This window comes from Camellia sinensis, chromosome 13 (genome assembly GCF_055761805.1).
Source record: "Camellia sinensis isolate YWXY chromosome 13, ASM5576180v1, whole genome shotgun sequence".
In the NCBI taxonomy this organism is placed as follows: Eukaryota; Viridiplantae; Streptophyta; class Magnoliopsida; order Ericales; family Theaceae; genus Camellia; species Camellia sinensis.
Genome location: NC_138973.1, coordinates 113,393,694 through 113,465,782, shown reverse-complemented (window position 1 = coordinate 113,465,782; position 72,089 = coordinate 113,393,694). Strand labels below are relative to the sequence as shown.

The 72,089-nt window shown below is 33.5% G+C and overlaps 1 protein-coding gene across 1 annotated transcript; it reads right to left on the bottom strand.

Moving 5' to 3' along the window:
* Positions 1 to 19,388: 19,388 nt before the first annotated feature.
* On the bottom strand, positions 19,389 to 46,160 carry LOC114280679 (protein argonaute PNH1). Its single transcript, XM_082903212.1, is given in 27 exon segments — positions 19,389 to 19,753; positions 19,861 to 19,892; positions 19,981 to 20,075; positions 20,619 to 20,692; positions 20,822 to 20,957; positions 21,034 to 21,097; positions 21,313 to 21,375; positions 22,085 to 22,227; positions 22,327 to 22,464; positions 22,592 to 22,713; positions 23,354 to 23,513; positions 23,645 to 23,767; positions 23,854 to 23,925; positions 24,007 to 24,100; positions 24,102 to 24,114; positions 24,657 to 24,722; positions 24,725 to 24,773; positions 24,859 to 24,997; positions 26,700 to 26,806; positions 27,792 to 27,901; positions 27,990 to 28,123; positions 28,267 to 28,413; positions 28,727 to 28,935; positions 29,162 to 29,520; positions 35,967 to 36,054; positions 43,507 to 43,604; positions 45,905 to 46,160. Coding segments are annotated over 24 exon segments (2,799 nt in total). The 5' UTR covers positions 29,501 to 29,520; positions 35,967 to 36,054; positions 43,507 to 43,604; positions 45,905 to 46,160; the 3' UTR covers positions 19,389 to 19,583.
* Between the last annotated feature and the right edge of the window lie 25,929 nt (positions 46,161 to 72,089).

Below are 72,089 nucleotides of genomic sequence, written 5' to 3'. Positions count from 1 at the left end.
GAGAATATAGGCCTAGAAAGTGGGAGTATTATCTAAATAGACTTCACATTTTGCAATTGATCAACTTCAACTAAAACTGAGGGGGTCCTTATTGGGAGAATAGGTTCAGTAGTTGTCACTGCAAAGGAAGAGGTACAAAATAATGTTAAAAGAAAGTGGAGACATGAAAGAAAATTACTGGTTTCAGAGGTGGTGGCAATGACGGGAGAATTACGGAGGGAATAATGCTCGGTAGTGTGTTGCCTTCTCATTGTTTCCCTTTGGGTTGCATCAATGGCAGCTGCTTCATCCCTTAGTAATTGTTGTTGTCGCCTTTTCTCAGCTCTTTGAAAAATAATTATTTCTTTGGAATGTTCCTCCTCTACTGCTTTGGCAGCTGCCTCATGAGTAGGGTCTACGATCAAATTAGAATGAGAGAGAGTCATCTTCTTTCTCTTTTTTCTCTGTGATGGTATTTCCTGCTCTTTCTCAATCTCTTTCTCTCTTCAATCTGGGATTCAGATTCTTCAGGAGTGAGTTCCTCTTCTACTGCTTTGGCAGTTGCCTCATAAGTGGGGTCTTCGACCAAATCAGAAGGAGAGACAGTCATCTTCTTTCTCTTATTTCTCTGTAATGGTATTTCCTGCTCTTTCTCAATCTCTCTCTCTTCCATCTGAGATTCAGACTCTTCAGGAGTGAGTATTAGCTTCCTTTTCTTTTTCTGCTGATGTTTGTCTTTGAGAGTAGCTAGAGCTTCAGCTCTCTTAGGAGATTATTCTTGTGGAGACCCTACACCAAGAGGTATAAGTGTAAAAGAAACAAACAAAAGAGTCTAAAAGAAAAAGAAAAAAACTGAAAATACATACCTTTTTTTGAAGCAACCCTGGTAACTCTAGCATGAGAGGGTGAGGCTGCAGGAACAATCTTGGTAGCTGTGGAAAAAGAGGGAATGTTCTCGACTGCTGTTGGTTTAGTCTTAGAAGGCACACCTAGTCCTATCAATAAATCATGAGGATGTATGGCTAGATGCACTTGGCTGTCCACCAATTTTGAATCTCTTTAAAGCTAAACCAGAGGGGATGAAGGGTGTAAATTTGAACTCACTCAAGTCTTTCAATAGCTTAAATGTTGCCTGCTCTAGTTTGATTTTGGGTACTCTTAGATCTCTGGCTGTGAGATGGACATTCGAGAGACTGCATTATTCTACAAAAACAAAATTATTTTTTATATAATTGTTACTTTTACGTGATTTCTAAATTTAATCACAAGCAATTAATGTCACTACAATAGTGTTGGCTACATATTTTGTATAAGCCAATTACAATTTAACGCGTGGCAGAATAAGGGCAATACGGGAAGACTATTCAAGTCTTTGATCGTGATCGTACACGTGGCAGTTAATATTGGTTCTTACAAGATCTGCGTAACACTGGATTAGCAAAGAGATGCAAAGTGATGTGGCTTCAACGGTTACTCACATTCAAATTCAAAATCAGGAGGGAAGCCTAATTGCAAGTAATGGCATAATGGAGCTAACTATAAGGCAACATGATCAGCGATTATGGAGGAGCGATTAGACGGTTAGAAGTGCAGTTCGATTGTCATCCTTGAGAAGTATAAATAACAGAGAAGGCCCTAGAAAAAGCCCCAGACTCAGGTCCAAAAAACCAGTTTTATCTACTTTATTTCCTTTCCAGTTTTACATTTCCTGTTCTTTGTATTTCTATACTTTAAAATTCCTGCACTGCACATCATTCATAAGAGTAGTTTCAAGTAGATTGTTGCTGTGAAGCTCTACGAGGTTGAATTAGATCATTGTAAGTTTTTCGTTTTACTTAATGAAATACTACAATTGTTCTTCATTTAATCATTGTCAGTTTATTCCTCCTAAGCAAAGCCACCAGTAAAAGTCCTCTTCATTGAGGCTGAAAGAACTAAAACACAATCGTCTGATAATTGGTTGGCAATTAAATTTCTGTAAGGACTGATTGATCCTTGTTGGCACGCTCACAATTACAAAAATAACCTTTGAAAGCCAAAAAAGCCAACAAGTAGTGCACAAAAAAACACAATTTATTTTACATCTTCAACTTAATATTATCAAGCTAGGAATCTCATTGCACAACCCAACTATAATCATAACCTCACACAACTTAATCCGACAATCAAGTGTAACTCATATATATAACCATCTTTCTCTATACTATTATGAAGAGAATTCCCAACTTTTACTGTTTATATATCATTTTTTTAGTTTTCCTAAGGTACCCCTGCAGCAATTAGATGGGTAGTTATGTCCTATATTCAGTTTTTCCCCCTACAAATATCTCAACTTCTGATTTCAGATTTTGAATTCAATCATACAGTTTACAATATTATTTTTTTCAAATAAAATAATCATGTGCACGCGTCGCAATTGTCACCAATTCTAGTACTATTATGAAGGCAACACTGTTGTTGATGTTTTTATATCATATAATTTTGTTTTGTTTTAATGCTTTGTGCACTCACTTACTTTTCTTGATGTTTGTCTGTAGTATTTTACGTACATTGATTTCATCAATAAAATTTTTCTTTTTTGCTGATCAAAATAAATATATATATATATATAGTTGTCTTAGATATTTTAATAAACTAATACATCATTAGGTTTGAAAATGAGTCTAAATTTAGGGTTAAAGTAGCACTACTTATTTATTAATATTTTGTCCATTTCTATGATGTGAATGCATTTATCTTGTAATGTTTGTGTGGGCACTGTGCCTTTTTCGAGTCTAAGATTCGTTCCCACGCAAGTGTTTGTCGCATCATCTGAGGAGTACCCGCATGCTAAACAATTCAGACCTTTGATTTCTTTGATTTAGTCTCACAAGTGCAATGCAAAACATAGATGAGAGTTCAAATCCAGCAATTTTTATAGAAAATTCATTTTATTGCAAAAATTTTTGCCAGAAATGAATTGCGTCATCAGATCTCATAGTCACCACCTAATATTTTAGAAAAAATAGAAAACTCGTGACTTGTACTAAGGCGACTGTTCGTCGTAATCATGAATGCTTGGCTCGGAACCTACAACCCGAGTAAGGGATAGTACCATCATCCCAAATAAGGGTCAGCATTAACCGATGGAAAAGGTTGTAATCAAAAGTTGATGTGAATAGATTGTAGCTAAGCGATGCAACAATGATAGTTGTAACTATGCAAATGATATGCTCATGCAACTGAAAGTTGAATTTTATTTATTTATTTATTTATTTATTGATGATATGCTCATATAACTATGCAAAAGTTGAATTGTAATCAAATGTTGATGTGAATGATTTATGCAATATGTAATATATGGTGAGGCAAGCCTTATGCAAATGAAGCATAACGAAGGGGTACAATTCAAACACATTCACATAATGAGGAGAAAATAGGGTTTCAATCAAACAGGGAAACCTAGACTGTACCTCAATACGAAATAGGGTATTGATTCAATCGGGTAAAGAGAAAAAGGATCTTAACCAATATACAAGACCTAAATCATACCTCGATATGAAATAGGGCAATGGTTTCAACTGGGTGAAAGAGAAAGGGATCTTAACCAATATACTAGACCTAAACCGTACTTCAATACGAAATAGGGAGATGGTTTTCAATTGGGTAAAAGAGAAAGGACTCTTAACCAATATACAAGACCTAGACCATATCTCAATACAAAATAGGGTGATGGTTTTCAACCGTGTAAAGGAGAGAAGTTGTAACCAAAAAGTTTGAAATGATGTGAATGGATTATAACCATGCATAACAAATGTAATAGACAATGCAAGTGTGATGGTGAATGCAAAAATACGAAGGGGCAATGTGAGACATACAATATGCAATGTGATATGATGGATGCACAACAAATGAAATGATTTTTTTTCCCTTCATTTTCCTTTTTTTTTATTTTTTTTTATTTTTTTGTTTTTCAAAATTTCCTTCTTTTTTGTTGTTTTTTTTTTTATGAAAATTTCTTTGTATATATATATACATATTTATTTTTTCTTTTGAATTTTTTTGTTTTTTTGAAAATTTATATACATATCACATACAAACAATATTCAAAATACGTATCACATATATATACATACAGACACAGATAAGCTATATATATACGGATACATACACGGTACATATATATGGACATATACGATACATATACGGTATACATGTAAATACATATTGTATACATATCTCTCTATTTTCCCTGTTTTTGTCTCTCTCTCTCTCTCTCTCTCTCTCTCTCTCTCTCTCTCTCTCTCTCTCTCTTTTCCATTCATCTTCGTCAAACGTCGTATCTGGCATGCCTGATTGACAACAACTGGACCAAATGCAATTTTCAATGATTGCCTCGACAATCCACTCTTCTTTTGGCATCTTCTTCTTCTTCATTCTCTCCTTAAACCGAGGCCTGCAAGAGGGAAGAGCAAAAAGCTGCAAACTCTCTCTGCCAATTCCCCTTTGGCAGCATTACTCTCTTCTGACATGGCCTCTTTTCGCTGTCCTCTTACGCTCTTCGCTGACTTTAACACTTCACCAATTGAGAATGTTGAGGCTAGCTCCTCTGAGCCTCAACAAAGTGCTCTTGTCTCTGCTCATGTTCTTAGCTTTCATGCGCTGTCAGTCGAGTAAACAATGGCAATGTAGTTTGATATCAATGCCAATTACATCACATTAAAGTGTTGTGTGGAGACGATGACCGCGGTCTCCAATTTGTCTCACTGGCTACCGAACAAGACAAGTGAGGTACATCGATTAAACGCACAACTCTCTCTGCTCTAGCGTTTGGACAAGGATACCCGAGAAGAGATTAGCACACTGAAAAACCAGAACAAAGAGTTGAAACGACAGGCCACCTTCGTGGCCCGATTCGGAGTTCCTTTGTATTTCTCATTTGACGGCCGACAGGGAGTAATTTCTTTCGAAAGCTTTGCCAATGCCAAGGAAGAGTCTTCAAAGGCCTCCCGAGAGTGAATATGTGGTGAGGCAGCTGACGGTAAAGTCGAACGACGAAGTTGTCTACTAATGAAGTCGGCTGCCTTCACCACCGAGCTGCTACCGGACTCCGAGAAAAGTCCCTCTGCTTTTTTTTTTTGTATTTTCAATTTTTTCCTTTTTGTTCTTTTTTATTTTATTTTCATTTTTTGTTTTGCTTAGGAAGGAGCACCAATGCTTCAATTTTTCTTTTGTTGTTTTTGAAATTTTCTTCTTCTTCTTCTTCTTTTCTTCTCTTTTATTTATTTTTTTTTTTTTATTTTTTTTATTTTTTTAATGTTGATCGGGGGCTTCACTTTGAAGTTTAAATAAAATGAGTTTCATTTTTGCATATCATGGAGTGAATGGCACAACACTTAAGCAGTAAAACCATTTTGTTTCAAATTTGAATCTAAGAATGATTGAATTGTAACGAACTCTGAATTGGATATTGAGCCCTCAACTAACTAGAAATTAAAAAATGACTCAATGAAAAAAACAAAGTAAAAGCAATCCAAACACACCTGTTTACACTTGCTAGAATAGAAAGAACACAAAACTTCATCGCGGGCATGACTATAAACACCGCGGGTACGACAATCACAGGTGCGGTTTAGAATATCACAGGCGCGATGCCGTAAAACAAATTCAAAACAAAAACCACCGCTGGTCAACTGCTCAAACAACCGACTGACTGAAGGGTTTTGTTACATTGTTGGAGACAACGATTACGCACTTTCCGACAAGTGATTGACAGTGTAAATGGAGACTTTCGAGAATAAAGGGGAAAGACAGAAAATCTAACTCGACTGTGCCCCTAGTTTATCGCTTTGACTTTTTTGGTTTTCTGCTAAAAAGATTTTAATCAACATGAGAGTTAAAGTAGCATGCTTATTCCACTCTCTATTTTGAAATCATGTAACTCAAGCTGTGAGTAATGAAAGTTTTCCCTTTTTGGTCCAAAGAATGGTCTGAGTTTTACAAAAATGGAATAATTTTGAGAAAATCAATCAACTTCATTAAAAGTCCTCAAAATCTATTTTCACAAAAGGCCATTACCCGACCAACATGAAATCAGTCCTCGAGATGTACAATCTCAAATCCGAACTTGAACTACCTTGCAATTGAATCTGCCATAAAGAAAAGACAGGACAACTAAATCGAACGGAGATGAGCTAATCAAACTTGGATAAGACAGCCAAGTCGAATAAAGAAACACCAATCAAGCATGGACAGAATGAGTGAGTTGAAAATGGTTGGAGTCGAACTTTAAAATGAAACTACCTACGTATCCCAAAGACATGAATCAGGCCTTACGTAGTTCATAAGTAAGACTCACTCGGGTATTAACACTCTTCGTTTGTGCTCTAACTTTTGCCAAAGCCGCCCTTTCTGGATTTTTGACCTTGTGAGCCTTTCTTTAGTTTTTTCATTTTTCATTTTTCCTGTTTTCATTTTTTTTTTCATTTTTTCATTTTTGCATTTTTTTTTCTGCTCTAACATTTGCCTAGGTCACCCTTCCAGATTTTCGGCCCAACGACCCTCTCAAGGGCGTTACCTTTGTAGCCTATCCATGTTGATTGGTTATGAGATCTGTAAGCCATCTAAATCCTCGAGAATGATTTCTCCTTCTCAATAGATAGACTTGATAATGTAGGAACCCATCTAATTGGGTGTGAATATGCCCCTTGGGTCATGGATAGGAACTTGATTATCCTTTAGCATTAAATCTTCTTCTCTCGAATTCCAAGATTTGACTTTTTTTTCCAGTTTTCGTTGGCTTGAGAAACGATCTAATTTGAATCTCTGATCACATCCAACCTTATTGCCCCTAGTTCTAAGGTTGTTTCCAATTCGACTATGCAAGCCATATACTCTGGTTGATTATTGGACACTCAGAATCAAAGTTTGAAAGCTAGAGGGGTCGGGCCTCAGGTCGAGAGAGATTTTATGTTGCACAATCTCAGGATAAATTCCAGGCATATCTTCGTAGGACCACGCAAAAATATTTTTTAAATCTTTTAATAAAGTGACTAATCGCTCATGTTTTTTCGAAGAGAACGTAAAACCAATCCAGACCAAGCGAGGATCCTTCTCAGTACCCACATTAATTGAAATAATCTCATCTATCAAGGGCTAAGCACACCTCTCTTCCTCCAAGTCGATCAAATTTTGCAAAGCTTGAGGAATTTATTCCTCTTTGTTTTTATCAAAGTTTTGGAAATTTTTGGTCAATACAATGAACTGAAGGCATAAAGAAGTAACTAATATAATACACTATATAATAAGTAACTGATATAATACACTTTTGTGATAAAAACTAAGGAGAAAAACATTTATAGAGAAATTTTCATACATTTTCCTCATTTATTTTCAATGTAAAATTCTATAATCTACTATAAAACCCTTTAACACCTCATGCTAATTTCTCTTCTACATCAGACCGATAAAACTGATAAAACCAAACCTTATCATATGGTCTATATCAATTTCTTAATCATGAAAACTGAAAGAATCAGTTTGGCGCTAAATATGCTTTTAACACTGACCAAACCGAAGCGTTTACACCCTTAATTATGACAAAGACAGAACTTATTCAATCAATAATATTTCTAAAAGTTTCTCTTTTACTTCTGAATTCAAAAGTGTTGTTGTGGATTCAATAAATTTGTCTACTAGAATGATATCTAGTCCCTTTCTCCATTACCGTTGCGTCCAGAGTTCTTGGAAAATTCACTTTTCTATAAACATTTATTGGAAGAGGAGGAAGAGAAATAAATGGTTGAAGCATTCCAAGTATCATCTTATTTGAAGAAGAGTTGAAAAAGAGGTGTCTGATGTAGGATAGGATTTTAAGAATTTCTTTTTTTTATTTTTAATATTTTTGATATAATATTTTATTAGAAAGATTGTAATTTTCTATAAATATTTTAGAGGTATTAGGTTTCTCAATTTTGTTTTCCTAATTTCTTAAGTTTTTTGTTTTCTATAAGAATTAGACTATTCACAATGGCAGAGATAGGAGTTCAACATAAGGGTCACAAATTAATGAAGCAATGTTTTTTTTTTTTCATAATAAACAACAATGAAATATTACTAAACTTAAATATTATAAGTCCATTTGGATAATTATGAATTTCAAATTAAGGGATATAAGGTTGAATTTCATAAAAATATTGGAGAGTAACTATTATAAGTAGATTGGAAAATTTTAATTGAAAATATTTTGAAATAGAAATGATATATTTTAGTAGAAAAAATCTATAAAACACATCGCAAAAAATTGTGTATTGTATGTCACAATTATAATCTTTGTAGTCTATGGTTATGTGATGACTCGGGCTATCGACCCAACTTGAACATACATTTTCGGACTCGTCGACTTTTTTCAGGCCTTGAGCATCTTGTATCATGTTAATGTTTGAGCGGTGATCTCTGTCTAACTTTCCCATACTGACTCTCAAGTTAGAAAAAAAAAATTCCAGGGCATAAGGACAAAAAACAGAGGCATATAAACACTTTTACAGTTGAGCATGTTCAGGAACTAGCCGCAAGAGTAGCGAAATTGGGCCGTATGAGTGGCCAAGGAGCTGTGGAGTTTAAGGAAGGCACCGCAAAAGTGGTTGGCCACTTCTCGAACGGCGGCAAGCTCCGTACTAGTGGCCAGTGTCAGCAAGCAACGACATGACTGTTTCTTAACCTAGTGTTTTCTTTATTTTTCTGATCCTATCTTTCTCCCTCTCATTTTTCTCTCAACTCACTCTCTCTCTCTCTATATATATATATATATATATATCTTTTCTCTCCATTCTATCTACAAAACCTCCACCAACATCACAAATCTTTGAATCCAACAATATCAAGTAAGATTTTGATACTAGTTCTTTAGACCAAAATGGCGAGCGTATGTGTCGAGGAGGTCATTTTGACCGGAGCAATCAAAAATCCGACGAGTTCGAATTTGGGGAATTTTCTTCTTGGTTTTTTTCTTCTCTTCAAGAGGTAGGGATTTTTCTAATTTCTTTTAATATTGTCCTTGTTGGACCATTTTGATATTATTAGTTAAATAATTATTTATTTATTTATTTTTGACCTTTTGTTTGATCCATGATGAGGAGTTTTGGAAGGTTATGGGCTATGGTGGTGAGTAAGTTTTGCGAGTTATAGGGAATCCCCCCTTACTCTAGTTTAGTGGATTTTTATTTTTATTTTTTTGTTTATTTTACATAGACCTATGTAGCCTATAAATAATCTCATTCTACACCAACATTTCTACACTTGAGAGATTACTAGCGAAAGAAGGGTGTTTATTACCGGTGGAGCTTTAGGATCACCATCTTGTGCAGAGTTTGCCTAAACCATACAATAAGTGGTCGGGCTATTGTATTCTAGAGGGGACAAATCAAATTTTGGTGACTGTTACACCAGTTTTTGGGTTTTTCCTACTGTAGTGGGCTTGATCTCCTTAAACAAAATGACATATTCATGCCTCAACTTGATTTTTTTGTATCTCCTTTTTTTTTTTTTGTAATATTTTATGAATAAAATACTATTTTTCAAGTATTTTCTTCAGCAGTCCTCATAAATTGTAGAATATTGTGGGCTTTTCAAAACATGTTTTATGAGAAGTTAGGGTTTGCGTTGTGTTAGATATTTCTTGACATTTTCTTTATCTAAATTGAGTTCAGTAGATATTGGAGTGTATGGAAAGCTTGAGATGGAAAAGCCCTAATTATTCAAAGAAAACCCTAATTTTCTAACATTACGTGAATTGGTGAAATTGTAAATTTTTAGATCATTTTGGAAAAGTTGAAATTAATATTATTAATCAAAGAAATGGTAAGAATTGAGAGCATGTATTTTGAACAAATTGATTGAGATTTTGAAAATTTTAAAAATGTTGTAAATTAACGTATATGAAATTAGAAATGCTTTGTTATAAGAATTATACGAGAATGTAAGTAAATGATTTAATGAAACTTGTGAGACCGGTTGGTGTGGGAGGCAAAAATGAGCCATGACAGAGCAAGACCAGAAGCCCAAGACCAGAATAGTAGAACAACAGATCCAGATGACTGAAAGTCTAGGATCAGGGGTCCAGGTTCAAAAAGACGACTAAGAAACTGGGTCCAGGTCCAAACATATAGGACCAGGATCAGAGGATCAGGAAGCACACCCTTGAGGCGCGTTCCTAAATTCTTGGCCCAACTAACTCCTAGAAATCTGTGCCTAGTGGAACACGATCCCTAAATAAATGGGATTGACATGAGAAGTGAAGGGAGCCACAACAGCTAGTGGGAGCTGAGTATAAATACATGGAACACGCAAGGTTCAGGTACACAATCAATTCTACTCACATTTACACTCAATATTTTTGCTCTTTTACATACAAGTTTACTAAGTTAAGCAACAGAGAGTCCCCAGGCTGCTCCCAGCCAAACCCTTCACATTCTTTAAGTGATTTTAGGTTACATACAATTCAATAATTGCTGGAGCATTGCCAACCACAGCTTGGTGGTTTGATTTTTACCCACCATAGTTGGCATTACAAATGGTGGTTATGTGGTATCAATTACTTGGGAATTATATAGTTGGTCAGTAAATAGGAATGATTGAGATTATGTGTTTGTATTTTTAATTAGAAATGTATGATTGAATGTGGATGAAGTTGGTCAAAACGAGGTTTCAGAAAATCATGAAGATCTTTGGTGTTCATGAGAAATTTTGATTACAAAAGGAAATAAAATGATATTTGGTTGGGAAGTTATGTTTATTGCTTTGTCCTTTTGGAAATATTTGTTGATAAAGCTTGATTCAAGTGAATCCAAATATGTGTTATGTATTGTTATGGGTTCAATTTGAGAAATTTGTTGTTAAATATAGTATATATTCTGTATACTACTATATTTACCATAATTACAACATTACTGTATTTAGGTTAGGTTTTCCATAATTAGGTTTGTCTCCTCCTATATAAAGGAGTCTTGTACATTGTGTCATTTAATCAATTGAATACAAGAGTTTTCTCTTTTCTCTTCATTCCTCTCTCTTTATAATATCATAACATGGTATCAAAGCTAATGCTCTCTTCCAAAGCCGCCTCCGGCGCACCATCTTATTTTTTCGCTGTTCCAAACCACCTCTGGCACACCACGTTCTCCTTTAAATATTTGTGTATCTTTGTTCCCAGTTTTGTCTACCTAAAACCCAAATATAACTGGCACAGAGACCTTTCTCATCACTCTACGAATCTGTCACCACCAAACTGGCACCAGAATCACTTCTAACACGCCCTTACGGGCATCCAGAAGCCTCGGCGCGTCATTTTCAGCATCACCATGTGCACACACGCTGACACGTGCTCTAGAGCGTTTGTTTGATCTGTCATGCTTCTATGCGCGTATCTCAATGCGTCCTGCTGACCTCAACATGATGTCAGCCCTACTGTTCAACATCTGCCGCCGCTTTTGTCAACTGCTAACGTGTGCCGCGCCTTCTCTGCTACACTGCGCCGCGCCCTAGCCACGTTAACGTGAGTTGCGCCTCTACTGACGTCAGCCTCCCTTCTGCTCGCGTTAACATTGCATCCTATTTGGCCAAAATTCAAATTTTGACTTGTTTTGACTATTTTCGACATTCCGGATTCACTGGTGAACTCTGTTTTATCTAGTTCTACTTCGCCATCACTGGTTCTCCTTTGTGATTCATTCTTTAATCACCTCATGGCTCGTTCAGACAATTATCCTCAACATAGTAGTTATTTTGGACCCTCCACAATATACAGTCAAGATCAGTCTTCAGCTCATTTTGCATCTACTACAGTTGCCTCTGGTTCATCATCCATGGTTGCCCCGTCACCACCCTACACTCTTCAAGACATTGAAGCTATTGTCAAAAAGGTTATTTCTACCTCTGGTACACCTTCTACTATCCTTTTAGTTGCTCCAGATAACTCTTCTTGGTATTTTGACTCCGTTTGTTGCAACTATATGACCTCTGGCCCAACACTTTTCTCTTCTACTGCATCTTCTTCTATGTTACCTGTTATTCACACTACTGATGGCTCTCAAATGCATGTTAGTCATATAGGTTATATTTCCACCTCTATTATTTCTCTACCCCACACTTATCTGATCCCCAATCTTACACTTAATCTTGTTTTAATTGGTTAATTTTGTGATCTTGGGCTCACTGTTCTCTTTTCTCCAACTGGTTGTGTTGTGCAGGATCCGAAGACGGGACAGACTCTTGGGATCGGTCGTAAACACGAACATCTGTATGAGCTCATCCACCTTCACATTCCCTCCTTCGGTCCTTCTACTGTCCAGACTACTGCTCTTATTACTCCTAGTTCTCCTCTTGCATTATGGCATTCTCTGTTAGGTCATGTTTCTTTTGGTCACTTACGATCTCTAGTCTCTAGCGGTCAGTTAGGTCCTGTTCCAAATGATAACGTCGATTGTCTATCTTGTCAACTAGCAAAACAATCTACTTTGCCATTTCCATCAAGTACTTCTATGTCTCATGCGCCTTTTGATCTCATACACTATGATGTTTGGGGACCGGCACCTAATTCCACTATAGGGGGATCTAAATACTTTGTTATTTTTGTAGATGACTTCACTCGTTTTACCTGGTTATTTCTTATGAAGTCTCGCTTTGAGTTACAATAAATATACTATGATTTCTCACAAATGATCAAAACTCAATTTTCTTCCACCATCAAAGTTTTCCATGTTGATAATGCCCAAGAATACAAAGAAACAAATTTTTTGTGATTCCTTCGTCAAAATGGCACACTTTCTCACTATTCTTGTCCTAGTACCTCCCAACAAAATGGTCGTGCTAAGCATAAACATCGCCATCTTTTAGACACTGTCCATGCTCTTTTAATTTCTTCTTTTTGTCTTGAGCGCTTCTAGGGGGAAGCCACTCTTACAGTTGCCTATACTATCAACCATGTTCCTTCTCCTACCATCAACAATCACACCCCATATGAGCGCTTATATGGCCAGCCTCGTATTTATTCTCGTCTCTGTGTGTTTAGATGTGCTTGTTTTGTTCTCCTTCAACCACATGAGCGTTCCAAATTAGAACCTCGAGCCCATTTGTGTTGCTTCTTGGGGTATGGAATTGAACATAAAGGCTATCGTTGTTGGGATCCTATTTCTCAATGTCTTCGTGTCTCTCGTCATGTTGTATTTTGGGAAGACAAGATGTTTTCTTCTATATCTAAGTTTCATTTATTCATTCCTCCCACTACATCAATCTTCACAGATCCCTCTCTTTTATTTGATGAGCTTGATACAAACAATACTTCTGCCATGCCTCCGACCCATCCTGAGGATCTTGCTTCACCTCCTGGTCTTGCTGATGCTTCACTCCATGATCCTGCTCCTAGTCCTGCCATGTCGCCGACGACCCATCCTGAGGATCTTACTACGCCTCTTGGTCCTGCTTCTGAGGTACCTCTTCATCATTCTACTCGAGTAACACAACCTTCTGTTCTTCTTCGTGATTCAATTGTTGGTTCTACTGCATTTTCTTCTCATGAACCTACTTTCTATCGAGAGGCTTGTTCTAACCCTCTTTGGCAGCAAGCTATGACTGATGAACTATAGGCTTTTGATAAAACTCATACTTGGGATATGATTGATCTTCCTCCTGGAAAAAGTGTTGTTAGTTGCAAATGGGTTTACAAGCTCAAGACTCATTTTGATGGTTCTATTGAGTGGTACAAAGCTCGTCTTGTTGTCCGGGGCTTTACTCAAGAATATGGGATTGACTATGAAGAAACCTTTACTCATGTTACCTGTCTAACTTCTGTTCGTAGCTTACTTGTCGTTGCTGCTGCTCGCCAGTGGACACTTTGTCAGATGGATGTAAAGAATGCATTTCTCAATAGAGATCTCAATGAGGAAGTTTATATGGAACCTCCTTGTGGTTCCTCTATTCTGTTCTCCAAAGTATGCAAACTTCATCGTGCTTTGTATGGTTTGAAACAAGTTCCTCGTGCTTGGTTTGCCAGGTTTAGCTCCACCATTCATGCCTTTGGATTCTCTTACAGTGCCTATGATTCTATCCTTTTTATTCGTAAGACAGAGCATGGTACTATTCTTCGTCTTCTCTATGTGGATGATATGATCATCACTGGAGATGACGCAGTGGATATCTTTAGTCTCAAACAATTTCTCAGTCGCCAATGTGAGATGAAGGATTTGGGTCTTCTCAACTATTTTCTTGGCTTAGAAATCTCTCATGATCCGTCTGGTTACTTTCTCTCCCAGGCCAAGTATACTTTAGATCTCTTGGCTCGTGTTGGTCTTACTAATTGCAAGACTGCCTCTACTCCGATTGACCCTCAGACTCGTCTCACCCTTCTTGACGGTCACGTGTTGTCTAATGCTACTTTATATCATTATCTAGTTAGCAATCTTGTCTATCTCACGGTTACTCGTCCAGACATTTCTTATGTTGTTCACATTGTTAGTCAGTTCATGGTTGCTCCTCGCTTTCCACACTATGATGCTCTAGTTTGCATTTTATGCTATCTCAAAGGAACTATGTTTCATGGTCTTCACAACTCCGCTCACTCTTCCGTACAGTTACATACATTTTCTGATGCGGATTGGGTAGGGGACCCTACTGATCGCCGCTCTACTACAGAGTTCTGCTTCTTCTTAGGTGACTCTCTCATTGCTTGGAGTAGCAAGAAGCAAACTCTTACTGCTCGTTCTAGTACTGAGACTGAATATCGTGCTTTTGCTGACACTACTCAGGAGCTTGTGTGGCTTCGATGGCTTCTTTCTGACATGGGGATTTCTCATCCTACTGCTACTAACCTCTACTGTGACAATTAGAGTGCTATTAAGATTGCACATAATGATGTCTTCCATGATCGCACCAAACACATTGAAATTGATTGTCACTTCATACAACAACATGCTACTAGTGGCACTGTTCAACTTCTCTTTGCTACCTCTGCTAATCAAGACAGTAGATATCTTTACCAAGGCTCATCCCCCAAGACGCTTTTCTGACTTACTTTCCAAGCTCAAGTTGTTATATGCATTACCGCCTTAAGCTTGAGAGGATTGTTAAATATAGTATATATTCTATATACTGTTGTATTTACCATAATTACAACATTACTGTATTTAGGTTAGGTTTTCCATATTTAGGTTTGTCTCCTCCTATATAAAGAAGTCTTGTACATTGTGTCATTTAATCAATTGAATACAAGAGTTTTCTCTTTTCTCTTCATTCCTCTCTCTTTATAATATCATAACATTTGTAATATTTGGTTGATATTGATACTTGGGGAAAAAGTTCTAAATGGAGGTTCCGTTTCTTTCTAGTTAGCACCTGATAAAGCGTGGCGCATTGAGATAAATTTTGTTTCATTTCGGTTGGCGCCCGGTAAAGCATGTATCGTTGAGCTATATAGAGGTTCTGTTTCATTCTGGCTAACAATCAGTAAAGTGTGGCATGTTGAGACACGTTCCAGTGTCCTTTCAGTTAGCTCCTGGTAAACTGTGTCATGATGGCTTGATGAAGTCGAAATTGATGTATGTGATTGTCATATTTTATTTTATGTATGTGCGTAATTGTGTTGAGGCATGGAATGTAATGGAGACGTAATAGATAATCGTTGCTCTTCTAGACATATGACCAGTAAATGTGGAAATGACGTCAGTAGTAATTGTGGATTAGTAGGTAGCTCTTTGAGATTATCTTCGTTGTGGACTGCTAGATGTGTGCTTGGAATTTATTTTAATTATGCAAGTTATTAAAATTCTTCAAATTGTAAAGAGTGAAATGAAATGTTAATGAATGGTATTTTCTAGGAACAATGTTTACTTGTGTATATTTATTTTGGATTTTGAAAGAGCATATTAAGTACATATCATGTGGAGCATCATGATTATATACATGTATAGGATTATATTGATTAGAATTATTAGGATTTTTACTGAATTATATGTTCATCTCACATTGTTTAACATTTTTCAAGTACATGTTTAGAAGATTGTGTTCGAGCTTGAGATGCTCTCTTTCCCTTTTTGGCCAGAGGGCCTTTTACTTGTGGAATGAATGATATATTTTTGTAACGAGGGTTATACCTTTCTCATTCATGTTCATGTAAGGGCATTTGTAAATGTATTGTACTTAATGAACATGCACATGCATGCGAGAGAGGACTGTTATTAGTATTTATTTAAATTAATATTGTAGCTTCCGCACTGTAATTTATAAAAAGGAATTATGATGATGGATTAGAGCATCTCCAACGGTGACTCAAATTTTTCACCAAATTTGAGTAAAAAATGACCCATTTCACTAAATTGATACCACTCGTTCCAACGGTTCACCTTTCACCAAATCTATCCCGGGACAACCGGGTGGTCGACCGGCCGGTCGACCGGTTAGGCAAAAATTTTTTTTTTTTTTTTTTTTTTGCGAATTGTCTGAACTTTTTTTTGAACTTTCTAAACTTTTTCGGGACGACCGGGGTGGTCGACCGGCCGGTCGACCGGCCGGTTGACCGGTTAGGCAAAATTTTTTTTTTTTTTTTTTTAACGGTTTGAACTTTTTTTCCTGAACTGTTTGAATCTTTTACTGGTTGACCGGTTGGTCAACCGGCCGGGCAACCGGCTGGTTGACCAGTGTACCTCTTTCAACGGTTAGTAACAGTGATTTGGTAAAATCTGTGTCTCGTTCTCAATTTGATACTTTTTTTACTGAAATCTCATTTTGATATCAATCTGGTGCAACGGTTGGAGCTTGAAAAAGTAGGTTTTTCATCAAAATTTGAATTTGATGATGGGTTTGGTTCACCGTTGGAGATGATCTTAGTAATGTGAATTAGGTTCTAAAATACGGGCATGACAGGTTGTGACATATTTTGGTGTTAGTTATGACTCATTATGGTATTTGTTATAACTTATCTATGATTTTTTATAGCTGTTATTTTGGTTATAAACCTTGATTACAACTCATTGTGATGTTAATATTATGACTTAATTATGATCTATTGAGATTATTTTTAGGTTATGATCGAAGATATGATATTTGGTTATTATTTTTTGTGGTCATTTTAGTTATAATTGAAAATGATTTGGTTGTAACACTTATCATAACTTGTATATGATACACCCTTTTGGGGAGTGTATGATAGAATGACTCATTTTAGTAGGATCTTTCTAATTATAAATAAAATCTTTAATAGAGAGGCACTATTACAATTTTATAAAGGATATATAAGACATATGTTATATATATTAGGGTACTAGTCAGTGTATTTGGTTTGAGTTTTCTGGATTAAGTTTTTTGAAAATTGACTTTTTTGGTTTTCGTGTTTTTTTGTTTTTAGTGAATATTTTTTAAATTTTAAATATTTTTTTTTACTTTTTTAGATGTACCTTACTTAGATGTATCTAAAAAGTAAAAAATTTGTGAAAAGATATTTTAAAAAATTAATAAATACATAAAAATACAAAAAAATGTACTGAATTCTTGTATTTTTTTGTATTTTTGGTATTTAGTGAATTTTTAAAAGATTTTTTTTACAATTTTTTTACTTTTCTTGGTGTATTTATGTTAGATGTGTCTAAAAAATAAAAAAATTGCTTAAAATATTAAAAAAATTCAGTAAAAAAAAAATACGAAAAATAAGAAAGTATAATTTTTTGAAAAGTGTTTTCTGAAAAGTAAAAACAAGCAAGGTGAGAATTTTCAAAAATCCAGGGACATGTGACCCCTGGTCTTACAGTAAATTCGTCCCTGACTAGTCATTTGTTTCCTATTTTTAGATTTTTTCAGTTACCAAAATTACTTGTTCTCCAAGGTTTAAGTTATTATAAATAATCATGTAATTTTTTTCATTTTATTTTTTTTTTTTTTTTGTGAATTTAAGGTTTTATTTTTTCTTGATTCGAGAGCCTTTTCCCTCTAAAATGATATTTAGTTCTTGCATGTATTCCGCTTGGCACGCAAAAAGGGATGAAGCCAACAGTAACTTTCAAAAAAAATTGATTTTATTGTAGGTGAAATTTACAACGTGCACTCTTTTAAATGGTATACATTGTAAAAAAGTTATGATTTTTTATAATGAATATTATGATTGTTTGTAATATATGTTATGACATTTTGTAGTAAAGTTATAAATAGTGAATTTATGATGCGCACCTCAAAGTTAAAAATGATAATGTTATGACATTTTGTGATTTTTGTTATGACACTTTGAAATTTTATTATGACGTTTTTCAATAGAAAAAAAGTTACGATTTTTATAGTGAAAAAGTTATGACACTATGGGTTTAAGTTACTAAATTTTGTGAAAAAGTTATGAAATGCATACCATATACACCTTTTTGAGGATGCACATTGTAACATCTCCCATTTTACCTTTTTTGTGGTTTGATTATTTTGCATTTCACGTCAATCGGATATCGTTGGCATTTTCATCAAATCACATTTGTATTTTAAAAAATAAATAAATAAATGTAATCTGAAATATAAAACTCAATGCAAATGTGATTTGACGAAAGGGTTAACGATATTCGATTGACGTGATTTTTTATTGATATATTCTACTCGATAACTTCTAAAATATGAACGGTTTAGATTATCGAATTAGGCCTTAAAATGGGCCCAATAAAGTGTGCAACACCAAACTCAATCAAAAATAGCCTCATCCGAACACATATAAACAAAAGAAAAAGAAAAAAGAAAAAAAAGAAAGGGTTTTGTACGATCATTTGCTCCATAACCTTGATTAGGTAAAACATTACAAGAACATATAATAATTATTGATGGTTGGTCCCCTGGATGGTTGATTAAAGATGGCAATAAAATGATTTCTATCCAAGAAAAAAATAATCATAATTAAACAAAAGAAAGAATCTTGTGAGAACATTTTCCCCATAACATTGATTAGGTAAAGAATTAAAAGAATCATTGTAATCTGTGGGTTTTTTTTTTTTTTAATACAACTAATTTGTAATTTTGGTTCAAGTTTAAGAATTCATAATTTTGCAATTCAAGAATCGTGGGCGAAGATGCCGATGGACCGGCTAGGCTTGAGAATTTTACAGAATTCTACTGAAGTTTAAAAGCCATTTGTTAATGAAATAAAAGAAATGAAATTATCAATATGTTTAGTTTATAAATAGACTATATCTCTTCTTCCTTTCTTTGTTCTGGCATGCTCTTTTATTATCTGCACTTGGAAGTCACTTATGATTAACAAAATAGCTTTTAAAATTTACAGTACCATTATTAACATACTTATGCCGTTTAATCGTGGTTTAATTGCATTGTAAGAGCCACCATTAGAGTTTTAGGCTGAGAGAAGTTGAGGTTGAAAATCGAAATGCCTTAAGATAACAATTCATTTTTGAAGACATTGGTTGTGAACACTTCAGAATTTTGTATTCCACATTTTGAATTTTTTGAGCTAAAAATTACACTAGCAACAAAATCCTGTTGACACAAAATCTTGTGACACATCATCTCTTTGCAATCTTTAAACACAACATTCATGTACAAATTTCTCACCCATTTTTTCCCTCTGATTCTTATGTTGTACTTATTCTTTGTTATCTCTAACAATAAAACATCACATTCTTCACCTTCTCCTTTAAGGCGGGTAGTGGGCGGATGCATGGACCATTAACTGTACGAGTAGCACGCATTGAAGCATTCTCATGCACATGTGGTTCCAAGTAAAATCTAGCTCGATAGGCTGCCAGATGAGCATAATACGCGGGTGGCACTGCACGAAACATGTAAATTTACATGATTGAATACATTGACACAAAATCTAGGCTCTACCATGTGCATTACTATCATTCCTATATAAGGGTAGAGTTAAAAGGTTACCTAGAGAAACAGATCGAGTGCACCGAGCATATCTACAACAAAAAAAGTTCAACAGATTAGTCATTGTGAAAGGATGAGTGCATTGTGGTAAAAACAAGAAAGAGCGGAGGATACTCTTACGTATAACATAGGTTGTTCGTCAGAGATTGGATCTCATCTGCACTAAAATTGTTCTCATCCCAGAGAACATGATAATGAGCTGGTCTGCTGGTTCCCTGCGAAATGTTAATCCCAACCTCTATTACTTGAAACATGGTATGCCATATGCTGTAATATGTGATAGAATAAGCCAGTACTATAGAAATTTAATCTATTTTTACAACACTTTTTAGCAATCAGACATCAAATACATTTAGTTATCCCAAATGTATTTTCACATGATTTTTTTTTCTTTCAAATTAATCATGTGAAATACATTTCCATGAGCATTATGACATATATATATAATGACAAAACTCCACTCTGCTTATATTTTAGTTCATTACATTTGTTTTTCTTTGCTAGCTCCTAAGAAAAATATATTGGCAAAAAAATAAATAAATAAATTTGGAGTTCCCTTGAATCAGTAAATTCACCATTTTGGAACAAAAGTATAACCATGTTTTAGAATATGTATACCAAAAAGAAAATTGCTAGAGAATTAGTGTTTCCTTGTAACATTGATCCCAACATATAAAAATGATTGCCATGCTATGCAATTATGTCAAAACCAACCCCTGTGCGCCAAACGTCTACGAAGGTTCATTAAGGAGTCATACCTGTATCCCAGCATGACTACATAGATAGAAGTCAAACTCTGTAGGATGACAAATTTTAGTATCCACCACAGTACCTACAATCAATAACGACTCATAAGTTCATACATCCCAATATTTATTCAAGCAGCAATTCCGTGACCAAAGCAAAAAGCTAGCAAGCCCATCACAAATTTTAGCAACTACAAGATGTGAAAAATCAATACCGGGTAAGATATTCCCACTCTTGTCGATGCTAGTTTTGTCGTTGTGGTTGCTTGCAAAAAGTCGTGTGTGGTGGCGCTTTTGGACAACAATGAATGTCACCGGAGGTTGGTAACTGGTTTCAAGTGATGCACACGCCTAGAAACAGCCAGATCATAAGCATAGAAGTTTGGTTAATGATGAAGATAGTAGGGGCTAAAATGTGGGAACCAACCTTACGAATTGCATCGAGTTCATATAGTAGAACCTGATAGAACTGCCCATCACTAACGCCATCCCTACAAATGTAATTGATGGGGAAAGGAAAATGGAGCATCAGTACAAAACCTTGAGTTGTAGCTAACGACAAATCATGAAGACAAAATACAATTCCTTTGCTTATCTACCTCTATCCCAACCACAAAAACAAAACAATAATAATAATAATAATAACAATAATACTGTACAAATCAACGGGAAGGGAACTGTCTGTGAAAAATTGGAGTATGGTTACCTGTAGAATATTATTCTCAACGGTTTTTGTCCAGTTGCCTTTTGAAAGGATAGTAAAAGCTCTCTGCATTAGAAAACTTGTAATTGTCACATCGATTACAATATAAGCTAAGTCTATGCTATTTGGTATCTACAAGAAATACTACTGTGACCACTTAAGAACAAAAATAAAAACACCCTTTCATTGAACATGTTTAAAACAAATGAGTCTATACTTCTAATTGTTCACCGAAAACATTAAACATGTTTATATTTATTTTTTAATATTACAAAATAAAAACATATTCGGTATACATGTTTTCAGAAACTTGTTTTAGAAACAAGTGAGGGTGGTCGGAGGTCAGCAGCAAGAGGTGGTGGCAGAAGGTAGTAACTGTTCGATGCAGGTGGTTGCTGGCGGCCAAAATTGGTAGCCAGCGGCCTAGGGCAGTGACTAGATGTGGTGGTCAAAGGGGTGACCGTAGTGGTGGTCAACGGTGGTTGATGGACGAAGGGGGTGAAGGAGGGAGGAAGGAGTGAAAACTTATTTTCAAAACAAGTCAAAACACTACTTTGTTTATAGAACTTTGTACATTTTTGAAACTGTTCACATTTTTTCGGAAACCAAAACAGACAGCAAATAAATTTTTCTTTCGAGTTTTAAATTTTTTTGAAAACACAAACAAACAACTGTAAACATAAACACTACCATATCAGATTGGTTGTAACATGACAATTGACCACACAACACAACTAAAGTCACGTGAAATTTGGAGTGAGTCTTAAATATGTACCTAATCATGCCGCCACTAACCGTGCCCCCTTGAGGATCTTGCCAAGTTTTGTACAAATCTTGAATAAGTTCTTGCCGATGAGGCTGCGTGCAAACTAAACCAGCATACTTTGTAACTTCCGGCCAGTCCTGCGAAGCTACAACCTGTACCAAAGCAATTGGAACAACCTTAAACACTAAACCAACTAACATAGCTTTCAAGTTTTTAAAAAAAAAAAAAAAAAAAAAGTTCGTTATTCTTACAGCAGCTATTGATGGACTACAGTCCTCCCCAGACTCTGGATGAGTTACATCAGCTCCAAATATTATTGTCGGAATGTCACTTACTAAAGGAATTCTCCAACTTAAAGCGTCTAAGAGCACATTATTCCTTCCCCCCATCTAAAAATTAAAATTAAACATAAAAAATAAATAAGAAGGGAATAAGAAGAAGAACCGTGAATCCGATCTTGTGGAGATTGAATCTGTAGTGGTAACGAGAAGAGAGAACACAATTACTCATCTTTACCTTGACATTAATCTTAAGTGACAGGTTTGCCAGGTACTGTCTGCTAATCTTTAAGACATGTTTGGTAAGACAGCATTGTGAAATCAACCCCAGCTCTGTTTCACAAATTCGTTTCAGATCGCCTGAAGTAGAAGCATGCTAATTTTAGTCAATGAAACTTCACAGCATACCAAAAAAATTCAGTTCCTAATATATGAGATACAGAATTGAAAAAAAAAATTAAAAACCAAAAAAAAAAATATAAATTACAGCGACGTGCTTTTCACTTTTTTAAGAACCAAAAATAGAAATTGCAGTCATTGATACAACATATTAATTTGAGATTAATCATCCAAGATCCATGACAACATAGATGCACAAGGGTATGTTTATTGTTAACAGAGAACATACAGATGTATCTGCACTGTCCAATTAATTTTATTACATGATAAAGAAATGCAAAATAACACTATTTCCTAAAGTTTAAAAGAAGGATTAATTAGGTATAAATCTACATTATTTTTCTTTTATCACTGTATGCTAGTTATTTTGTGTTTCACATGTATCCAAGCAATGAACATAAGCATTCTCCAAGTGTCCGAAGCATATCCAGAAAAAAATGTATAAAGTAAGTAGGACACATTTGGACTATATCACACACATGTTGGAAAGTGTCTGATGAGTGTTGGTATAAAACACAAACACACCACCTCCTTCGAAGTGGTTGTGCTTGTTAGTCTATATTCATCTAAAGTGTACAAATTACAACAAATAGCCACATACCATACAAAGAGCCATTGTTGTCCGGAAGAATGGCAATAAGTAACTCTAACTCCTTCCCTCCACGGTTATTTGCAGCTGCAGTACATACATATTTCAAAGCCTTCTTTACCTGATCCGGTCTTGCTGAGTAGATAGGAATTACAGGCTCAAAGTTGAATTCCTGAGGATAGCAAATCAACAAAATCTAACCGTCAGCACAACACTTTAAAAAGTTTAAAAACTGAACATAAAAATTACATAAAGTCAATCAATCCTGCTGCAGCTGAAATTTTCCCAGATTAACAAGCTTACCATGCCGGAGCCTTGGCACATCTGAGCCAACTGATGACAAAAACCTCGAACTGCACTTTCTTGGACACTTCGTGAGAAATTGATACACGCCCAGTAATTTACAGTACCTCCATTTATCACTTTCTGCATTATTACAACAAGATTAAATTTCCTTAGATACCAATGCATGGTGAAATTCTAATAGCTTCCTTGTACAAATGTCATGTTACCTTATTCATCATGTTCCACTGACCAACTTTAGGTAAAAACTCTTTCTCTTTCCCGTTATCATTGTATTTCAGCTATTAAAACCAAAACAGTGAACAAATGATAGTTAGTATAGAAAACAGATGTCATGGAATTGGATGCTGTGGAGGAAATACCCATGGGGCTGGAAGAACGCGAGCCTCAACTGATGTAAGTTTGTCATCAATACTGATGCCAAACTCTTTTGCATAAGGATCTTGGTTATATCCGTTTTGGTGCATTGTCTGAAAAAATACCAGAATACTTCAGCTTTATGTTCGTCACTGCTCTCTATCTAAATATCAAACACATGTTTCTTTTGGGTTATGAAAATAACTGTTCCCTATATCGTGTCGCAAGTAATTAGACTTGAATGAAGCGAGAGTCCGTGAAGGGTAATGTTTTCAAAATATGTTTACTTTCTTCCTTTTTTTTTTTTTTTTTTCAGAAAACTAAGTACTAGTTTAGTGAATAAAATGAAAAAATAAAAAAACACTAATATTATCGTATGATTTTACCTTTTTTAGGAAAAAATTATTTTTTTAATTTTAAAAATATATTGTGTTTATTTTCATCAAACTAGCTTCTATTATTTGGAAGGGGGGAAAAAGACTTTGAAAACAACCAAACAGAGTTCATGTGACAGAATCTCAAGGTTTCCACAAAAAATGAAGGAGCAAGCAACTAAAAGTGATCCATATTAATTAGATAGTTTCAAATTTCAGCCTTCAAATCCTTGTTTTTATTAAAAGAAGCAGAAATGAATCCAATAATTGAAGATGCAAACCTTCAAAATGTCCATTTCTTGTTCTTGAGGTCTTTGGCATGAAAATTTTAACAGAGAAGTTATTTGCTTATCATTCAGCCTCTTTGTGTATCTCTGCCCGTCAACTATCTTGCAAGCCTGAAAAAATATGGCAAGATACTGATAATTAAGTACAGAAAACTTAACTTTGCATCACTAAATTGAGAAATTAACTAGAGCCTACCTCCATTGGCAAATAGTTCACTTTCCTTGGATTTCCCACTTGGAGGCAAGGTAGATGGGGATGTTGAATGGTAAACCCATACACCTCTTGAAAGTATTCAACAACCGATTTCATGTTCTTCTCCTCATCAACTGGAAAACTTAGGAAGGAAAGAAAAGAAAAAGATAACTACCAGTATAGAAGAGAGGGAGGGGATAATGGAACAAAAAATGAAGACTAGGAAGCATAGGTACTCCAAAATGAGGGTTGTATCCATGTCTCACATGTGTTGGACACCAACACGGCAATGAACATGTAACAGTTTGTTCGGGTGACCGCTCATCTAGTCGCTTGAGCGTAGATGCGCAGCTCCCAGTGTCTTGCATGTTTGCAGGCGAGATTGCTCGAGCGATGGAGTGGTCACTCGAACGCAAAATTTAGGCTCCCAGTATTTCCACTATAGCTCTACAAAACCTTTGGAACCTTGCGTTTACCGCTTGAGCGGTGAAAAGCTCGCTCGAGAGGTCTAGTTGGGACAACTTCTTTAAAAGTCAACCACACACTCTTCCTTCTCACCTTTTCCAACTTTTCTCTCTCTCTAACACCCATTTCCGAACCCTAACCCTAAAAACCCTTGATTTCCTCAAGTTTTACTTTAGATTCACCTTAAATCCTTCAAGAAAAGTGAAGAGCAAACTTGATTTGAGATTCTCACTGATTGGATAGTGTTTTTGATCAACTCTATTGTTAGGTCTTCATCTCTTAGCTACCATTTCGAGGTAGGGGATATTTTTAACTTGTTATATTCTTGCTTTGAGATTTATATGTGATAATTTCTTAGTTATAACAATGTATGGGATAATTTGTTAAATGAGAGGAGTTTTGAGAAATTAAAGGGGATTTTTCCCATGTTTTGGAACAATTTATACATACCCTTCTTGATTATTGCTAGAAATTGTGACTATTGACCTTGTATACACAAATGAGGAGAAAGCCCCAAATTTTATGAAACCCTAGTTTTCGAATTGAATTGATGAAGGGGATTTTGTTCAATTGACCCTTGAATGGTGAAATTGAAGGCATTGAGCTTACCTTGGCATTGAGATATGGACTTCTTTTATAACTTGTGGAAATAAATTCTTGAGATTGGGAGATGATGACATTGTGCAATTGAAGAATTTATTATGTGATAAATAATATTATTAATGTTGTTGTGGATTGAACAAACTTTAGGGAAAATTTATTTGAATACTCATGCATCATGTGTTTCAAAAAATTTCATGTTATTTAACTATCTTGTGGATATTTGGAAAATGTCAACGAGGGTAAATAGCATGAGTTTGGGTAATTGAGTCGCGTTTCGGGAATTGAGTTGTGTGTTGTATCTATACCCACGCACGAAGTCAAGGTGCCCAATTGCCCTGTCTGCGCATATCGCTGGACCAATATGGGAAGGGTTTTCAGGTGTCCACGAGCCTGCCATTTATAGAGAAACTTGATTTTGGGTGTCCACAAGCCCTCCATTTTAGGAGTCGGCAAAAGTGGAGAGAGAAAGATTCTAGGTGCCCGTCGCCCCGCTATTATTAGAGTCAACAAATGTGAGAATATTTTCTGCATATAAATCTATATATGTATGTATGGTTTTACAGCTCTTGCTTGGGACGTCATAGCGTATTTACCACCCCATGGTTGTAGATGAGACTTTGAATGGAAATCATGCATTGAACATTTGTGCAAGATATGTAAACTACAGGTTAGTACACGACAGAAAACCCGGATGTTCGTGAAGTGTCCTAACCATATACCATGTCCATGTCTGTGTCCATGCATCTTATAATGAAGTTTAAGTGCAAGATATGTACATAAGTTCCCTTGTTGGCTGGGATGTCAACCCTGCAATACGATACTTCCTTCGCATGTTTCCCCTGTGTGTAACTTCTACTTTGATACCTCTAAGGGCTTTCTTAACCTGTTCAACATCCACATAACAAATTGGTTAGATATTGCCGACTTATCTTCCATTTCCAAAAAATTTTGACATTACTTTTAAAGTGTTTAGCTAGAAAAAATGAATATATCAAATCCAATGGTCAAAATGTCATTTTATATGCACATGATTTCAGTCCTGGACAGACAAATGAGTGATCTTGTGGCTAGTTGATACTGAGTATGTAAACAGCTCCAGCTCAAGAACTAGTCCATAATTTAAAATGTACACAAGAAGATGAATTCCAAAAGAAATTGCAACCAAAACTATTTTCTAAAAAATTTAAAAAAAAGGTAATAGATCAGATGACAGGTAAAAAGAAAATATTTTTTAAAAGAAGGAAAGAAAATTGTAGCAACTAAGCTAGAGGAGCTTCAAACAATACACACACTGGTGTTAGTGTCCTGTGTCAGTTGAAAATCCACACTGCAGATGTGCACTAAGTCATGATATCCTGAAGCATTCAATCTAACCAACCTCATGGCTGGCATTAGTCATGACTGAGATAACAACTAACATTAGCTAGACTTCAAAGAATTTCTGATTTCTATGCCTGTCATCGTGGGCTATCATGATTTGATAAGCTGGATTTAGAAAAAATAAAAAATAAATAAAAAGGAACAAATTTGGATGTCACTTGTGAAATTAAATTCATAGACCAGTATTTTTATATGCAGCACTTAATTCCACTTTCGAGGCACAACTGAAATTTCTAACTCCAAACGGGTGAAGTGAGATGTAAAAACAACAAATCTGAGCGAAGTCCATTGAACGACTAAATTTCTGCTTAATTAACAGTGTCATTGTCATTTTACTTGCTTTTTTGGGATATATACTAATACTAGTCCTTAGAAGAAATGAATTATGTGCACAGTAAAGATTTCCACAATTAAGAATATATTCATTAAGAGATTTACACAGAATAAAGAATATGGCAACTTTGTGTCTGCAACTTATGATATTATACCTTAACACGATCTGCATCTGATAGTGGCCTTGAATAAACATCTTTACCCAAAATTTGAGCTACAAACTCAATAACAGGCACTGGTTCAATGAATGCGGTCGCTGACATGTCTGAACAAGAAGATTCAAAAGAAAATGGTCTTGAGTAATAACAAATATGAGATGAATCAAAACTAAATGGAGGAGACTAATCACCTACCAATATTTAGTGACAACCCCATCTGGGTAGGTTTTATACTCTGGTAGAAACCACGCCATGACTGTAAACCGTTGCCAAGAGGCTGTGGTCTGTTAATATTGGGGGAATAGAAGAATCTCCCAACTGAAACATACCTACATGTATATATCCAGATTAAAGCATAGCACACAATTCAAAAATCAAACATAAATTCTTCAGTTTAATTTCAAATTGAAAAACCAAGATAATGGGAAAAAAATTAAATAAAGAAATAAAAATGAACCAGTGGAAGGTGCACCTTTGGGCTGCAAGCTCCCTTAACACAATATCAATGATCTTAAGCGCCTCTAGAGGAGTATCTACTTGTTTCCCAGAAAGAAGTTCACGCAATTGATGCATACTAGCATGAGCTACAAACTTGATTGTTACTTTAAATTCTCGTTCCCTGACATAATTAGTTAAAACATACTCAAAACTTCACCGGTCAATTGTTACATAAACAAGACAATACAAAATAAGGCAATGTCACCTAGCCTCATGGGTTGGGACAGGTTTATCAAAAAAAAAAAATCTTTTTTTAGGCTCTCGGGTTGTGAGTTTTTTTTGTAGGGTCTAAGTGAACGTTTTGTGAGCTCCTTGGGCGAGAGGAAGCTTGTTTGCCCTCCGGTCTGTCTGTTGAGCTCCTTTGTATCGTAATAAAATTCTTAGTTGCCAAAAAAAGAACATATAATAAGTAGCAAAATTGTTAAATCACTTACTTTGCCATGCCTATTGACTCATCTCCGTCTGCCAATATTATCGTAAACTTCTTCAAAGTGAAAGGCATTAGCCCAGCTGTGTAAAGCGCTCCTCTTCCATCATAAACAGGCAGCATCTTCCCCAAGTCGGTATCTCTATGAAGCTTCACCAACTGGGCCATTATAGCTTTGTTCAATTTAGTTGAATTAACTTCTGGGATAATCTTAACCTGCACCAAAAAGTATTAAATTAAAAAAGCTATAAATATCCCAAAGATTAATGAAAACTAAGGCCATTCCCAATGCTAAATAAAAAAAAAAAAAAACCAGCCCAGTGCACTAGACTTCCACCACTGCACAGTCTAGGAAGGGTCAGATGTACACAGTCTTACCTGCAAATAAAGAGACTATTTCCATATTTTGAAGGGATGGGCAGAGACATAAACAAGAACTTACACTATACTGAGTCAAGTCCCCCTCTGATATTTCAGCTAGAAAATGATTGGCTTTAACCAAACACTTGGTACCCAGTTGGCCATAGCCGGGCCTTCTGTGTAACACGAGGCTTTTGTTCGAAGGAGGCGGCTCTACATTGAATATTTCAGGCTTCACATTGTGTGCAGTTTCCATTTTTGATCCTTTCGCTGATCGTCTCCTTCCCCTGCCGCTCCCTTCAATCTTATTTGCATCTTCAGAGCTCTCTTGGGATAGTGAATGCTGATTCATTGAGTCCTGTAATGGCCTCCTGGAGATGACATGCCTTTGCTCAGGCTCTTTGGGTTGCCAGTGGGGCATTTTATCAAGCAATCAAGAACCTTCACATATTTCATTTAAGTAAGCATCATAAGATCTCACACACACAAACATATATAAAGAGAGTTGTGAAACGAAAAAAGTACACAGAATTTGTAAACAAAATAATGTGCATTAATTCTAACTTACCATTTTAAAACAAATTACTCATTAAAATGACTTTTAATTACAGAAATGTCGCCATCACATTATTTCGGTGACAAATTCTGTATGAATAGCACTTTTCTTATAGGATCCTAGTGATGACTGCCCATTGAGTGTTCATTAAGGACCAAATAATGCCAAAAAAATATAATGGAATTTCAATCCACATTTCACATAGTTCAATAATTTTTTTACACATTTCCCATATATATATATATATATAGAGAGAGAGAGAGAGAGAGAGAGGGAGCGAAGGTAATGTGTGGGTAATGTGTGATGACAACAAAATAGCACCAACTAGGTGTTGAAAGGTAATGGCATGACATTTTTCTCGTGTACTTTGAGAATCTTGAAGAGGGTAAGGACTAAGGGGATGAACATAGGCAAATGCAATAGGAGAGAATCAAATCTCCACAGTATTTCTTTTCTTATCAGCACTGTTATTCTCTGAAAAGTTTTTTAAGGCAAAAAAAAAAACAGTGAAAGAGACATGCAAAGCAAACATCCTTGGGGCAAAGTGCAATAAGTAATAATTACCCAAATTAACAAGAGCACAAAATAAGAAATAAAGGTATATTTTTAATATACGTACCATATTAGTCTATATAAATCGGGTATTTATCCTTCTGATACCAATGCACCCTCATATACCAATTGAAAATAAAATAACATTATGTATCAGTTCTTGATACACAATGATTCATAGCTGATTCAAATCCAATAGGACCAGCTCACACCTCATACAACCAATTTTAAAAATTCACTATCGCGATACCTAATTCAATACTCCCAATACTGATTTGTCTGCCGACAGTGCTATTTAAAATCATGGCATATACACATGCATATGTATGTTTGTATAAAATTATATGTATGCATTTATTTGCAGCACTGTTTAATCTTCCCCTTTTGATTCTTGCATCAAGACAAGTACAAACTCAAAAGTATATAATGGACCACATGGAACTAGTCTATCAATTGTTTGATTCTATGCATGAACCAAAAATATTCAAAGTTTACTATATGTATGATACCTAAATCAAGATACACAACTCACAAGCTTCAACATTCAATCACAAGCTTCATGGTGACAAGGAGTTCAAGCCTGCTGTACCGAACTAGGAGACTTGTACAACAGCACAATCTTACACAAACTTTAGCAAAGCCTGCTATTCTCAAAAATGAATAATTTGTAAATTTAAAAACAAAGAAACCAATCATTAATAATATATTTTGGCATATAGAATTTTCCTAAAAGTGGGTCCCACTTGTCTATTCATATAAATTTTGTGTTCGGTTTCTGTGTTATAAGTGGATCAGTCAAGAAATATTGCATTGCAAACAACATGCATGTTTTGGTGTAATTTCTTATATGTTGAAAGTTATTAATAAAAAAAAAAAAAACTAAAATATACTATTTTTTCTATTTCTCAATATTTAGTTTTTCAACTTATTTAAACTATTTACGCCTAGTAACAAACTATACCAAACTACTCAGCACAAATTTAAATAACAAATAAAAAAAAAACCTATAAGCAACCCCATAAATTGCACAATATGGCTAGGTATATATATGGATGATGAGTTTGTCTCTTGTGAATAGACACCAGTGTACGTACGGATCATAGGTTTGTCTCAAGTGAATGGACAAACCAATTGTCCCCTCAATGCTAACCAACTCAGATCTCTTCTGTTCTGTGGAGTTAGCCATACATCGGGATAACCAAAAGACAGGGTTCCAATATATATAATCTTTTGTTGGTTAAATCCATTGGATCATTGAGGATATTGGACTAGTGGATCTTGCCAGCTTCTTAGCACTTTGCACTTAGCTAGGACAGCTTTGTAAACACAAAAAACAAACCCTTTTCAGCAAGCTTTAACTCCTCCCAAAACCTACCTATAAGGACTTCTTTTCTTCTTTTTTTTATAAATTTAAATCTTTTTAAGATAGAGCTATATTGGACACATTCTTGAGAGTCGATTTTGAAGACTCGTCCCTCACAAATTACACATCAATTAAAATCATACTATTAAAAAGAGTTGAATTTAGAATGTCTGAGTTTAATGTTCAAATCGAGAAAAGTCATCGTGTACATTGCTAGAGAAAGATATACTATGGGTGGGCTCGGATATGGTGGTCCACTCAGCTCAATTTTGATCTTTTATTTTATATTTTGTATCAAATTAGTCCAATAGATAGCACCGATTAAGTTTTTGAACGAAAATAGTCATTGAGTTGAATGAATTTATATTTTTGCCGATAGAAGCATAATACATGCAGCTTATGTGCATATTTTTTATCAAAAAATAGTAATAACTGTAATCAATTGGATCAAATTGAAACAAAATTATAAATTTTTGGTCAAAATCAATCCAATTAAAACTCTAAGAATTAAAATAATACAAAGATGAAAATATAGAGACTACTGTGTGATTTTACCCTATGATAATTAAAGTTATAAACTCAACATTATTATTTTTAATGTTGTAACATTTTTTTTTCTATATTTCCAACGTATCTTTAAAATTTGTTTTATAATATACGAGTTTGTTAGACGGCGTTATGTTTTTAAGATTACAAATTGAGCTTAGAATCAGATTTGCAAGCCCGATGTCGAGTTGAGCTAGTCTTTAACTAGATTTTCCAATCTCTAGTCTCTAGACCTAGCCCGGCAGATACCCAAGCCTAATATATACAACACAATAATAATAGGGAAAATCAAAGCCTAACATTAAGTTTAAAATTTGGGCATATAGTGGTATGCATAGATGGCTCAACCAGCAGCATCTAAAGAAAGTTTCCACGTACCATCAATGCAAATGCAGAGAGCCATCATTTCAGTCTACATTTTTACTTTGTACCTGGACACTATGGAAAGCTTTTGCTCTGGGTGTCAGTGGTAGAGAGAACATTGAATGCTTATAACCCTCTATTTAGTTGGACAATGTGGGGGATTTAGAACAGGAAAGGTATGTTGGGATCTGGGATCCCGCCCAAGACCTTATAGAAATCATTGCAAGCAGAAAAACACACCCACACACAAGGAGACACAATATTTTACGTGGTTCGGCCCAATGCCTACGTCCACGGGAGAGTAACCGGTTATCACTATACCAATGAGGAGATTACAGAAAGATTACAATAGAGGAGGAGCTCACACTCTCCTCACTCAGCCACTCACCCGTCTCCCTCGCTCACACCGAGGGAGACGGTCTCTCCGCCTCACATCTCTCGCACTCTTTGTTGTCTCACGGTTTGCTCACTTACTCCACATTTTGCTCTCTCCTCTCAACCTCCATTTATAGGTGAGGGAGTAGGTGGGAGAGCCTTTGGGCAGCCTCCATGCTTGACTTCGGCAGCCTCCTTCTTTGACATGGTTGGTAGCCTCCTTCCTTGACCTTTGTGTGTGTTCCCATGGAAGAGAGACACCTCCTTTACATGGGGTGAATTCAACAAATCACCCCCTCAACCCATGTGAGGTGATCCACTGCACATACTGCTGCTAATCTTGTCACGCCTAAATTCAACATAGTTTGCATCTCCTCACTGAGACGCTGCATCCCCTGAAGCTAGAGATAAAACACCAGAGATACAAGAGGAGGAGGGAATCCGACATCCTCAACTCAACTCACACCACTCTCTGATTTGGAGAGAGCCACTGCTCCTATCTCCCACAGATCTCTTCCATGCTTCCTGTCTCGGATGTCTATACCTGCTATCCTTGAACTTGCGCAACCAAGATATCCGACACCCCCTGATTGGATGTCCTGCACCCCCCGCTTGGATGCCCTTGACTATCATGCAACTCCTTGCATGATGAACACTGGAGCAACTAGAAAACTTCAGAGTTTGACACATCAACATCCTCAAGTTTCCTTGCTCGGAGCTTATTTCTGAACAACCAGCCTTTGCCCTTCTGCACTTCTGAACAACCTCCTGGCGTTTTCACATACGCTTGTTGTCTGTGCTGCAATCCCTGATGTTCAGTTCTGTCTCACTTGTCCGTACTGATGTTTGACAGTTAGCCCTTCTGTCAAGACAACTTCCACCGGTCTGTACAAGTTACCACTATCCAACTCCGTGCATAGTGCTCGCACCCATGGCTTCTGGTCTCCCTGCGTCAAGCTTGCTTGAGAGATCTGCATCAATTCTATCATCTGCTGCCATGGAACTAAAGAAACCACCATAGAGAAATAAGACTTGCCACTCCTTGGCACGCACTCTTGCGTTTTACCTGTCTCAATTTCTCTGTCTGGAAGTTCCTGTGAACTGTCAACAACCCGCTGCTGCACACTCTTCTCGCGCCTCTGTACGACACTCTAGCGTACCCTTGCACTGTTGCACGTCTGCAATTGTACTTCTGCGCTTAGTATGCTCCTCTGCAACTTTTGTTCTACATGTCCACATACCATTAGTACCTTCTCGTATACAGTAGCTCCAACAGCCACAGTATTTCCCTGAGCCTGTACTGGTTGCCAAATCATCTATCCGTCGATGAATGGTCTTCTCTTTTGATTGAACCAGATCCTCCGAATACCTCAACAACCAGGAAAGTTCCCAGGAAAGACTGGTGGGGTCACAACCGGTCCCACTTAAGAACCAGTCTCCTTAGACAGTGTCTTTTTGACAGAACTTTCCTAGACCTTTGATCTTGAGATAATCATGTCTGCAAACCTCTGATCGCCCCTGACCAATCCTGATCTCCCTCGATCTGCCATTTGATCAAGCCTGATCTCCTCTGGTCTTCAATGATCTATCTCAATCTGTATCTGGTTGTCCAATCGGGTCAGAATCTGCCCATTCTAACCTCTTCAGTGAATCCGCAGCGTTCCACAATATCCGGCAACCTTCCTTCGAGTATTGAAGATGACAAACTCCCATGTTTTGACAATCTTTCAAAACCGTTCAGAATTTCACTATTCTGACCTCGCGGTTGCGTCCGGAGCGGTCCGTTTAGCTAGGACCAACCTTCGCTGCACTTCCAGGGACCTCACTGAAAACTTTCCCCGAAAACTGGGCCACACCACAATTTTCTGAAAATTCTGGGCCAAATTACAATTTTCAGAAGTTCAGGGAATATTCCGTGTACCAACAGAATATTCCGTCCAATGTCCCTGACGCCGTCTGCCACTTTAATCTGCCTTCCTTTTACAGAAACTCCATCTCCAAAATCTGACCGTACGGATGTGTCCGGAATACTCCAAATAGTCGGAAACCACTATTGGATCACCAAAAACGGACTCCAAATGGCTTCGATCTAGCCAAAACATTTTGTACGCCTCAGATCTGCGGCTGCACCGTAGCCGCGAAACACAGGATTCTTCCTCCTGCGGATGACGTGGCTGCTGACGTGGCTGATGACGTGGCACGCGCGTGCCACACACGCGCCTCCCCCACTCGTCTTCTTCCTTCATCCGCGCGTGGGGCGCGTGCCTGCGACTGGGCCGACGCGCCGGCTGCCTTCACGGCGCGTGGAGGCGCGTGCCAAGACTGGGCCTCACGCGCCTTCTTCAGGCGGCGCGTGAGGGCGCGTGGAAGCTCCTCTGGGTGTCTGCTTTATATGGTTGGACTCCTCTTCTCGAGCCCTTGCTCCTGGTATGCTCAAAACCTGATTTCGAGCAACTTGATTTCTGGGCAGTTTCGGACAACACGCTGTTTTTGTTCCGAAACGCCACCGACGAGGCTCTGATACCACTTGTTGGGATCTGGGATCCCGCCCAAGACCTTATAGAAATCATTGCAAGCAGAAAAACACACCCACACACAAGGAGACACAATATTTTACGTGGTTCGGCCCAATGCCTACGTCCACGGGAGAGTAACCGGTTATCACTATACCAATGAGGAGATTACAGAAAGATTACAATAGAGGAGGAGCTCACACTCTCCTCACTCAGCCACTCACCCGTCTCCCTCGCTCACACCGAGGGAGACGGTCTCTCCGCCTCACATCTCTCGCACTCTTTGTTGTCTCACGGTTTGCTCACTTACTCCACATTTTGCTCTCTCCTCTCAACCTCCATTTATAGGTGAGGGAGTAGGTGGGAGAGCCTTTGGGCAGCCTCCATGCTTGACTTCGGCAGCCTCCTTCTTTGACCTTTGTGTGTGTTCCCATGGAAGAGAGACACCTCCTTTACATGGGGTGAATTCAACAAGGTAAATACCCAGCAACAATGGGATGATGATGATGATGATGATGATGATGATGATGATCACAAGAAGTAAAAGCACAAATTTAAAAGTGTCTGATCATTCCATATATAACATGGGGGAGGGATTGGATTCTCTCTACAAACTTACCCTTTAGATCCCTTTAGACTTTGGGATTTGCAGAATAGATATGTTAGAACCAAGTAACGCGATCATGAGGCAATGTGTAAGTCTTAAGCTGTAAGCATTTCAAAATTTCAATTTTTATTGTATTAAGTAAATAAGTAAATACTTTTCTGTTCAAAGCGTCGAGCATTTCATTACAAATAAAGAAACTTGCTTTCATTAAAGTTCTTTTTTATATTTAAACTATGTATTAGATTAAATTAACAAGAGCTCAAGATAAACTTTCCATATGTATAATCCTCATATGTTTATGCATAAAAGGTGTACAAAATGCACTTAAAGCATCCGTCTCAGACTGTAATCTACAAACCTTTAAAGAATGTTGCGAAATATTGAAGCCTCAATATTTTTTGTCTTAACCTTGCCTCGATTCAAGTCTCAATAAATCATTTTAAAACTTTGATTAAAACTTAATTCATCAGCCAATCAACCAGTAAAGATCAATCCCTTTTTTTTTTTTTTTTTTCATAGTAGAATAGGTAGTGGTATCGTTGATTCACTTTCCCATTTTATGTTTACAAAAAATAGGAAATACGTTTTAAAATTTTTTTTCTTGATATAAATAAAACTTGTTTGGTGTATAAAAATATTTTGAAAACAAATAAACATATGTGGTGGCTAACGGTAGAGGGTGAATAGATAAGAGGATTGTATGTGACTGTCGAGGTGATCAGAGATCACAAACGATGACCTATCAATTACAGGAAGGTGGCGCAAGGTCATTGGAATTGGTGGAAGGTTGTCAGCAGTCGGCCAACCAACAATGCTGGAGTTTGTTGTGGCGGGAGGTTGTGAGAAAGAGATGAGAGAGTGAAAATTTATTTTTAACACACTACAAGAAATTAAGATTTTAGGGACAAAAATTTAGAGACAAAATCACTTTTTAGGGACAAAATAATTTTGTCGCCTGAAGTGTTATTATTTTATTTTTAACAATAAAATTAGACATTTAGTGATGAATTACTGACATTTTTGGACCAAAACTTTTGTCTCAAAAAATAACACTTTTTGACTTTGTCTCTAAAAATATATTTATCAGCGATATTTTCAAAATTTTGTCCCTAAAAGTTTTTTTTTTACTTTTCAGAACGACATTTTAGCGATTATCTTCTTAACAACTAAAATTAGTCCCTAAATATTTTTAAAAACAAAATTTATACTTTTATAAACAAAAAAATTTGGTCTCTAAAACTCTTATATTTTGTAGTGACAAATGAAAACACATTTTTTTCATTTTCAAAAAATTAAAAAATTTTGAAATTAATTTCACTTTTTAAAAATAATAACAATATACCAAACACATTTCCCTTTTTTAGTTTAAAAAATGGAAATGAAAATAAAAATAAAACAAAACAAAAACACAAAATCCTACCAAACGATCTGTTTTTTTTTTTTCTTTTACGACCTATAATTCAGCTAACTAGGGTTCTTTTGACCCAACCTTTGGATTTTAAAATCTACCTCATAAACCAATAAACTGAGTAAATGCAATAATACTAACCCATTTTGTAAAGTATGTCAAGAATAACATTCACATAAAATAAATTAATTAATAAGGCCTCGTTTGGGAACAGGCTAATTTAGTAATTTTTTGGCTATTTGGCTAAAAAGGTAGGTAAAAAAACTTGTATGTTTGGGATGACTTTTTGGCTGATTACGAAAAGATGTGCAAAAAGTAGAGAGAAAAGAGAATCTTTGACTTTTTGGTATGGGTTGTTGGCTTTTTGGCTAATTTAGGCCTCGTTTGGCAAGAGGCTATTTTAGCCAATTAGTCAAAAAGTTACTAAATTAGCCAAAAAGCCAACAACCCATACCAAAAAGTCAAAGATTCTCTTTTCTCTCTACTTTTTGCACATCTTTTCGTAATTAGCTAAAAAGTCATCCCAAACATACAAGTTTTTTTTACTTACCTTTTTAGCCAAATAGCCAAAAAATTACTAAATTAACATGTTCCCAAACGAGGCCTTAGTAACTTTTTGACTAATTGGCTAAAATAGCCTCTTGCCAAACGAGACCTAAGTAGATAATATCATAAAATATTCTAAAAATATCTAATAATTATTTTGGAGCAACAAATTTGGTACAAAACTATTTAAATGGTGTCAAAGGTTCAAACGTCTCTACTTATAATCCAAATTGTCTGCTGCATGGTGTGTGTGTTCGTATTTGTATGTGTCTCTGAGGACAAAACCCTTCAAAACAACGATCCATTCCCATTGACCAATAAAGAGCTTTATTCTCTGATAACGACCACACACTGCTAGGGTTTTTATCGTCCAAAACACCACCGGTACACTGTACCATACTTATGGCTCCTACCTAAAGCATAGGACAACCACATAATGACATATATAATTATTATATAGTCCGGAAATATTATCTATCATTGTTTACGGGCTTCCCTCAAGTTTCAAATCGAACTAAAGGATTAAATTCGTAAAGATTCATCATTAGTTCTGTTTTGATAATTCGAATTATTCAATGTGTAAAACTTATCGAGTACTATATGCCTGTAAAAAATCACGTTAATTGAATATTGATAGTTATTTCATCAGATCAGATTTCTGTCAACTGTTTATTTTTTTCATTGTCCATTTTTTATATAAAACTAATTTGATCGAATAACTATCGATATCCGATTAACATGATTTTATGTAGGTATATAGTACTCTACAAGTTCTACATATTGAACGGTTTGGATTATCGAAACGGGACCCGTGGTGAATCCCCACAGATTCAACAATATCCTCCAATCCGATTGGGACGGGAGAGAAGTTAGACCCATCTTCAAAAAATTATACTTCAATGTATGGTTAAAAAAATTACAAATCAGCAATAAGCTTAATGAACTTTAATAATTAAATATATAAAAAAAATTATAAATTTATAAATATTTTATGAAAGTTCCACTTTATTTGCATTTTTCCCTTCTTTTAAGTAAAATATTGGAGATTTTGAATTTTAAATTTATAAATTTACTTACAATAATGTGGAAAGAGAGTTGAGGCGACGTAGGAGCCTTTTGGGAAGCTAACAAAAAATTAGTTTTTAGTTTTAACCTATTTTTGGTCACATCACCTCTTTCATTTTTTACATACAAAAGGACAAAAAAAGTCGAAGAAAGCAAAAAAGTCAACTTTTAACCAATTTCTCAAATCACCCGATAGTTGAATGTGTGACAAATTAAAAATTATCAACTATCATATCACATCATTGCAAGTTATTGGAGAAGTTATTTTCAAAGACTCAAATATTTTTCTTCTTTTAATTAATGAAAAACTGGAAGCTATACTAAATGGTCATTTGATACCTTAACTATCTAACAAATGTGAATTAGCATTTTTCACTTGTAAAATTTTATATTGATTTGAAGTAATCGTGATACTTCGAGGCCACCGATTAAATGCGATAAGATTGTTGATAAGATTGTAACGAATAAGTTATATCACGATGAGATATTAGATATATATGATATAGAATTATACAGAACAAGTTATAACATAATGGATGGGACAAATGATTGAACAAAAAGAGTTATGTATTATATTTGTTTAGAATAAAATAAAAATGTGTAACTATTTTTTAGTGTTGGATGAGGAAAAAAATAATTCGGAGATACCTAATTCTTCTAATACCACAATACGTATGGTGTTATTAAATTCCTTATTTTTCTCTATTTCATTTTTCATCCCAGTATTAAAATTATGTAAAATTGTAATAACATATAAAATAAACAACCTATTAATAATCCAGTGTGCCCAAATGTTCCCCCCACATTTAATCCCAAGTGATTGGCAAACAAACAAGCCTTGAAAGTATAGGAAAATCACACCCCAAAAACATGGGCCTGAAGGCCCATTCAACCCGTTAAAAATGGTCCATAATTTATGAAACTTAGAATTATATTTTAAACTCATAGAATCGGATTGAGCATTTTTTGTTTTTTTTTTCTTTTTTGTTTTATGTCTGTTCATAACCATGGCAGGCTTGAGAAATTGTTTGAAATCCCGGCTGAGCCCTTAAATTTTGTATATACACAAATACATATTGCATGTATTTATTTTTGTATTATTTAACGTTGTTGTTTGACATGAAAAACAATTTATTAATGAATTAGTTTTGAAAAATTAGGGTTTAAGATTTTAAGAACGGATTAGAATAAGAAAGTGATTCTTTATAGGGGTGTAACTTGGGCAGGCTCAACCCAAACAACTCGAACCCAACTTGAATTTTTTTAAGGCTTGGACAAGATATTTTTAAATTCAATACGGGCTTAGACAAAAATTCAAAAATCCGAATTAAATTTAATCGGGCTTGAGCAAAGATATCATGATATTAAATTTATGTATAGATATATAAAAATATTAAATATATATATATATATATATATATATTATTAGCCATTACATGATATTAAAATAATTTAGATTATTAAATCATATTGAATATATATTATATATACAAATAACATAAAATCTTTTTTTTTTCATTCATAAATTATAAAAACTACTATAGCGGCATCTCTCTTATATTATATAAATTATTTTTGTTGATGGTATTAATGATTTTCTATATATAAAAAAATGTAAATAAAGTCAAATTTTAATAATTTAATAATGTAGCTGCAAAAAAAATAAAAATAAATACAATTCAGGCAATTCGGTCAATTCGGTTTTAACTCAGGTCGGGTTTGGGCAGGCAATCTCGGGTTACAATTCGGACTTAGGCGGGCCTGGGTAGATATCGGCACAACCTAAACTAGGTTTGGACAACTTCCCAACCCAACCGAACCCGCCCAAATTGCACCCCTAATTCTTTAGTATGTATTTTAATAAGAGTCATATTCTCAAACTAGTAATCCAATTTCCGTTCTTATCCATGGGAATTTCACATTTCTAGAGAAAATTGTGCCCCACAATATTTTAATTTTATTATTTTTAACTAACGCACACAAAAACTAAATATAATCCATGCACGCACAAGGCGGTGTTTAAGCGTTCTCAAATATGATATTTTTAAAAAAACTATATAGTATTATGTAAAAATTTAGGAAGTTTTCGCAAATTGAAATCACTAAAATTATTAAAAATTAAATATGATGGTGTCAAAATGACTTGTACAAAAAAAAAAAAAAAAATTGCACAGAAAATACATCTTAAATGATGTGTCAATAATATTTTTTATATTCTTATGACAATTGATATTTTGATTAAAAATGAATAGACAATAAGAAATATAAAGTTTATATAAAAATTCTGTATATAAATTACGCTTAGACCTCATTTGGGAACAAACTATTTTAATGATTTTTTAACTTTTTACAAAAAGATATTTAGAAAAATATGGAGAATAATGTGACAACTTATATAATTTTTTGAATTTTTGACTAAAATTGAAAGTTGTGAAACGAGGCCTTAATACTCCTACACTTTCACCAAAATCTCACATTAGTCCCTTCAATTTCAATTTTAATAGTCAACTTCCTATATTTTTAAGTCAAGTTACAATCTCCTTCTAACCATCTACCACCGTTAACAAAGTTGACAAAATTTTTCATTTGATGCATATGTAACATTTTTGCTGTCTTATTAACACTCTTACACTTTTATTAAAATTTCACTTTAGTTCTCATACTTTCACCAAAAACTCACTTTAATTCTTTCACTTTTAATTTTTGTTGGTTTTATTAATGTTAGATGAACAGAATGCTAAGATTAAAATTTGAGTTAAAGTACATGAGATTGATTATTACAATTCAAAGTGAAAATATCAAAATAAAATTTTAATAAAAGTATAATAATACCAAGCATAATTTACTGAAATTTTATTTATATCTCGTCACTCTTTTTTGGAAAGTAGAACATAGTTCAGAGTTATTCTTGTTTTTAGGCACTAGATTCTTAGATCTTTATAAAAATATATATATATATATATATATATATTTCCTCACATAAAGACTTGTTGTCTTTTGTTTCTTTGTTTTCATTCTCTCTTCTCAAGTGATTAAAAATTGCACAATTTTTAATTCAATATGAAATGATAATATCAAAGATAACTAATTGAATAATACCACTAAATTAATTTTTGGAAGACTTATTTATAAGTCCTTTTTCAGACACTTATGGTAGGCTAAGTTTTGTGTAATTTCTTATAGACTCTTAAGTCCTATTTAGATAGGAATATATTCCACAAAATCCTACATAAACGTAACGTGACGTGGCACCTATATAAACGTAACGTGACGTGGCACCTATATAAACGTAACGTAACGTGATACCTATATAAACGTAACGTAACGTGACATCTACATAAACGTAACGTAACGTGTCACGTTACGTTTCGCAAACTTAATGAGTTTTTATTTTTTTAAATTGAATGTGAAAATGTTGTTTTATGTTGGTGTCACGTTACGTTTCATATAAATATGATCTATGTAGAAAATTGAATGTTGTCATAGATCATAGGTGTCACGTTACGTTTATGTAGGTGTTACGTTACGTTACGTTACGTTACGTTTATGTAGATATGGTTTATGGCAACATTCAATTTCCAGGTGTCACGTTACGTTTATGTAGGTGTCACATTACGTTACGTTAAAATAGATATGATTTATGGTAACATTCAATTTCTTATATACGGTTTTACTATTATTTATGATATTAACAACTAATATTGAGGGTAAATGTGTGAACAAACTTCTCACAGAACTTATGAGAACATAAATTTTTTAATAGGACCATATGTAACATAAATCTCCTTAATAAGACTTATTAATAATTTTTCCGTAATTTTTTGACTACGCAACTATCCATACATATCCATTTCCTTTTCATCTTTTTGAGGGGTTTTGAAAGCTGGGAAAATTGCAAATACATAGAGTAGTGGGAAAAAATTACACTACAAATAAAAATAAAAATAAAAATAGTGCAACTCTGATATACCTGAAGATTTGCACCGTGCACAAAAATGAATATACAGGAGAGCTGTACCATCATAAACTATATATTTTTCTTTCATTACTCCACTAAAATGCAATTTTCACTTGAAAATTTCCATGTGAAAGATACTCAAATGTAGAATTGATCTCTCAAAAAATTAATTGAACTAAATTATCCCATAAAATGTCTAAACATATAAATGACCCTCTAAAACATCAATTGAAACCAATTGCATCATGAAGTTTAATCAATTTGGGCAATGTAAATGTTAAAAATAGTTTTTGAATATAATATACAATTTTAAAATTGGAAAGTCATTGAGATCCCTCCAATCACCACCAACACCACCTCCACGTAGATGCTAGTAATTGGAGGAGAAAAAAAAAAAATTGACCAATGAAAAAAAGAGAGAATCGTGAGAATATCTTGTGGGAGTTGAAGTCATTTTCCTTTAAAAAAAAATTTTATACCGGAAAAATATCCGACAGGATAAGTTCACGCCGACCCTAGAGCTCAAAACCCACTGATTTAAGAAGAGAGAGAGAGAGAGAGAGAGAGAGAGAGACCTTAAGTGTTACGCTATCTTTACACGCCGCTGATCATTTAACAGCCTCTGCTAGGCACTTCAATGCAAACCTTATTTTGTGTTACCTACTCCAACACTCTGCAAAACCAACCACATTCCACCGCATCAATATATATATATGATTCTCAAAATATATATATATATATATATATATCAAGAGATGATGGATAATGACTTGAGAGTCTTGAGGGTAATTATCCCTCAAAACTTTTAAATGCAAGATAATGTTTAATTAACTAATATGATAAGTGTTACGCTAATTTGTAGTCAAGAAAAAAAATTATAATAACAAAATATTTATTTTTGTACAAATTTCATTTTTTTTTTTTTGCATGAATATCGAATTTCATTTGTTATCTCATTTTGTAATTCTTAAATACAAAATAATGAGTCTCACGTAAAGAATACACATGGAAACTACTCACTTGTGTAGAGTGAGAAAAAAAATATATATATATATATAACATTGTTTCAATTTTTTTTAGGCACTTGGGCTTTCTTTGAAGTACATAAATATAGACAGAACATATATGTTCGATGATAGAAATAATAGAATAACCAGAAATATAATATTGTACAAATAAAATTTTTATAAAATTTCATGCACAGTCATGACATGACTTTTTATGGTTCATTTATTTGAAATAAAAAATTCATTATTGTGATTCATAATTGCATGAATGTTATGCATAAAAATTCTATGTATAAAATTATTTTACTAAGAAAAACTAAAAGCTTAAAACTAGAACTATCATGTTACATCACTAATTAGAATAAAGTATGTCAAAAAAAAAAAAAACAAAAACAAAACAAAACAAAGGTGAAAGATCTATAGTGAAAATGAATGAGGTGCGAAACTGTCAAGTGTTTTTGACTGTGAACCCCAAAAACATAAGTTAAAGCATTTAAAGCAGACGTAAGAAGCATGAGAACAAACAGATAGACAATCATAAATGTGAGATTTTTTAAGAAGAAAGAAAGGAAACAGTGATCCGATCCGAGAAACCTTATAAGATGTATGTATGCTTTTGAAAAACAGCAAAAGCGTTTCAACAAAACAAAAAGATGCTATCACAAAACATACCTCATTCACACTAGCTATAGCTTCCAAAATAAAACAAAGAAACAAAAACCCAAGAGACAGACTTGAAAACAAAGATGTATCTATTTGTGAGAGAGAAGAAACAAAACCCAAGAGACAGTCTTGGAAACGTTGATGCAGACAAAGCTAAGCAAAGGCAAAGAATGTGTTTTGAAACGAAGCACGAAGCGATGTTGTCAAGGAATAATAGAGTTTTGGGACATGTAAATATAAACAAATTTGTGTTTGTGTGGTTAGCTCAGAAAAAGTAGATTAATTTAAGTATAGGAAGATTTTACAGATGCAAGAAAAACAATGACCATTATATATATTGGATTCTATATCTATATCCTTTTATCTCATATTTGTGTATCAATAGTATCATACTATGCTATGTGAAAATAGTTAGTGTTAGTTTGTGTTCCTAGCAAAGTTCAAAAAAAGAGAATGTTTATTCTTTAATATTTTTATGTGATGAATATTTACTTATCATTATTTTTTAATAAATTAAATGTGAAAATATACTATGTTCATATGAAATGATAATTATATTATATTTTTATTTCAGTGAATCAAACAAAACTTAAACTCAACATAACTTAAATATTTTAGAATTTAAAGATCAAAAGCTGACTTTATTAATTGTTGATGCCCATTTTTATGATATCTGAATTCGAGTCTTATAATTGTCTTTAAATTATAAAAAATATATATTTTAAATTTATAGTATATATATTAAAATTTGGTGTGATTGAAACTTTCAATCTCCATATCTGAACAAAATAAAATTTAAAAAAAAGGAAAAAAAGAACAAAACAAATTTATTTTATGTGTCACATATTATATTAAATATGAATCTACACCAACAATTCAGATACATTTCAAAATATTTTGGAAGTACATATATATATATATATATATATTGTGAAATAAAATAAATAAATGAAACAAACAAACAAACAAAGGTTACTTTAGTAAGCAAAAAGCAGAGCATGCTGAGAATGAAAGACTCTTCAGTAGTGTTGAGTCTTCTTGACCCTACCTTTAAGAAAAGGGACTTTAAACACACTACACAAGTAAAAAGAAGGGCTTTGGTAAGATTATAGCTTTATGTGCATATAAAAGTATACAATACACTTAAAGCGTGCATTTGATTTGATAAAACAAATATATGTTTCGAAAAACAAAACGAAATCAAAAGAAGTAGATTGTAGTTTTTTGAAGGAGAATATGTTAAAGAAATCAAAAAAAAGTGTTAGATACTTGGATTAGATTCCATACACAGAGAGAGATACACATATGATACGAATATCTCTCTGCAACTGCAAAGCTTTCAGTGCGTTTCATTGCTGGTTCCTTCTTTTCTTCTTTGCAGATCTGACATACATATATATGTGTGTGTGTTTTTAGAGAGAGAGTCTGTTGACGGAAATGTGATCGGAAAGTGAGATTCCGGCGAGAGAGAAACGTGGAGATGAGAGAGAGAGAGAGAGGGGGGTGGGGGCTCGAAAGCAAACGTGAGTGAGTCGGCTTTGAAAAAGGAAGAGGGCAGTGCAGGCGGGCACTGCGTTCGAAGCTTTTTATACTACTCCTGCCCCTTTTGACGGCGACGTTTTGTCTCAATTAAACATTTGTCGAAGAGCACATCTTCTCTCCGAACTGATAATTATTTAGTAATTTCACAATATGAATATTTGATATTTTATAATATTATGTGGTGTTTTGAAAAGTTAGTAAAAAATTAAAGCGTGTTTGGTGTGTGTTTATAGAGTAGTTTTTGAGATAAAAAATACGAAAATTTGTTTGGTTTGTCATTTTTCATAAATGGTTTTGAAAAATTATTTTGGAGAGAGAGTTTTAAAAAAAGTGATTGATTTGATGTGTATGAGAGAGAAAGTAATTTTGAAAAATAGGTAACCAAACAAAATTTTAAGATTTTTTTTAAAAAAATTTATTTGGTTTGATTACTCTTAAAAATTTATTTGTAGAGAATTTTTTTCAAAAAGTTTTAAAAAAAAATAAACAAAACAAGGCCTTAATTTTTGAATTTTTTTATTCTATTTTATTTTTTTTAATAAAAAATATAAAAAATAATATGACTCAAAATAAAAACTTTTTATTTGCTTTCCAAAACACTCGTATCAGTGGTGAAGAAGATAAATAAGTAATATTATATTAAATAATTAAAAAATAAGAGATAATATATTATATAATAATTAATTAAGAAATATATACCCGTAATAAGAAAATGTCTCGTAACTCAAATTTTATGGCTCAAAAGTGGCTCAAATGGCCAAAACAACGTCATTTTGGTCATTTTTATGTTGTTTTGTACTCAAAACGACGTCGTTTTGGTCATTTGAGCCACTTTTGAGGCACAAAATTTGAGTTACGTAACATTGTCATTACGAAAATATTAAATAATTTCTCGGTCTAAAATCAGACTCAACGGTAGTGTTAGATTATTGTGGGTTTGTTAGATTATTGTGGGGTGGATATCCGGTTCATCTCGATAATTTACATTATTTAATGTACATAATTTGTTGAATAGATTAATTTTTATAAAAATAATTACGTTAATTAGATATTTATAATTATTTAATCGATTGTATTTATTTTAATAGTAATTATAATTTTAAAAATAAATCACAAATACAAATGTTAGTTGATTAAGTTATTATCGATGTCTTATTAATATAATTTTTTACAAGAATAACATATTTTATGCAATTTATATATTAAATAGTTTGAATTATTGAGATGGATTTAGAATCGGGCCCACCACGATCCAACACCATTCAGTCTGTAACGCCCCCTAAATTTATAAATAATAATTTAGATATGATAAATATACCCAATATACGATCCTTCCTCAATCAACCAATTCCCTTAATTAGTATTTCATTTCATAGAAGATGTATACAAAAGTATTCACATGTAATATATATTCACCTTCTTAAAAAAAAATGAATCCATAGCATGTGTAATTATATAAAAGTAAAATAAATAAACAACAAAGTAGATGCTCAGATGCTACAAGTTTAAGACTTAAATCTGGTTACACAAAAAGATTGTCAAACCCAAATGTATTAAGTCCTTGGCTTGCAAACAAAATTACACAAAAAGGAGAGCCTCTTGCCCTCAAAATATTCCACACCTTCAACTAGGTGGGATCACCACAGCCTTTGCTGTACAAATCCACTAGGGATGAGCACAAAACTCAGTAGAGATATCTCAACAAAGTATATATGTTTTAAGCAGTTTCACATATATGAATGTAATACCATGCCATGTTCAAATGTCAAAGTTCTCCATTCCTTTTGAAAATACATGCAATAATTCATCTAAAGTTCGCTTTCTTTATACATGTAAAAGTTTAGAAAAATGGGTGGTAAATACAACTCATATGATCCTTAGACTGGTGTCTTCAAATAAGCATAACAAGCACTATCAATCCCCTACTTTAAGGACTTCTAACTTGAAGGCACGCAGTACCTCCTCCGTACATGTTTCTAGTCTTTCACCCTAGATACTTAGACTAACTTAACCAATACCAATTACACCCCCTAATCGGACTTGCCAAACGTATTTAACCCAAAACTTTTGTCAATAACAACGAATAAATTTCCAAGTCAAGATCATAAATGAACAATATTCAAGATGTTGCAAATGAATGAAATGAGAAATAATTACATATAGAGATATCTCTAAAATTCTCAACATTTGTTCAAATAAAACTTCCATGGCTCGACAATTTCTCAAAAATCATGGCAAGGTACGAATCTATGTGACATATGACATTCCCTTTTATTCACAATCAATATCCATTTTTTAATTTTTCCATGATCTAAACATTTATACCATATATTACCATAATTGCTCAACCGCAATTCTTATTTCTTTCATGAGTGCCTCAATAACACAACAACATAAGGAAGATTTTCTTCAATTTCTCAAGGATTTAACATCAATCCCATGGATATTTTACCAAAACCTAAGGTTTGATGGTTTGATCAAAAGAGAGTTTTTCCTTCATTTTCAAAATAACTACTAGTATGCATTCCCAAGTGGTTCATAGTACCCAAAATAATTTATCTTAGATCAAATCATGAGAAAGAAATATTTTCTATAATATTTTCTAGATTCAACATTTTAAAACACAAAACCCAAACTTGAAATTATAGAGATATGAACAAGACATCCTAAAATCATATATATAACTTAGAAAATTCCTATCTCAAGACTTTGAGAAGAAAAGATGAAAAACTCTGAAATCAGTGGCGTTAAAATCCGATCTTCACTGTACACAACATAACCCTTGACAAGCTCTCTAAAATTAAAAAAGACGCTAAGGTCAAAATCTCAATGGCTAATGAGAGATCAATGAAGTAATTGAAGTGGGTGGAAGGTTTCTAGAGAGAGATAAAAGAAAAGAGAGTGAGAGTTAATGTAAAAAGAGAGTTTGAAGTGAAAAGTGTGTGAGGCTCAACTTTTGGAATGATTTGACACAATTTTTCAAGTAAATTGTGAATAGGCTGCTCGAGCGACCAAACTTGCACTCGAACGAACAATTCAAATTTGAAAGATTACTTAAGCGACCAAACTTGCGCTTGAGCGAATAATACCAATTCCCATAATCTTCACTCTCCTTTGCAAAAGACCGCTCGAACAAAAAACACTTACTCCCAAAAGTTCAGATTGCAAAATAAGATACTAGATAGTTGATTTCACTGCTCGAGCGACCAAAAGACCGCTCAAGCAGTCTCAACTTGAAGTGAGACAAAGCATCCTTAAAATATATCTCACCTCTCCAATTCCACTCCAACACCCAAAAGTATAAAAAGACATCTTGGAACTCACTAAAATATACCTATCAGAACAACCACGAGGAAGAATAGATAACCACACAAAACTCAAAAGGTTCAACGATGACGATGACGATGACGAAGACAACACAAAAAGATGGAAATTACCGATTAATACACTCAATTTGCTTCAAAAGGATTCAAGACATCACAACCAGTCCGTTTTCGAATGGGATAGAAGTTGGACCTTATTTCATACTATGTAAAATAATTTGTCAAAAATAAATTTTTTTATCAAAAAAATGCAAAATAATTAATAAATAAAAATTCATATAAAATATCTTATAACAATGATGATTATGTCTCGTGATATTTTAAAAATTATTAGTCATTTAAATAATTTTTTTAATTTTAAATAGAAAAAATTAGTGATAAATCCAATCTAATGAAAGTATAAGGTAATAGGTTCAATGGATATTTTCTATTAGTGAGAGGTCCACATTTTTGTAAAATAGTTTGGTGAAAAGTCTTTTATTTTCTTAGGACATTTTTTTCCAATTTTACCCTTTAATTTATCTGTTGACTTTTTTTTTATTTGTTGACTTTCGTTGACTATCTGTTAAATTTTTTTTCTATCTATTTAAAAAAATTTATCCATCTGTTCAAATTTTTTTGTCTATCTACTCAAATTTTTTTATCTATCTGTTTAAATTTTTTTATCTGTTGAATTTTTTTAACCTATCTATTGAATTTTTTTATTTGCTGGATTTTTATAATTTATTTTTTTATCTATTCAATTTCACACACACCATTTTCAAACTTTTTCTCTATATCCGTTTCTCTCTACCTTTATTTTCTGTCTCTATCTTTCTCTCTATTTGTTTCTCTGTATTTCTTATTTCTCTATCTCTATCTGTTCTCTCATCATTTCTCTTTTCTCTCTTTATCTGTTGAAAAAAATCCTTATTGAATTTTTTTTTCTATTCTTCTCTTTTATTTTCCATTCTCTATTTTTCCTTCTCTGTTAGGTTAAATGTCTCTCCCTCTATTTATTGCAATTTGTTTCAACAACAACAATAATAATAATAATCAACAAAAACTACAAAAAATAAAAATAAAAATTTATAGAGATCTAAACTACAGAAACAAAAATTTCTAGAGATTCGGACTTTGTGTGAACCGTGACTATGTGTGAATTGTTGATTGTTATTGAGAGGGAGATTTGTGCCGAACAGTGGGCCGAGCTATACCAACACGGAATATGGGCTACGCAAATTTGAGGATGGCTTTGTTTTGACACAAATCGCAATTGTCGACAGTGTGAGAGAGATCACAAGGGTCGACAGTGAGATCACGATAGGCGACGGTGCGAAAAAAGAAAGAGAGCGAGAGTGGTGACAGAGATGGTAGCGGCAGAAGAGGAACGGTGGCGATCGAAAGCTGAGAACACGGTGGTTCTGATGGAGGAGTGGACAATGAAGATGCGGGGTGGACAGAGGAGATGCGGAGACGATGGCGTCAACGGAAAATGAGATAGCGGATGAAAGAGAGTTTGAAAAGAGAGAGAGAGAGAGAGAGAGAGTGAGTGGTGAAAGTGTGGTGTGACTTTGTGTTCATTGTCGTGTTAATGATATATATATGTAGGGGTATTTTAGTCATTTTATTTTAACTTGTCCTTATGGACGGACTCTGTTTGGTTCCATTTTGGAATCATGATTCTACCCTGATATTTCAACCTTTTGTTTGATTATAGTTTTCAAAATATGATTCCAAATCACATTTCAATACACGGTCGTCCGCCCGGACATCCTCCAGGACGTCCAGCCGGTTGACCGAAACAGGTTTTTTTTTTTCAATTGCCAACTATTATTTGAAAAAAAAAATTATTTGTTTTTGATATTTTTTAAATAGAAAAATTATTATTTTTTATACAATTTATTTAAAATTAACAAAAAAATTTAAATAAAAATTAATTTGTCACAGTAATTTTTTTTTAAAAAAAAAACATTTTTAAACAAAACAATTAAAAAAATTTCCAATCAAATATACAATCAAAAGTAGTTTTAAAGCACTAGCTAAATATTTTTTTAATAAAAAATTATATATATATATATATTTTAATATTTTAAATGAGAAAATATTTTCAGATTTTTTTTTGTATTTTTTAAATAAAAATTTATTTTTTTCAATAATTATATTTTTGAATTGAATTTTAAAAAAAGTTTGATTATGAGCTCTGAATAGAGTTTTGAATTATGTGTTTGATTATGAGTTATAAGTTTTTTAATTAAGTTTTAAAAATTCTTTTCAAAACTCAATCAAACAATTTTTCTTATTCCAAAAATTCAAAACTCTTTTCAAAACTCATAACCAAACAAATTTTCTTTTGATTCAAAATTCACAAATTCAAAATATAACTATATTCTCAAATCATGATTCTAAAACTAAATCAAATGTTACCTAAATTAGTGTCTGGACTTTAGGCGAAAAAAATTCAAATTTAAATTATTTACCGGAGTACCTTTAAAATAAATAGATACACGCATGTCATTTTATTCTTTGAAAACTAATTATTTTAATTATTTTTTAAAATGTTTTTATAAAAAATACATAAAAAATAAAAAAGAATAATTTACTTTCTAATAATAATTTTTTTACTTTTAAATTATTTTAATTACTTGCCACAATAGGAAGTAGTATGGCCTATTTTGGCAATACGGTTAAAATTAGATTCTTGACTTTTTTTATCACATCACCTCTTTATTTTTTTACACATTTAAAAAAAGAAGTCAAAAAGTTTTTTTAAAAAAAAAATAACTTTTAACCTACTTTCCAAAGGAAAATGTGGTCTGTAACATTGCACACACATAATTATAAATTTTTTTTTAAAAAAAATTCAAAAACTATTTTGTTATTTTTAAAAATAAAATAAATGTTATAAGGCAATTATATTCAAATGAAAGTAAATAATACACTGAACAACAACAACAACAATAATAATAAATAAAGTCTCAATGAGCCAAATAAGACATCTTACACAAATTATAAAATTAAAAAGTTGCCAAAAAAATTAGTTGCGATTCTGAAGAAAATAAAACACTAATCTTCTCACAAATGTGACTTAAAAATACAACTTTGTATCAAAATATAACTCAAACTTGTCATCGTCGTTGAGAGGGTGATTTGTATAGTCAAATTTGGTCGAGCTAGGAAGCATTGTTTCTGAATATTGGGTCATGTTGTGGGCCAAGTTACGAGCTCAGGATAGCTCAGTGTGGGAACAATGGTTGATAGGCCAGTGAGTGAGCTCTAGTTGCGGTCAGTGGGCGAGAGCCGAAGTGCTATGTCGGTCACATATAAGAAGCCAGGCTAGAGGTAGCCTAGCGAGAGGATTCAAAGCAATTGGTGATCGTGCGGCCCGGTCAAGGTATTTGCGCCAGGTAGCTCGGCTAGGCGTAGCGAGCCAAGCAAGGTGATAATCATCTCACTTAGTTGGCAGTGAGTAGGGTGTTATCAGGATATGCATTATCCTTGGGAATGTAATTCCTAGGAGGACTCTGCTAAGGAAAGTAGAGTCCTACTAAGATTGTACAAACCATCTCACTTGGTTGGTAATGAGTAGTGTGTTATCAGGATAAACACTCTTCATTGGGAGTGTGATTCCTAAGAGGACTCTTATAAGAAGAGTTAGAATCCTACTAGGATTGTGCTAGGCAGAATCTGTAAAAGCTCATAGCAGGACCTATGTACATGTATCCCAATTCTTACTCTAGAATACACAGAGCTTTTGTGTCTATTGTCTATTTGCTGATTTAGGCATCAGAGAGGTTTCTAGCACACACCCACAGCTAGCTCACATTTGTGTTTTCAGGTGGCAAAGTGACGACATTTGGAGGAATGCAAACTTGATCAACAGGATTATACGAGAAGATTATTTCTGTGCTTGTACAATTGACGCCGTCTATGGAAATTGCAATCACAAAGAATGAACCTCTTGATTAAGTTTCTTTCAACTGATTTCAATGGCGCACAATAAAGACTTACCACACTCTGCCATTGATGGGCAAACCCCGGAGGGGGGCGGAAGGCGCGGAGGCTTAGGGTGTGTTTGGTAACGTTTACGTTTTCAGTTTATATTTACAAAAATTTTATAAACTGGTTTTTGTTTATTTTTATTTATTTTTAAAAAAATATAAACTACAAACGCGTTTGGTAATTGACAAAATGTTTAAAAAAATTTAAAAATATAAAAAAGAGTGAGAAATGGCAAGTGGTGGCAAGTGGCGGTGGAAGACGGTGGTGGAAAGTAGTAACGGTGGGTGGTGGGTAGCTGGTGGTGGTGAGTGGTGGCGGGTGGGTGGTGGTGGTGGTGGGGGGTGGTGGCAGGTGGGTGGGGGATGGCGGGTGGATGGTGGTAGCGGGTAGATGGCCGGTGGTGGTGGCGGTGGTGGTGGGTGGGTGGGTGGGTGACGATGGCGGGTGGTGGGTGGTAGCGAGAGGGGGGTGGTGGTGGTGGTGGGTAGTGGTGGTAGATGGGTGGTGGGTGATGATGGTGGGTGGGTGGGTGGGTGACGGTGGCGGGTGATGGGTGGTGGTAGTAAGTGGGTGGCAGATGGCGGGTGGTGGTGGGCGGTGGCGGGTAAGTAGTGGTGGTGGTGGGTGGGTGGGTGACGGTGACGGGTGGTAGGTGGTAGCAAGTGGGTGGTGGTAGTGGTGGTAGTGGTGGTGGGTGGTGGCAGATGGGTGGCGAGTGGGTGGTTGTAGTGGTGGTGGTGGTGGGTGGAGGGTGGTGGTGGTGGTGGCGGGTGGGTAGCAGGTAGCTGGTAGTGGTGGTGAGTGGCAAGTGGTGGATGGTGGTGGCAGGTGGGTGGTGAGTGGTGGTGGCAAGTAGGTGGCGGGTGGTGGGTGGTGGCGGGTGGATGGCAGGTGGGTAGTAGTGGTTGCGAGTGGGTGGTGGTGGCGGGTGGTGGGTGGTGGTGGCAAGTGGGTGGTGAGTGGTGGTGGCAGATGGTGGTGTGTGGTGGGTGGTGGGTGGTGGTAGGTGATCGTGGATGAAGATGGTAGTGGAAATGATGGCAGGTGGTAGCTAGTGTTGAGGGGTAAAAAAAATAAAATTAAAAACTCAAAACGGAAACACATTTTTTGTGTTTCATTTTTTGGCCAAATTTATAAACTGAGACCATTGATTTATAAATCAAAAATTTTATCAAACAAGTTTTTATTTGAGTTTTTTAAATTTTTGTAAATATAAATAGAAAATTGAAAACGTCACCTCAATATTCAATTTGAATTGTGTAGAAGATTTGAAGGAGAAAATAGGATTTTTTTTTTTCTGTTTAAAAAAACCTAGTAATACTTTTTTTGAGAAAAATAAAGGTAACATAATTTTTTATATTATAGATTTTCCAAATACACGATGACAAAATACCTCATTAAGTAACATCTATTACTTTTTTAACTCATTTGAAAATTTTAAAATTCTATAACTTTTTATTTAAATCTCTATTTTTTATAAAATTTGTATTTTTGAAATATTTTCATTAAGAACGGTAAAACAAGATTCATAGTGAATACAAAACTCAAAAAAAAAAAAAAAAAAAAAAGGATCAGTGAAATTTTGATGACTAAATCAGTCTAAGTTAGTGGAATTTCGGTTGACCAGTAAAATTTCGATGATCAAGTCAAAGAAATTTCACTACTTGGTCAGTGAAAAAAATAAAATATTGAAATTTCGATTAGTTAGTAAAATTTTGATTTATGAAATTTTTTTTCTTCAAAATTTAATATTATTCATGAATCTTTTTTTAAAAGAATTTTTCAATGGGATTTTTAAAAATATAAATTTAAAAAAAATGGAGATGTAAATAAAAAATTATTAAATTTTAAAATTTTAAAATCACTTTATCAATGTAAAAAGTCACAAAAGAGAGAAAGAATGAGAAAAATTAGGGCTGTGTTTGGTTATGTGTTCCGAACACATTTTCACCCACTGATTTGAGTGTGATATTTGTTTTGAGATTTCAAATTATAATTTCACACCCACTTTTAAAAACTCCTTTCCAGGCGAGAAAATTTAGCTAACCCGGTCGTTGTCCCGGACGTCTGTCTAATTGGCCGAAATAGTGTTCGATTTTTATTTTTTTTATTTTTGCACCTGTTATTTTTATATTTTAAATAAAAAATATTTTCAAAATTTTTTAATTTTTTATATGAGTTTTCAATAGAATTTTAGGTTATGTGTTTTGTTATGAGTTGTAAGTTTTTGAATCAAATAACTTTTCTAATTTTAAAAACTCAAAACTCTCTCTAAAACGCAATTCAAAACTCTTAATTAAACAAAATTTTCACACTCAAATCATAATTTCAAAACTCACAAACTCAAAATACAACTCTATTATCAAATCATATTTAGAAAACTATACCAAACACTATCTAGAATTTTTAAGATTATGAGGGCATTTAAAATCATATATGTTAAAATTAGTCCTTATCATTTTAAGATTTCAAATTTTAAAAATTTTAATTAACAAAAAAATTATTGGTAAGACCTCGTTCGGGAACAATTTTTTTTTAATAATCTTTTAGTTTTTTTGGCTAAAATATAATTTAAAAAAATTAGTATATTTGGGATAAATTTTTATTTTTTTATGAAAAGATATGCAAAAAATAAAAAGAAAAAAAAATCTTTAATTTTTAGTATAAATTATTAACTTTTTAATTTTTTTAAAAACTTTTTAAATTTTTTTTTTTTTTTTTTTGTGACTAAAATCATCGCTTGACAAAAGAGCCTTAAACTACTGTCACCCTAATTCATCCGAGAAAATAATGAAATATCACTGTACATAATAAATAGATATTCTATATCCTTAGCTACGGAGACCTATCACATGATTGATCATTATTCTTCTTTTTCTCAAAAGATTGAATGATTAATCCACATGAGTTGCTTGATTATCCTTTTTCCAGTTTACAAAGTGAAGCAGTTTTTTTTTTTTTTTTTTTTTTTTTTTTTTTTTTAAAGAAACTACATTAATCAAATCTAAAGGGAAATGAAAATGAGATCACTAGAGCCCCACATGAGGTTTGGACTCAACCTCCATTATGGAGGTTGAAGAACGTATCACTGTGGCACAAGGTCTTGTTAGAATTTTTTATTTATTTGACACAATTAATTAAAAAAATAAAATTTATAATTTCTTCCCGATATAATAATAAAACTAATTAAGTTATTAATTGGAATAAATTTATGACATCATAAAAAATTATTAATTGATTTGATAATTTATTATTAAAATGAGTTATTTGTTATGAAATTAGAAACTTTAAGAGTGGGATATAATTTCCAGGAACAATTTATATTTTAAGCAAATCTTATGAAGTGTATTTGTAATTTATCCTATTTTTATTTGAAAAAATAGATGAGAAATATTATTTTTTAAATCAACCATGTACTTACAAATGTGTAATCAATTTAATTTTTACATAAATGATCTGTTGGACGAATGTCATTATTTAAATATATTGAATTATTAAAATAAGCCATATTGAATTATTTAAACTCAAATCTGAAACCTCAGGTTTGAAAAGTAGATTGGAGACGAGCTTCATTCCTATATTAATATTGTCATTTGTTGGGTTAAAATATTGTGCATGCTAAAGCAACAGTGATCTTATGAGTTTTAGACCCGTTTGGTGGTGTTGAAATCTGAAGTAAAAAAGGAAGTATTGAAATATTAATAGAAATTATTACATTTGCTTGAAGTTATAAATGAGAATGGCAATATGTGATTACAAGTGAGTGCCGTACGGTGTGGTTTGGTGAATGATAGATTGATAAATAACTGGGGAGCCCCTCCACGCACATAGTGATTGGAAAGTGGACTAGAGTGCATTGTTGGACTTATGAAATTTATTATAAATTTCGTTTCGATAATTTAAATTATTTAATATATAGAGGTCGTTAAGTATGTCTGTAAAATATTACCTTGATTAGAAATTAGTAATTCTTTAATCGAAACACATTTTTGTTAATGATAAATATGATTTTAAAAATAAATTGTTAACAAAAATATATTCCAATCAAGGGGTTATTAATATCTAATTAAGGTAATATTTTGTAAATATTAAGGTGCCGTTTGATAACACTTACGTTTTCAGTTTTCAGTTTATATTTATAAAAATTTAAAAAACTCAAATAAAAATTTGTTTGGTAAAATTTTTGATTTATAAATCAGTGGTCTCAGTTTATAAATTTGGCCAAAAAATGAAAACACAAAAAATGTGTTTTCATTTTAAGTTTTCAGTTTTTTTTTTTTAACACCCAACAGTAGCCACTACCTGCCACCATTTTCTACCACCGTCTTCCGCCACTACCACCACCCACCAGCCACCCACCACCACCACCTCCCATCACCACTCACCACCCACCTGTCACCACCACCCACCACCCACCTGCCACCCACTCGCCACCACCACCCACTTGCCATCCACCTGCCACTACCATCCACCGCCCGCCACTACCACCCGCCACCTATTTGCTACCACCACTCACCACCCACCTACCACCACCATCCACCACCCACCCGCCACCACCACCCACCACCTGCCACTACCACCCACCACCCACCACCACCCACTACCACCACCACCCACCCGCCACCCACCTGCCACCACCACCCACCACCACCACCATCACCCACTCGCTACCACCTACCACCTACCACCGTCACCCACTCACCCACCACCACCACCTACCACTACTACCCACCACCCACCACCACCCACCCGCCACCCACCTGCCACCACTACCCACCACCACCACCATCACCCACTCGCTACCACCTACCACCTACCACCATCACCCACCCACCCACCACCACCACCACCACCCGCCACCCACCTGCCACCACCACCGCCACCACCCACTCACTAACACCCGCCACTGTCACCCACCCACCTACCATTACCACCCACCACCCCACCCGCCACCACCCGCCATCCGCCACCCACTTGCCACTCTCACCCACCCACTCACCCACCATCACCCGTCGTTTGCCACCTACTGGCTACCACCCACCACATGCCACCTTCACTCATCCACCCACCACCACCACCCGCCACCTACCCGTCACCACCACCCATCCGTCACAACTACCCGCCATCCGCCACCCACCTACCACTACCACCTACCACGAGCCACCGCCACCACCACCACTACCACCACCATCCATCCACCCACCACTACCAGCTACTCACCACCCACCGTCACCACTTTCCACCACCGTCTTCCGCTGACACTTGCCACCACTTTCCATTTCTCACTCTTTTTTATATTTTTAAATTTTTTTAAACATTTTGTCAATTACCAAACGCGTTTGTAGTTTATGCTTTTCTAAAAATAAATAAAAAATAAACAAAAACCAGTTTATAAATTTTTTGTAAATATAAACTGAAAACATAAACGTTACCAAACATACCATAAGTACTTAACAAACTCTACATATTGAACGGTTCGGATTATCGAAACAAAACCCGTAATGTGTTTTATGGGTCTAACAATATGCTTTAGTCTACTCTCCAATCCATTATGTGAGCGGACTGGAGAAAAACCTCTCCTAATTACTAAGCCGTTGTTTGGACAGTTTGAATAGTCTCTGTAACGACCTAGAAATTTAGTCACCTTTAAATTTTGTATTAATATTATTTAATCACAATTGGCAACATATAGAATTTATTTTATAATTTTTTATGTGATTGGGATCAAAATATAATTATTAAGAAATTTGAGGCTAAAGTGTAATTAATAAAAATATACATGTCCTTTACGGTATACATGTCCTCCTCTTTTTTGTTTTTTTTGATTGAAACATACATGTCCTTCGAGTAACGTGGGAGAGAAAAAGAATGGTGACGTTATGATTTAGCTAGTAAATGTCACCTCATGTTATTTGAAAGAAAAATATTTGGAAATATTAGTTGAACACTCTTAATTTATTTTTAGTGATATAGAAGGAATTATGTGAAGGATTGTGTAAAATATCGCTTAATCTGTTAAAATCGTATTGATCTATATCAATTCGTACCGCTCTCTTCGTCAATCGCGAAATGAACTTTAAAATTTATAATCCGTCTTTTAGACCGCTCTGTTCTGCTATAGTTAATACATATATATTTTTTAACCTCTAATGAAATATCAAAGTAAAAAAATAAGTGTGAGAGAAATTTAAAATGTGAAATTTGTTTCAAATTAGTAGTTTTATACATGAAACATATTATGTAAAATTAATTTGTGTTATATATATTTATATATATATATATATATATATATATAAAATATTATGCAAATTAGTATTATATTACGCAAATATTTGATAATTGGTTAAAGTATTCATCAATCTCTCAATCCGTCCAAATCGTAATTTGTCAATCCGTTAATCCACCATTCCACTATTCGATTTGTAATTTTACTTTCAAACCGTCGGAACCGCACTGCATACACTCTTACTTCTACCTTATTAGGAGTTAAAATAGCAGTGCAATATTAAGGGATGTAGCATGGCTGTGTTTGAAAACTATAAATAAGAGATAGGAAATGCTTCGGTATGTAATACAAATTGTATGTGACTCTACACAAAATTAGGTAAGTTTTCATTGACTTATATAAATGATCTCATAAAAATGTGTAAATTGAACACAAATTCACGTAAGTTTATGAAAATTTACGTGATTAAGTGTATTTGTATTTAATTTATACATTTTTATGAGGTTACTTATGCAAATTTATGAAAATTTAATTTTGTGTAGAATGATATAAGGTGTGTATTGTAAATTAGAGAATTTTGTATAGAATGATCTTTGAGTAAAACGAAAGAAAAAAAAAAGAAAGATAGAAAGAGAAAGGTTTTGATGAAGGTTTCAAAAAGAATTCAGAATTATAATTTGGCATAAATGTGAGTTTGTATTATACCTTGAACTACCATAAATATTTTGTATAAATCGTACTTTATAAATCATATTAGTACTTCAAATGTATTATCTGTTAAATGAATCCTATTTGTGTTATAGAAAAAAAAAATCCCATGAATATAACTGTTTATTAAAAATGATTTTGACAATGATTTGATAAATATTCATTTAAATAAATGTTTCTGTAAGTACTATCACGGAGGTTCCATACATTGAAAAACTTTAATAACCATTGGTCCTCTCTTTGCCACTTTGTGACTCTCTGGTGTGAAGCAAAATTTTGTACAGAATTATGTACTACACTATTGTAAGAACCACTTCTAGAATCCATATAAACCTCTTCTTAAGTCCATATATCTATACTGTCATGGATTCATTGACCATCTATTTTGATTGTTACTCTGTAACTCTCTGGTGTAAATCAAAGTGTTGTGTAGAGCTACGTATTATACTACTGTGGGAGTCACCTCTAGAATTCGCACGAGCCACCTCTTGAGTCTATACATCTATATTGTCTTGAATCCACTTACGCTTTGATTTGTAGTGCAAGTGAATATGGTTATATGTTTCGTATGGTACCATATATATATGATTTCTAAAATATAATTCTATTATCTAAAGTGGACACGAGTAATTTATATGTCTTGTCCGAAATGTTATTATCTTATCAGTTTTAATCTAAATATTTATTCGTGGTAATTTTATGACCTTTATACTCTTAGTATAATATTTATTACTCTACAATATGCTTATAAGTTGTTTTCGACTTTCAAGAGATGACGACTAGAGAGAGAAGTGTATGCATCATTTTTTAAATGGAACTATGAAGTATATGCACAGTGCACTTTTGTAATATTTATAAAGATAGACCTATTTGATTAATGGTCTTTTTGTTATAAATAATTAAAAGCTTTGATGTATATTTTGGTACACTATTTAATTAATTATTTTAGTGTGCGTTTATTTATTTAATGTTCTAGTTTCTAGCCAATCGTGATACCTGACTCTTGAGTGGCGGAAGCGGGTCGTGACAATTTTAATTTTTAGTTGATTGAAGAATAATCTTAAATAATTATCAAATATTTGCATAATATATATTATTAATTTCCATAATAGTTTTCATATATATAACACTAATTTACAATAAATTTTATATCTTAAACCTCTCTTACATTGATTTTTAATTTAATATTTCATTAGAGGTAATATATATATATATATATAAAGTATAACAGAGTGGAACGGTTTCAAAAGAGAATTATAAATCTCAAAATGCAAATGATTTTAACAAATTAGACGATATTTTAAACCACTCTAGTGTCACATGACCAATAAGTCATGCTTCTCAAAAGGATTAATTTTGTGAATTATTTTAAGGATAAACTATCAAACGGTCTTAATAATTAGACTTAATTTTTATTAAGTCCTATTGAAAATAAGTCTTAGTAAAATCATCGTTAAAAATAATTTTTGTGACGATTTTTTTGCATATCTCTGAAAATTGACAGTTAGTGTCTTTTTTTGTCATGATTTTTATAAATTGTCTCTAAAACTTATAATTAGTGATATTTTTTGTGATAAAATTTTTAAACTATCGTTGAATATTAACAATTAATAACGTTTTTTTTATAGTATTTGATAAAAAATGCTATTGATTATTATAGAATCTATAAATAATAAATCTATACATAAATTCACTTGTTTTTAAGATGGTTATCCCATAAATCCAAGGATTTTCAGACAATTAATCAAACAAGGCCACTTCATTAAAATTACAAGCCCCTTCAAAGTTTCATCCCTACTCACTTGTGTGACTTTTTTTCGTGTGATGTCACCACTGCCTCCTCCTCTCGGAACGGATCTCTACCTCTCCGTCCTCTCTCTGGACGCTCACATTTTCATCATGATAAGCTTTTTAAATGGGTAAGTCTTTGTTTGGCTCGAGTTAAAATGGAGTTTTTTTAATTAAAATAGTTATAAAAAAAAAATAGATTTTTAGTTTAATAAGATAAAGTATTACATATAAATCATAATTATTTTTTTTTCTCATAAAAGTAAAAAAAATTAAAAAACTTATTCCAAACGAGACTTTTTAACTTCAAACTAAAATAACTAAAAAATTAAAAAGTCAAAAGACTAACCCACATCCCCTAAGGCTTTTTAAATGTTAGATTAATCCTTTTAGAGGTGTAGTAAATTTGATCCTCGCAAAATTCCTCTTAAATATTTAGTTGTTATGTTAAATACATAAAGGGGAAATTACATTGACACCCTTTGAAATTTTTGTTTAATATAGATTCTCATCATATTTGAAAAATTACATATTCTTCTTGAAGTTTGTAATTTCATTACAAATTATCTCATAGATTACTGATGTCTATGTCATAAAATTTTTTAGATGATCATCATGTCATTTCTCTTACCATTTCTTCTTCTTATTATCATGATTACATTCTATAACTTTCCATCATTAAATTCTATCTGAATATATTCCTATTGAGCGATGATATATAAACATAAATTTTATATATAATTTTCAAACACAATGATATAGTTTAATGGTGGCTTTTTACTTTAAAACGAAACACCCATAAACTTGATATATATTTACAATAATATCACTATCACAACAATTTTATGATATTTTTGAATAAATTTTTATATATGAATATAATTTTTCATTTTTATTTCCACAATTATATTTATATTAGATTAATTTAATTTAGATATATTTAAAAAATATAAAATTTGTACAATTTTTTTTTAAAAAAATTCATTGAATACAACAAAATAAGATGATGTATTAAATTTTTGTATATATATATATATATTGCATTTGGTGAATTAAAAAAAAACAAAATATTATACTTCTTAAATATATCTAAATTAGGTGTATCTAAAAAATTTTGAAAAAAAATTACTTAAAATATAAAAAAAAATTGGTAAAAAATAAAAAAATACGAAAAAAAAATTTAATTTTTTGTGTAAGTTACACCAAAGAAGATAATTGTTATTTTTCTTAAAATGACATGAATAAAATATTTGTATTATTTTATTATTTTATATATATAAAAACAAAGGAATAAATATGTCATTTTAATCTAATAGAAGGTAAGTATAATTTGTAAGGAAATAATCTGTATTAAACAAAAATTTTAGAGATGTCTATGTAATTTACTTGTATAAATGTCGTTAACAAAATAATAAGAAGAATATGAAATTAAGCAACCCAAACAGAGTGTTACTCTATAAGTAGTGATATATAGTCCTAATTTAAGAATTCTAAATGAAGTACTAGTAATAAAGTGAAAGATACAAAATAAATAAATAAATAAATAGAGAGATGAGTGCAAATTCTACCTTCACATAAATGTTTTTCACATTATTAAAACTAAGTTCAAGTTTAGAAAGACTAAATAAGTGTATTTTTTTACTTTTTATGAAATATGAGTTGGATTTGGGTTGGGTTTAAAGTGATGTGTTAGAGAGGTGATGTGACTAAAATAAGATGATGTGACTTAAATAAGATAGTGACTTTTTGACTTTTTGAATTTTTTGGAAGATGCCAAACTTGGCCTAAAACTCTCAAGCATTAGTGATAACCCTGAGACTGGACAGTTGGAGTGAGGATCCTCTCCTTGCAGCTTCCGTGCTTGCGTCCGTCTTTGCAGGCTTTCGGGTCTACTTTTAGGCCCAATTTTGACAATCCGAACCGTTCATATTTTATGATTTATTCAGTATATCATACCTGTAAAAAATCAAGTTGATCGGATATCAGAAAGCATATGTTCGGAAAACTGTTTATTAAATTCTTTAAAAAATAGTGTTTAGTTTAATTTTTCAAACACATACTTTCTGATATCCGATCAACTTGATTTTTTACAGGTATGATATACTGAATAAATCATAAAATATAAACGGTTCGGATTATCAAAATTGGGCCTAAAAGTAGACCCGAAGGCTTATAAGGACGGACGCAAGCACAAGCTTGCAAGGAGAGGCTCTTGACTCGGACAGTTGGGGTAAGGCATTGATGAGAGTTGAGCTGTAGTGATCGAGTGCTTTCTTTTCATAAAAAGGTGTGCTAGTGTTCATACCCAAATGATCAATTGCGAAAAGCAAATTAATGAATGTATGATAGAACTAGGGTTTCAAAAGGAGACAACTAATGGATGTTGAGATTCAATCCCACCATGATCAAGTATGTTCCCCCCATGGCACTATATTGTCCATATCTAGTGAGGTGACCCTCATTTTTGACCAAAGATTTTTTTTTTTTTTTTTTCATGAACATCACTTTGGTTGGCTTGGCAACAATTTATTTTAATTACAAAATAGAAAAATATTATAAAAAAATTAATTTTTTTTTACTGCTTTACACGTTTTTTTATATAAAAAATTAAAAAATTAATTAAAATAACTGATCTTCAAAAAAGTGTTGAGGGTTGGACATTCAAATCTCCCCTCCAGCAAAATTGTATGGATGAGCTTCCTTTGCCTCTATTTGTATTATTTGTTACTTGTTAAGAGTACATTTGCTCCTACTACTTAGTGGCTCTCTTTTATCATAATTTCACCATGTTTGGGAATTTAGAAAATAAAAAAAAAAAAAACAAAGAAATAATTTGTAAGTTAAGAAAGAAATTATTGTGTTTACTTTTCATTTTATTTGGTTAAATTGGAGAGAATAGAAAAAAATATGATGGTGATTTCTCTTCAATCTATTTAGAGCATCTCCAACGGTGTATCAAATATTTCACCAAATCTGTGTAAAAAATGGGTCATTTCCTTAATTTGATACTTCGCGCTCCAACGGTTCAACATCAAATCCGTTTCATCAAATTTGCGCTGGGCAACCGGTTGGTTGACCGGCCGGTCAACCGGTAATGGCAAAAAAAAATATATTTTTTTTTTTTACCCGTTTGAACCTTTTTTTTCCCGTTTGAACCTTTTTTTTTGGAACTTTTTGAACTTTTGGTGGTCAACCGGCCGGTCGACCGGGTGGTCGACCACCTAGGCAATTTTTTTTTTTTTTTTTTTTTTGACTGGTTTGAACCTTTTTGTGAACGGTCTGAACTTTCTCCGGGGCGACCGGTTGGTTAACCGGTTGGTCAACCGGATGGTCGACCTGTTCGTCTCATCCCAACGGTTAGGAACAGTGATTTGCTGAAATGCTTCGCCTGCACTCAGTTTGGTACCATTTTTGCTGAATTCTGGATTTGATATCGATTTGGTGAAACCGTTGGAGCGTGAAAAAGTGGGTTTTTCATCAAAATTTAAATCTGATGCTGGGTTTGGTTCACCGTTGGAGATGGTCTTAGATAGACTACATAAAACAAGGAAAGAAAAAAAAAAAAAAAAAACTTTTACAAGTTATAGTACTAAAATAACTTTTTATGCTTTTATTTCTTTAGTACTTGGATGAACAATTTTGATAAATAAGATCAATAATCCTCTAATTTATTTTCTAACTGAATTATAAGGGAAATTCATTTCTCTTCATTTCTTTCTTTTTTAGCAATCTAAATAAATGATTAGAATCGAGAGAAATCAATTTCTTTTTTCCGTTTTCTTCTCCCTTAACTTAACAAATTATTGATGCTTCTTTTTTTCACTTCTAAATTTTTACACATGCCAAATCCTACATGACACATGAACAATCAAATTTGATTCCAAATTTTTGCTTCACCCCATATGTCAAACATGAAATGGATTTGGCAAAGGTTAAGAGCATGCCAAATTTGACATGCTCTTTTCGCTCATTTCAAAAATAATTATAGCACCTTTTTGGAAATAAAATAATATTTTAATTTATCATTCAAGAATAAAATAATAAAATTTGACATATAAATTGAAAAGTTTCAAGAGATGTCAAATGGACACGCTAATTAGCCATTCAAATCTTCAATTTTATTTGACATACTAAACCGTGGCATATAGATTGAAGATATTCTAATATTCTAAGATTCTTTTAAATTTCCAAACATAGTGTGAGAGCAAACTAAATATAATTTGTACTTCATATTTATAATAAAAATAAGTATTTAAAAACACCATTTAGTTATTGGACCCTTTTAAGTGTGTTTGAAAGCAATTTTGTCATCTCCTTATGTGAAAGGGACTAGTCTGGCACTAGCATACAAAGCGTGAAACAATTCACACCATCTTTTAACTACTTTCAGTCCTTTCAATCCCCATTTTCTCTTTTGTACATTTTGACATTCTCTTTGCCTCTCCATAACTAAAGAGATTGTGCTATCAAAGCAGCTGGACAGTCTATCAATGCCACTTTTTATGCATTTTGTCATATCTCAAGATTGGTGGCATGCAAGAAAATGACAAAATGCTACTTCTCCATTTGGCTCCTTTAGGTGGGTGTATTTTTTATTTTTAATTTTGTATAATTTGGATATCTCTTGCTTAAGTCTAATTAATTTTGAATTATCCTTGCGCCTGTTTGGTAAAGTTTACAGTTGCGTTTAGTAAAATTTTATAATTATGATTTGAGAGTATGAGTTGTATTTTGAATTTATAAAGTTTGTAATTATGATTTGAGTGTGAAAAATTTGTTTGGTAAAGAGTTTTGAAAAGAGTTTTGATTTGAGTGAAGAATTGTTGATATGACATTTGATATTTGATACAAAAATTTACAATTCATAACTAAACATACAACTCAAAATTATTTTAAAGCACGAAAAATTTTTAAAAATTCAGAAAATATTTTTTTCGATTGTATAAAAATTAACATATCAATTGCAAAAAAAAATAAAAATAAAAAAAATTACTATTCCGGTCAACCGGCCGAACGACTGGTTAGGCAAAATTTGCAAAAAAAAAAAATTCTGAAAGCGCGCCTGAGACAGAGTTCTCTGCAGAGTTTTGGAAAACTGATTCCAAAATTGCTACCAAACATGATATTCAAATGTAGGTGTAGAATTATGTTTTCAAAACAAAACCAAACGGAGCCTACGTTTTCAGTTTATATTTACAAAAATTTTATAAACTGATTTTTATTTATTTTTAGAAAAACATAAACTACAAATGCGTTTGGTTTAGATAAAATGTTTAAAAATATAAAGAACAGTGAGAAATGACAAGTGGTGGTGGGTGGTGGGTGGTAACGAGTGGTGGCGGCGGAAGACGATGGTGGAAAATGGTGGCAGGTGGTGGGTGATGGTGGCAGAAGACGGTGGTGGAAAGTGGTGGCAAGTGGCAGGTAGGTGGATGGTGGTGGCGAAAGATGGAGGTGGAAAGTGGTGGGTGGTGACGGTGGAAGACGGTGGTGGAAAGCGGTGACGAGTGGGTGGATGGTGGTGGCAGGTGGGTGGTGAATGGCGGGTGGGTGGTGGTGGGTGGTGGCGGGTGGGCGGTGGTGGTGGATAGGTGGCGGGTGGTGGTGGTGGTGGGTGAATGGATGACGATGACGGTGACGGTGACGGTGACGGGTGATGGGTGGTGGCGAGTGAGTGAGTGGTGGTGGTGGTGGTGGTGGTGGTGGTGGCGGGTGGCGGGTGGTGGTGGTAGGTGGGTAGCAGGTGGGTGGTGAGTGGTGGTGGCGGGTGGATGGATGGTAGTGGCGGGTGGTGGGTGGTGGGGGGTGGGTGGTGGTGGTAAGTGGGTGGCAGGTTGGGTGGTGAGTGGTGGTGGCAGGGGTGGGTGGTGGGTGGTGGTGGCGGAAGATGGAGGTAGAAAATGGTGACGGGTGGTGGCTAGTGTTGGGTGGTAAAAAAAAAAATACTGAAAACTCAAAACGTAAACTCATTTTTCGAGTTTACATTTTTTTGGCCAAACGTATAAACTGAGACTACTGATTTATAAATCAAAAATTTACCAAATAAGTTTTTATTTGAGTTTACAAATGGCACCCTTATATTTAAACAGCTGAAAACTAATCCCTCTAAATTTAACAATTAATAATCAAACTTCCAAACGCAAACAGTTGAAAACTAATCACTCAAGATTTTATAATGAATGACCAGCCAAACTTCCAAATGTAAAACTTTTGGTGTATACTTGCATTTCAATTCAAGGTGAATTTTCTTTACTTGATGCAAAACTTTTGGTGAGTTTTTAGTCTAATGTGTCATTATATCAGCATTAATTAATATACTATGAAAAGATTAACAGTTATGTTAGAGATTTTAAATAAATTATTAAATTTTTTATTAAATCTCTCACGTAAGTGTAGTCATGTAAAATATTTAATAAAAAATTTGATAATTTATTTAAGATTCATAACATTTTTGAAAAGTTAAAGAGTTCAAGCAAGTAACTTGAAAAGTTATTTAAAAGGTAAGGTGGGCAAAATAACCATTCTAATGGTTGATAGTGGGAGATTGGATAGATATGCATGTTTGATTTTTGAAAACGACGTGGAAAGAGGAAGAATTTCCAGAGTTACGCCTCGTTTAAAAATTTGATTATTTAGTTAAAAAGGTAAAACATAAAATATAGAAAAAATTAAAAACTAAAAAAGTTATTAAAAATTTCAAAAAAGGCAATAAAATTCAAATCATACACACGAGTTATTCCTGTTTTTCCCATACAAAAATAAATAAATAAATAAATAAAATAAAATAATCTCAAACACGTTAACTTTTTTCTTCTACTAAAAAATGTCAGTAAAAAAGTCAAAATCCAAACAGGGCTTAATCTCATATCTCATGGAGAGGAGGAATATCATGATGTGCCAAAAAGTCTGATTTTTTGACTATTTTAATCACAAAAGATAAAATATATTAAAAAATTAACAAGAAAAAATATCACATTAAACTATAATCATTTCATTTTATCTCTCACAAAAATCAAAAAACTTATCACAAATGAAACTTTTTAATTTTAGACTAAAATATCTAAAAAGTCAAAAAGTTAGAAAGTCAATTCACATTCTAAACGAACCCGAAGAGGTTGTTTGAAATGCACTACAAAAGTGTATTTTTTTTTTAATTTTATCTTTTTATCTTTTTTAGATCATAATATTTTTATTTTTTTACATATTTTTCATAAAAAAAATATACTTATTTAAATTATTTTAAACAACCCCTAACTCTATGGCTCATTATAATAATAAAAGAGTCTTGGTAATAAAAGTATGGAAAATGATTGGTGGCCCTAAAACATTTGCCCCTAATGCCCCTAATTTCCATTTTTGGAAACTGTTTTCTTTTTTTCTTTCTTTTTTCTTTTTTTTTTTTTTTTTTTACCAAAAGTGGAATTTCGGGGCATTCGAGCCCCGAAGTTTAGGGCCCTCAAACAGCGCTGTAAAAGTATTTCACACATTTCTATACACATTTTATTTTACACACTATTTCAAAGCTAACAACCTTTGCCACTGTTTGAGAAGTGGGCTCGGGTGGGTTTGGAATTATTACAGTCACAAAAAAATAAAATAAATTTTTTAGTTCACTGTTAGCACTTTTCATAATAATGTGTGGTGTGACTTTAAACTAGTGGTAGTTCAGGAGTACGATTATGCGGTGTTTCATGATAGTATAATTAATGAAGAAGTGGGCTTATTGATTATTTGTGTTGAGTAATTGAAAAACATGAAAGAATATAATAAATGATAATTGGTGAAGGAATATGATCACATAATAATCCGGAATTATTGTATAATTTTTTGTGATATGAGTTATATTTAAAATGATTTTTTTTTTTTACACATTTTATTTTACGGTAATTTTTTGCATAACTTTTTTAAACTCTAAGAGCATCCTCATAAAATTAGTTAATTTTTATTATATTTTAGTTTAAATGTTAGCTTTTTTTCTATTTTGACTGTACACTTTTTTACTACACACTCAAATAAAGTCTCTATTCTTTTTTTATACTATTTAAAATATTATTTTTATTCATTTTAATATGAAATTATTTATAAACTCAATGCAACTAATTTTAAAATATCAAAAGTAATATTTTTTTAATGATTGACTAGCCAAAACCTACATTTGTTAAGTCAAAACCACCAAAATTAAAATAACTAAGCCTGTGTTTGGCAAGACAAGTTTGGGCTAAATTAGCCACAAAAGTCCAAAAGAGGCTAAAATAGCCACAAACATCCAAAAAGAAGGCATGTGCCTGTGATGTGGTTGAGGGTCTGTCTAAATTACCAAACTACCCCTTCCCAATAGGTAGAGTAACATGAAACCAAGACAAGTTCTTTTCCTCACCTAGGGCTTTATGTTTCGAAGAAGGAGGGCGAAAATCAGAGACTACCGTCGGCGAAGAAGAACAGTAAGTGACGCTGTCCATAGCCCAAGCCCACCGGACTGCACATCGGCGGCGATACTGCAACCATCGCCTCGTCGGCACTACCAATCCTCAAGTACACAGTTTTTTTTTTGTTTTCGTTTTCGGTTGTTTTTATCTCCTTCAACCCCGATCTGCTGTGTTTGAGTACAAACGGAAATTTCGGACTGTGGATGTTATTTTTTTGTTTGGCATTTGAGATAACCGAACTGTATTGTTTAGATCTTACAAAAAACAACTGGTTCAACACATGTGTTTTGTTTATTTATACTAAAATTGATCTCCGAAATTACCCTCCATCCATGATCTGTTCCATTTATTGGGTTGACCTATTTCATTCTTCACTCCCGTATATGTCGATTTATGGGAAATGTTGTCATTCTTTATTTTGAAACCATTCGGATTTGTCCTGTTTATGGACTGGAAATTCAGATCTTCTCTTTGATTTATGGGAAATGTTATCATTTTTAGTCATGATTTTATCTTTTTTTCAAATTGAATTTCATGATTTTGTTTATGGTCTGTTCCATTTCTTTTTTTCGGATTTTTCAGATTTATGGGAAATGTTATCATTAAATTCAGAAATTACCATTCGCGACGTAATTTACAAATAAATGAAACACATAAATAAAAAAAAAAGTTATTGTATACCAATAAAAATAAAGAACAAGAACTAATTAATGTAAAAAAAAACAAAAAAAAAGACAAAAACATAAATTTTTAAAAAAAAATCGAAAAATTTAAGCACAATACGCCAAATCCAAACCCAAAAAAAAAAAAAAGTAATAGAAAAAAAAGATAAGCAAAATACGAAAAATCCAAACCCAAAATAAAAAAATTAAAAGAAAAAAAAATTAAAGCAAAATATGCCAAATCCAAACCCAAAATAAAAAAAAAAATTATAAAATTTAAGCAAAATTCGCCAGATTGAAACCCAACATAAAAAATAAAAATTAAAAATTAAGCAAAAAATGCCATATCCATACCGGAAAAAAAAATTTAAGCAAAATACGCCAAATCGAAACCCAACATAAAAAAAATATAAAAAAAAAAAAACCAAAATATGCCAAATCCAAACCGGGAAAAAAAAAATTAAGCAAAATATGCCAAATCCAAACCCAAAATAAAAAATTAAAAAAAAGGCAAAAAGGGCAGTTTGGTAATTTGACAGGAAGACACCTCACCAAAAAGTCAAAAAAATCAAAAAGCCCTTCTCAAACCAGGTTTTTTAGCCCCAGGCTAAAATAGCCAAATAAGTCAAAAAGCTAAAAAGCCAACCCACTTCTCAAACGGAGGCTAAGTTGATGGAATTGATATTTAATAATTCATTCACTATTTTACTAAAAAATAAAAATAGTTAATTTGATAGAGTTTCTCTAAAACCAAAAATTGAGTGTCTGTTTGGTTTAATTTTTCAAAAATTATTTTTTGATGAATTTTTGTTTATTTTTAATAAATTTTATT